Raw genomic sequence first — 72,089 nt, 5'->3', positions numbered from 1 at the left:
GGATATAGGTGACTAGGGGCAAAACAATCTTTTTACATCTACCCCAATGCCACCCAATTTCATGAGTTCGACTCCTATTCATGCCTGAAAATGCATAACTTAAACTCTCATGTGTGTGACCCAACTTTTGGAATTAATTATAATTGAGTACCTGTATAAATGGATTTTAATTATGTGGTTGTAGGAATTTATTAATATATTAAATTGGGGTTCCTTTTTTTTTAAAAAAAATGTCAAGGGAGCACCAGTGGCGCATTTCCCTTGGTGACAACACAACCTCTTTTGTGAAGAAACCAATCACTAGTGAAGTCCTTCTGAGAGGAAGTACTTTTCCTTTTTATGGGAAACCCTACCTTTTTTGCCTTTTTTTTTTTGCTCACCCATTAGCCTCCAAGGCATGCTTGGAGGAGGAGCCCTTCTAAGAGGTTTCTAGGCTAGCTTGGAAAATGAAGGCTATGGATTCTTGGAGAATCAACCTGCAGCTATAGGTAAATTTCCATTTCTTTATACTTTGTGTGACTTTTTATGTAGGACATGGACTAGCTAGGATCTTTTTGATTGCTACACAGGTTTAGGATAATTGTTTTGGTTTAATTGATTGAATCATGAACTTCTAAATTGTTATTTTTTGAATTTGGTTGGTGCAGGTAGGATAGATTTAGATGTTTTAGTTGTTTTATTGATCCACTTCCATTTACAATAAGGATAGTGCATAAGAAACCAATTAGGAAGGATATTACCTGTAACATACAACTTCTTAACATTAGAAACAATTTATGAGTTATAGTTTGTGTCACACCCCAACCTTTTTTGACCCTCAAATAATTTTTTTTCTTTCTAAAATACAAAACGTTGAAGTGCGATGGCACAACAATTCAAAAGGGGAGGAGCTATGCAATTCAAACAATGGGGCAAACTTTTATTTTATATAACAATTTCAGTTCATACAAAAATCACATCAATATACATCACAAAATGTCCCAAACCACGACTTTGATGTCTAACAAAAACATGACATCAAAGAGACTTAAGCATGTCGCGCCGGCACTACAAAAGACCCAAAACCTTCCCAGTAGGATGTGAGTGAAACCATCTGATCAACCTGCTGCCCCGGGTCTGCCAAAACCTGAAAAAGGAAACAATTGAAGGCTTAGCATTCGCAGTATATCAACAAGCCAGGTAATCCCTAAACCTTTTAGGTAGGGTTCACATATGAGATATAACAATTACGAAACAAATTACTATCATGTTGAGGTAGGGCACATCGTCACATAACTTGTCAAGAAGCCCTTCGCATATACCACAACATGCAAAGGTCACACAAGGGTCACAATATCACATTCAATAGCCACATGCAATTCAGGCATAACACATCATTCAATCACTTCATTTACATTCCTTTCTTTTACATTAACTTTAATGAATTGATAGTTCTTGTGGGTGCAAACACAGGCATGTGCACACAGCGGACGGCCTACAGCTAGGAGACAACCCCGTGGTGGCCCAAAACAATATGAATCCATTCCCGCTGCAGCGGTAAAGCACTCGTCCAAGGATGTGTGAATTCCAAGGAGAGATATTCAACCTTTCCTAGGACACCCAATTTGGGAAAGCGGGAGCCCAATGCTCTAAGCACATCACATAACAATACCTTAGGGCTTTGCACCGCCTGCGCTCCGAACAGGCGAGACCAGTGGCGAAGATGGGGCAACTTTCAAACACATTGTCACGTCCCTCTGGCCTCTCATCTCTTATTATTTTTTTCTTATCATTATAATTGCACATTCACAAAATGACTGGCTAGCTCATGAGGTTGATTCACTCCACGAGTGCACCTATACCTCCAAATACCTCTACACGAGGGTTATACATAACATTAACATTCTTAGCTAGCCATCATAACATTATGGATACAACTACACTTCAATCTCATTCAATTGCATTATTGTCTATGACAATGCATGTGCAACACATCACAATGTTCACATTTATCAAATACTTCAATCACATCTTTCAAAACTTAGCCAAATCCTGGAGAGTAGTCTCGATCTGTGATGGTTCGTAGCTGTCTTATGCAATTATCATTCTACGATGCTCTCTAATGTACAATCGGGGTCGACGAGATACTCATCTCGATACTCCACCTTATTTTGTCCTAATCAGTTATCAATTCTAGCATGCACATGTAAATGCGTAATAGTTTTCAAAACAAGCTTTTAATAACTTTCCAAAACATAACTTATCACATAACAAATCATTCGCATGCATACATACATTCACTCACAAAAGAATCATTCACTCACATCACAATCTTAGGATCCTATGATCCTGAAAATACACATTCACATGTTGGCCCCAGGTAGAGATTTGCTTGGAATGCCTCCATACCTGTCGCGCGTCCACAAAACACTTCAAAATGTCTCGAGATTCATGTCATGTTGCTCAAGGTCTACTGGACATGCCCGGTGTACCTGCAAACACAATCAAGCAATAAGATTTTGACTCACTTCGCTTTACAACTTATATAAGTATAAAATATAATCATTGAGGCATGTCATCGCCTGAAGAAGGTGTCGACGGGTAGTGTCGACCCACAAAACCCTCCAATAGGCCACTTCTCAACTCCTTGAGGTTGCCACCAAATAATCCAAGCTCCACACTTTTGATTTGAACCAATCACTAATACACTTTTCACTTGCTTCCATAGTTGAGTCGTCTACCCAATGGTTACACTCAACTTAGATATTCTTCTCCAACTAACACTGCAATACGTCCATCGACAAACGCAGGCGTCATGTGCTTACTAAAATGATTCTAAATCTTCTCACCTACATGAAATCTCTACCATGTTTTCAAATAGCTTCGAAAATCAACACATCATCCTAAAGAGATAAATATACATGTGGATTCTCGTTCTTCTCAAAATAATCCTTAATTTTCTCTAAGATAGCAACATCACTAAAATGCATTCCAAATCATCAAATCATGAGTCTAGCATGCCTAAATAATAATTATACATGCTCTAATAGATAATATTAGTCGATCTAGGCTCGATTAGGCATTGCTCACCCCAATCTTAAGCGTCAAAACTGTTGTAGAGTTCTTGGCAACCACCTCAGGAGTCTGATCAAGTGGCAATGCCAATGATTGCCCGCTGGCTTCACCACCAATACCTTCAATTCACTCGTATGAGGGGAATGATGCATCTCCAAGCTGCCAACCGACCAAACAGCCACAAAAGGGTGAAAAATTAGTGAGAAAGAATGCAAGAGGAGGGTCTGCCGTGAGAAGGAGGTAGTCAGCAAGGCAAAAAGGGAGGCTCGGCTGAGAGGGAGGGTTCGGTTGAGGGAGACTCGCACAATTAGGGAGAGGGAGCTGACAGAGAGAGGTGGGAGAGGGTTGCATAGTTGGGTGAGGTTGAGGGGGAACGGGCAAGGGGGTTCGAACAGAGGGGAGAGATAGACAAGAGAGCGAGAGGGAAGAAGAGAGAGATAGAATGCAAAGAAAAAGAGAGAGACGACCAGAGAGAGGGCGCTGACAAAGAGGGGAGAGTGCAGGCAGAGAGGGCGACAGAGTGTGAGAGTGGCGGAGGAGGGGAATAGCACGAGAAAGAGAGGGTTGTGCAGGAGGGAAGTTGTGCGGTTGAGAGGGGAGATAACAGAAACAACAAAAGAGGGAGGAGGAGAAAAAGGAAGAAGAAGAGAGAAAGAAGGGGAAGAGGCAAAGGTCGAGAGGGCTTACCAGAGTGCCGCCGCCACCATCCTTCCTCCGCCAACCCAAGTGTCGCCGCAGCCACCTTCCGCCTCCCGTTTCTCTCTGTCGTGCGAAGCAGCGAGAGACAAAGGAGAAGGAGATGTCGAGGAAGGCGAGGGAGAAGAGGCGTCGGGCTCCCACGCAGGAGGATTAGGGTCTGGGTCTAGACCCGATCCGATCCACCTGCATGAGACAAACGTTACAGTTTAAGCCTTGAAAGTTCCTGAATCCTACTATGTTTCTTTATGTATATTGCTAGTCTTGCTCACGTCTCGCAAACGAAAATGGATGCCTATGTTTATGAAATTCACAGTCAAACTAGGAGGCTAAAATAGTTTAAGACCCAATATGACCCCGGTATTATGGTCTTTGGTGAGTGTCAAACTTGTAATGTTCAGCCATAACTAGGGATAGACTAGCAATTAGCTAATCAGGATTAAATTATGCGAATCATGATTTTGTTTAGTTAACGACATTTAAGAGCTTAAACACCCATTTAATGATATATTAGAGCTTTTAAGCTAGGATTAGACACTAAGATAAACTCGAACAGAAACTAATCATTCAAATCCAATTAATTGAAAAAAAAACCTTTTCAAAATATATTATCATTTTTCTAAACATCCTCAATATATATTAATATAAAATATGATAGAATAAGCAATAAAAGATAATAAATTTTGGCTATAAATGGGCGTTGCCATCCCCTTTAGAATGCAAGAGAGAGAAGAAAAATGGAGAAGGAAAAAGAGGGAGGAGAGGAGGAAGAAAGAAAAGAAGAGAAAGAGGGAGGAGAGGAGAGGACAAAGAGAGAGAAAAGGGAAAATATGAGAAAGAGAGAGAGAGAGATGAGAGAGAAAGAGAGGGTAGAGAGAAAATTGAGGAGAGAGAAAGTGTCCATCAGTGACAAAAACTTTGTCGGATTCTTCATCTCGTGCAATATAATCACATGGACAAAGACTTTACTATAATATTAGGTATAATGAAAGTTATTACAAATTTTTTATTACATGTAAATTTTAGATTGTTTACCATATAAATTTTTATTAATTCTTTTAGGCTGCACTTTGCAGCTATTCTTCATGATTCTACTAGATCGGAATCTAGAAAATTAGAAGCGGTAGTCGAGATGTTGCTAAATTTTTGTTGGAAACCTTGACCTCCCTTGTTTTTGCATGTAGTGCATACAAGCAACAAACAGCTTGTGTCATCAGTGTTCGCGTGGCTTAATTGTCTAGGATACATCGAAATTTGTGTCGAACTAATTTGCAAGTTGAATACATGGCTTAAATTAATTAAGTTCAGTTTGATTCCTTGAAATGATGTTCATGCATACATGCATGTTATTTAGTTGTATCTATTTTTAGAAGTACGTGCAACACTCAAATAGAGAACTTGAGTTGAGTTGGTGAATTATACTCGATGTTGAGTTTCAAAAGTGAGTTTTTTAATGATAAACTCATTATTTAGCTCTAAGATGAGCATATTTGATAATGCAAGAAAAGTAGTGATGATAGATGTAGATGTATGCTCATGCATTAAATTGATTGAACATGATGATTGTTTATTTTCTTTATGCAAATATTTGCTTAGGCCTGAGTTATCATAATGATGTGCACAACGGCGTATGACATGTTTCATATTTGTAGGTTGATGGTATAAGGGAAAACTCTGAGAATGACACTGTTTATCAGAAATAAACAGTTTGAGATCAGCACATGTTGCGACTATAAAGATTTGAATCCAATTGTAAAACATAAAAGCAGCTAGGTTGGGTGGCTCTTTCCTAAATGTAGGGATTGATAAAGTACTCATTCCCTGAGGTACTTAGAGAAGCTCATCCCCATCATGAGGAAATGAGTGTGGGATGCATTTACTGCAATAACATAGTTGAGCTCCACGAAATATGAGCCATGGCAGGGGTTACCCCAAACTCTACCAATATTCCTAGTGACTTAGTGTTTGGGACTGTACGTTGCGCAATGGTCTGCCCTAAATGCACCAACAAGTTGGGTGGCATCATGTGATCTTACTCAGGCAGGTGTGTATGTTTGCGCCATAAAAATACACAAGATTTTGAATTGTCTGTTTATTTATTCATTCATATGCTTTCTTTGTTATCACCGATGTGATTGGTTTTCACGTGACTCAAATTGAGTCTGATTTGTTGGAATGACAAAGAAATCGGGAAACCAAATTTAGTGAACCTTTTGAACTATGACTCACCAGTTTTAGAGTGAGCTTGCTTCCAATAATGATACTCACTCATTATTATTTTAACAATCAATACAATACATGAACTCTACAATCAATGGATATACCAGAGATCTTGTGATGATTTTCATTGTTCTCAACGGCTATGCTGATGCATGACTATCTTCCTTCATTAGGTTATCACTATATAACAGATGATGCTCATTGATTAGGTGGCTGAAAGGATAGGAGGTTGTTGGGAAGTAATGAGACAATGTCACATATATCTTCCCTATGCACTTTTGTTTGTACATACTTGTATAGCTTTATGGTGTTTGAGAATAAGACTTGAGAGCTATGGCTCTCCAACATATATATAAAGTAAGGCTTTTACAAATAGGTGTTTTTCATTAGTAACATTAATTGCTAGGACAAATCGTGCCATGGGCTAATTGGGCTTATGAAATTACATAGGTGTGTAATTATTCTGCTTCGGCTACAAAAAAACAAAAACAACTATGTATCTATTTCATTTTCATGTTTAGTTGTGTATGACATTAGAATGTTACATTTAATGGTATTAGAGCAACCCATTTTGTTTCTCAGATCTGCCTCTGATCACAAGCCAGCAGGTGAGTACCAGGTAAATGTGATATTGATAGGATACTGAGAAATTCATTATGAATTGCTTTAAATAAAACAAGTTGAAAAGTTATGTAATAAGAAATAAAAATTTGTGCATTATTGAGAGTAAAACCTTAATTCACAAAAGAATGTCTCAGTATACTAGACAGAGGTCTCGACAAGATGTCGTAGGAACTGGTGGTGGTCAGGAAAGGGACAAGGAAAGAATGATGCAACAATTCCTTAACTTGGCTCAGCGTGGTAGAACTATTGAAGAGTATATCTATGAGTTCCATCATCTAGAAAAATACTGCCGAAATAAATACACTATTGACAAGGCCTGAGCAAATAAATTTATCAGAAGGTCGAATGATAGTTTGAGGTTGAGAATGATGGGAACAAGTCATGTAGACCTAACATAGGCAATTGAGTGACCCAAGTACAAGAGACTTTGTGTTAGATTCAAGGTCCAGGAAAAGGAAAGTTTTTTGGGTCTCTATTATTGCCTCAAGCCCCAACCGCGAAACCTTTTGTGCCTAAGTACAGACCCTTTTCATCACCCCCATTTTTGTAAACTGTACCCTCAAAACAAACCTAATCATGAAGAATGTCATTTTTTCCACCAACTACATTTTGGGAGACCCTATCCTAGATTCACATAGGTATGTTTGGATTGTGGTGAACAAGTACATTTCGCTAGAGAATATTCTAAGATGCAAGGATTTCAACCAAAATGACCATCTCATGCCAGACCTACTCAGCCACCGTAACCTACAAATAGACCTACAACCAAGAGAGTCCACAATGATTGAGAGCCTTCAGAATCTAGATCTTGTGGAAGGTACCCTACTTATATACTCATTCTTGGCACATGTTTTGTTTGACTTTGGAGCTTCTCGTTCTTTCATATCTAGGCATTTGTCACTCTGCCTAAATGTGCCAACACTACATGCTCCATACGAATTTAGAGTGCCTAGTGCTATTGGGTTTCATGATTGTTGTACATGATATGTGCTTGATATTGGGATAGAAATTTTAGGAAATATACTTCTCGCAAACCTGAAAATCATTGACATAGAGGGATTTGACATAATCCTAGGTATGGATTGGATGTGTGAGCATGATGCATTAAATGAATGTCATAAAAAGATGATTACTATATGTGCCAATAGCTCTAACCCTATAGTATTCCAATCATAGAGTCATGAACACACTTCCAAAATAACTCTAGCCAGCTTGTGGATGCAACAACACAAAAAAAATTTCAACATAGTCTATTTTATTCATGTGGTTATAAAGAAAACAGAAACATTGAAGATAGATCTGACCCCAGTGGTCCAGCCATTTGGAGATGTATTTCTAGAAGATCTCTCAGGATTACCACCACCATGAAAGATTGAGTTTACTATTGATTTGGTACCCGGTGCTGCTTTGATCTTAAAAGCACCATGTAGAATAGCTTCCACTAAACTAGAAGAATTAAAGAAGCAGTTGCAAGAGCTTATCAATAAAGGATGTATTAGACCAAGTGTCTTCGGGGTGCACCTTTACTATTTGTTAAGAAAAAGGACGGATCATTTTGGTTATGCATTGACTATTGAATGCTAAATCAAGTGACTATTAAGAACAAGTATCCCCTTCCTATAATTGAAGATCTGTTGGATCAACTGAAGAATGTCCATGTGTTCTCCAAGATTGACCTTAGATTTGGGTATCACCAATTAAAAATTAAGAGGATATCTTGAACATTGGTTTTAGAACATGGTATGGACATTATGAGTTTCGGGTTCTACCTTTTGGTTTGACTAATGTGCTAGTTGTGTTCATGGTTTTAATGAACATAGTATTTAATGAATATCTTGATCAGTATTGATGATGTGTTAATTTATTCATCCACCCAAGAAGAACACAAGGAACACCTAAGGAAAATGTTGAGTATTATTTGACAACACAGCTTATATGCAAAATTTTTAAAGCGTGGCTTTTGGTTATCCAAGATAAGCTTCTTGGGGCACATCATTTCTGGTGAAGGTAATGCCATGGATCCAACCGAAATTAAGGTAGTTTAGAATTGGAAGACTCCTACTAATGTTATTGAAGTAAGATCCTTCCTTGGATTGATTGGTTATTACAGGAGGTTTGTATGAGGATTCACTTAGATAGCAATACCCATGAATGCACTTTTGAAGAAAGGCACAAATTTGAATAGAGAGAAAAATGCGAACAAAGTTTTCAGATTTTGAAACAGAAACTAACTACAAACCAATTTTGGCAATCCATCTGGAAATGAAGGATTTGCCGTTTATACTGATGCTTCAAAGTATGGCTATGGAGCAGTCTTGATGCAAAGTGGGTGAGTCGCCGCTTATATGTCATGAAAACTACGTCCACATAAGTGTAATTACCCGACCCATGATTTGGAACTTAGTGTAGTGGTTAATGCCTTAAATATGTGGTCACACTATTTGTATGGATTACAATTTGAAGTATTTATTGACTATAAGTCACTTATCTATTTTCTCAAAAGTATCTAATGGGCTATGATTTAAAGATGTCATACCACCCTGAAAGGCAAATGTTGTTGTAGATGCCCTTAGTTGTAAAGATACTGTGATTGTAGGAAGTCTATTAGTTCAAACATGGAAGTTGATTGAAGAACTGACTTCCTGGCATCATTTTCAACTTACCCCCAGAAATACTTACCTGTGTGCAACAACATCAAATGAGCTGATTGATATGATCAAACAAAAAAAGATGGATGATCATAATTACAGTCAAATGGCTGCTCAATGGCAAAAGGATGAATCAGATTTTTCTTTAGACAATAATGATAGTGTTTGTTTTCAAAGCTGATTATGGATATCAAATGATGTAGAAGTAAGAAAGAAACTCATGAATGAATTACATGGCTGTAAGTATACACTTTATCCAAGAGCAAATAAAATGTATCAAGATGCTCGACAAAAATTTTAGTGGCCAGGAATGAAAGCTGATATCGCCAAACATGTGGCAAAATGTCTTACTTGTTAGCAAGTTAACATAGAACGTCGAAAGCCTAGAGGATTACTTCAACCAATTGAGATCCCTTTATGGAAATGGAAAGATATAGTGATGGACTTTACATGGGATTGCCAAGGACTCGAAAATGCAATTTGGGTCATTGTCGATTGATTAACGAAGTCTGCTCACTTCTTTCCAATAAGAGCTAATCAATCATTGGAATCTTCAGACGAATTGTACGTTGATGTGAAAGTTCGACTACATGGTGTACTACCTACAACTATTTCAAACAAAGATCCCAAATTCACCTCTCATTTTTGGAAAGCCCTTCAGCTTGTTTTGGAAACTGAGTTGCATATGAGTTCAGCATTTCACTCACAAATTGATGGACAAGTAGAAAGGACAATTTTAACCCTAGAGAATATGTAAAACTAGCTGAATTCACTTACAACAATAGTTATCATTCTAGCATTGGCATGATGTCTTTTGAAGTTTTATATGGATGTCTATGCCAATCACCTGCATATTGGAATGAAATTGGTGATAAAAAATTGAACACCCTTTGGTTTTACAACATTATATAAACCAAATCAAGATGATGCAGAAAAAGAAAAGTTATGCTCATAAGAGATGATGAGCTATGAACTTTGAAATTGGAGACCATGTGTTCTTACGTGTGGCCTCAATCAAAGGAATTTTCAGATTTGCTTGGAGGGGTAACTTGAATCCCTGATTTATTGGGCCATTTGAAATCCTTGAAGAATTGGTGAGACAACATAACAATTGGAAATGCCACCACAGTATTCACAGGTTCATAATGTCTTCCATGTATCAATGTTGTAAAAGTATGTATCAGCTCCAACCATGTTATCAATTATCATGATTTAGTAGTTCGAGAAGATTTGACTTATATAGAACAATCAATTCACATAGTTGACAAACACGAATGAGTATTGGGAACAAAGAAGCTACTAGTAGTAAAGGTGGAATGACAACACCACATAGCTATAACAGTACTTGGAGTTGAAAGCTAATATGCATAAACACTATCCCCAACTGTTTTCACATACATAAGAAATTTCAAGGACAAAATTTTCTTAAGGAGGTAAGAATTGTAACATACAGCTTCTTGGCATCAAAAACAATGTATGAGTTACAATTTTAGCCCTAAAAGTTCTTGAACCCTACTATGTTTCTTTGTGTATATTGCTAAGACACTGCATCAGGTTTGAAAATAATAATACATATGAAAAGTATATGACCTAGTCTTGCTTATGTTTCAAACCAGATGACAAATACATGTCAGATGGTTACGAAATTTACAGTCAAACTAAGAGGTTAAAATAGTCTAAGACCCGGTAAGACTGGGGTATTATGGTCTTTGGTCAGCAGTAAACTTGTAATTTTCAGCCATGACATGAGTAGATTAGTAATTAGCTAATCGAAATTAAATTATGCTAATCATGATTAAATTTAGCTAATGACAATTCAAGAGTTTAAACACCAAATTCATTTTTTTCAACGTAAATTAATATAAAATATGATATAATAAGTAATAAAAAAATAATAACCTTTGGCTATAAATAGGGATTGCCACCCCCTTTCGAATGCAATGTGAGAGAGAAGAGAAAGAGATGAGGGAAAAAAGAGGGCGGGGAGGAGGAAGAGAGAGAAGAAGAGAAAGGGGAGGAGAGGAGAAAAACAGACAAGAGGAGAAAGAGAAAGAAAAGGGAAAAGAGGAGAAAGAGAAAGAAAAGGGAAAAGAGGAGAAAGAGAGGGTAGAGAGAGAAAATTAAGGAGAGAGAAAGTGTCGATCACCAATGAAACCTTGCTGAGTTCTTCATCTGCGCATTATAATCACTTGGAGCAAAGACTATACTAATATATCAGATATAATGAATGTTATTGTAATTTTTCTTATTACATTAGATTGTTTACTGTAGAAATTTTAATTGCTTCTCCTAGACTGCACTTTGCAGCTATTTTTCATGATTTTGACTGATTGGAACCCAGTAAATCAGAAGCAGTAGTCAGATGCTGCTAAATTTTCGTTAGAAACCTTGAACCCCCTCATTTTGTATGTAGCGCATACAAGCAACAAATGGAATTTGCCTTAAGTGATCGCATGACTTAATTGTCTAGGCTACAGCAAAATCCGTGTCAAACTGCACAATGGTTTGCTGTATAGTGAAACTTGACAATGAGCTAGGCTAGGCCATGGGGCCCAACTAACCTTAGTCGGCCATGATAACTAGTAGATCTTGGTCTACTGCAAGCCAGTTTTGATTAGATAACCTTGGTCGCACGCAGAGCCTAGATAAAGCTTGACAGCCAATTGACGACATGGAATTTTAGTTAAGGTTTAATGTTAATAATACATAATTTGATTAATCACATATCTTATAGAGTGCTTATACTAACAAAGTTGAGATTTAGAGCCTAAGTTGCAAGTATGAATGGCTTAGGTAAAATAAGTTCAGTTGATTCTTTGAATACATGTTCATGCATACATACATGTTATTTGGTTGTAATTAGTTTTGGAAATACATGTCACACTCACATAGGGAACTTGAGCTGTGTTGATGTTACATTTTTGATATTGAGTTTCAAGAGTGAGTTGTTAATGATAAACTCATGCTTTAGCTCTGAGATGAGCATATTTGATAATGCAAGCAAGGTAGTGATGATGGATGTGAAAGTATGCGCTTACATTAAATTAATTGAGCATGATGGTTGTTTATTTACTTTGCACAAATGTTTACTCATGGCATGAGTTATCATTATGATGTGGGCAATGACCTAGGTTCAGTTTTATATTTCTAAATTGATGGTATAAGGGGAAAGTCTAAGAGCAACACAATATATCGGAAATGAAAAGTTTAAGATCGGCACATGTTGCGACTATAAAGAGTTGAACCCAATTGTAAAACATTAAAAAGGCTTGGTTGGGTGCTGCAGCGGTCCGGGTACCTGTGAGTGAAACATTCCCTGAATGCATGAATTGATAAAGTGCTCATTCCCCAGGCTACTTAGAAGAGGCCGTCCCCATCGTGAGAAATTGACTGTGGGATGCAGTTACTGCAGTAACACAGTTGATCTCAACGAAATGTGAGGCACGATAGTGGTCACCCCAAACTATGCCAATATTCTCAGTGACTCAATGTTTGGGACTGTAAGATATGCAATGGTCTACCCTAAATATACTAACAAACTGAGTGACATCATGTGATCTTACTCAGCAAGTGTGTATGTATACATCATAAAAATTCATGAGATTATGAATTTTCTGTATATTTATTTATTTATCTACTTTCTTTATTATCACGATGTGATTTGTTTTCATGTGACTCAGATTGAGTCTGATTCCTTGGAATGTCAAAGAAATTGGCAAACCAAATTTAATGAGCCTTTTGAACTATGACTCACCAGTGTTGGAGTGAGCTTGCTTCCAATAATGATACTCACTCATTATTATTTTAAATCAATACAATACATAAACTCTATGCTCAAATGATATATTTGAGACCTTGTGATCATTTTCGTTGTGCACAGTGGCTGTACTGATGCTATGACTATCTACTTTCATTAGGTTCTCACTATGTAACGGATGATGCTCGTTCATCGGGTGGCTGAAAGGATGGGAGATGCTGAAAGTAATGCGATAATGTCATATACATTTCTCCTTGTACATACTTGTACAACTTTATGGTGTTTGAGACTAAGACTTGAGAGCCGTCATTCTCCAACATATATATAAAGCAATGTTTTTATTACTAGGTTATTTTCATTAACATTAAATGATAGGACAGATCGTCTCATGTGCTAATTACGTAGGCAAGTTATTTGTACGCAATAGACAGATTGGGCCTACGCCAACTACGTAGGTGTGTGATTGTTACAAAAAAAAAAAACTTTGTATCTATTTCCTTTTCGTGTTTAGTTACTGATGGCTTTGCCATCAGCTCCACCATTAAAAGAAAAAACAACAAAGGACCCATCAGGGTCCCTCACAGGAATGTAAAGGGCCAAACACCCTATTCAAAAGAAAGGGACGGCCAACCGCCCTTCTGCTAGACTACACAGGCACCATACATGCATGAGACACCGCCAACCACCCTATTCAAAATAAAGGGACTACACAGGCACCATACATGCGTGGGACACCATAATAGATTGGTTGCAGTAGAATTGCCACTGGATGAATTGGAGGGACCCGTCTTGGTATCTCGTGGAGAAAAATGGAGGAAGGGCCGACTATCACTGAGAGAAATGGAGGGCCTACAACCCTCCCACTAGCCGGCATAGGCTCTAGAGGGTGTCTGCTGGCCAGATTCACCAAACTTGCCTAGATGGTTTTATTGTAAGCAGGTTTATATTTATAGATGTATTTTTTATTTTCAAAACTTATTTCAATTGTCAATTGAAAAAAAATTTACAACTCTTTACCAACGCATTTTTGGAAATGCATCGACAAAGATTATTACCGACGTTAAGCTGAACGTCGGTCAAAGAATTAGGGACGTGAATAACAACCGTCGTTATTTTTTTAACCGATGTCCGGCCGAGTGTCGATAAAGATCGTTATTGAGATTTAGGAGATTTAGTAAATGCTGTTGAGAATTATAACTAATGTTAGCATAGTCGTCGATAATAGTTTATTTGACTATGTTCACCATGCATAGACGACAAGTAGTTGAAAATGTCAACGATAGTTTCCACCGACATATTGTTCCCCGACATTCAGAGAAAATGTCGTTCCACATTTATCGATGTTTTTTTGGCTGTCGATAAAATACTAATTTTTTGTGGTGGCTGCAACCTCTGCCGCTTCATAATAACACAGGCAGTGAACTGCCTCTAGCGGTTCGGTGCTGCCAAGCGGGGTGGGTCCAAATTTGAATCCATCCCTAGAATCAAGAAAACTGAAAAAAAAAAAAAAAATTGGCCCAGGTCTTTTTAACTCGATCTGGATCCGACTGTGTCTTGTTACTAAATCCAGTTGGGTCTGATATAGTTCCGGACCTGTACCAGATTCTATCATGAATTGACTCGGCCTTAGCTGGTCCAATTCAATCATGGGAACAGGTTCGTAGTATTAAAACCTTTTTATTTCTCTCTCTCTCTCTCTCTCTCTCTCTCTCTCTCTCTCTATAGTTATCTGAAGTCAGCAGCAAGTTAACTAATTGAAGAGTGTTAAAGCACTTGCTCCTAGCCAGTCTACAGGCCATTCTTTTTTGGACGCTACCATTCACGACACAGACTTGCTTGGAAATTTTATTTGTAACCCTTATAAAACTGATTCTTATAATATATGTTTAATAATTTAATTACAATCTTGTTGTGCAATAATTTATTGCAGCCATTAGAAATATCATTGCCAGCAACAATAAATTCTAGTACAATATGAAACAATAACATATCATCCATGTAGAATATCTAGTTGACTTTTCACCATAAAATATAGTAATAACCAACAACCTAAGCATAGGTGATCTGCTATGAACATCTGAAATCATGATCAATCTGAAAGATAGCTTAGCAATTCAAGCTCAAGCACTAAAACAAGGTAAGCTAAAATTGCTCACCACTGAAAAGAAGGTTTCTTTTCAGTAAAATCTTTGGGCTCATCCATGCCACCTAATTAATTAAACCACATTCAATCACAAATTGCACACATAGATGTAAAACCAAATTTTGCAACATGTAACTTTATTTAGGCCTCATTGACCTCTCATGATTCACCTAATTCTTCCCAATTCTAATTAATATAATCCCTAATTAAAGAAAATCCCAAAATACTAGTCATACATGCGCATTTAGCTCTTATATATAGAACTCCTACTAATTGAGGTTGAATTTAATTTCTCATAAAGGAGCATGCTTTGGATTTTATAGACTCGTAGTGGAGATATCTCGTGAGGGGGGACAGATCAATGAGCAATCCCTTAATGTGCAGCTTTTCGGAGTTGCCACACTTCTATGTTGAGCACACATTTTAATTAGACTGCCTAATTATTGGGCAAATACCAGCACAGTGGAGCAAAGACTATTAATATTAGCTTGCATTGTAGGCACAATATTACTTTTGAGAGGAGCCGAAAATACTTCACTTAGGAGCAAATCAGGAACTGTGTTCCAGAGGAGGAGCTTCACTCCGTCTTGGTGATTTGATTTTCTTCTTCATTTCTAGTACAAGAAAGCTGCACCATGATGTTTGAGGTAGTCGCACTTCTAGTTCTAGCAGTGGAAAGTCTCCTGATTAATACCTCTGACTCAAGGACTATTCTAGCTTAAACTTCTGTGGAAGATAGTGGTAGCTCATGGATTTGAGCTTTAGCAACTTTTTCTACTGCTTTGTTGATTAAATCAAATCTATGCACGAGTCTACCAATGAAAAAGTTCAAGGTACTACCTTCGCCTTTAGTCTATACACGCCTTGGCTTGCTTAGAAGACTAAAAATCCTATGGGATCCAAACCATGACCCCACCATTCAAATGATTTAGGGAAATACTTGATTAAGATGAGGCATCAAGTCAAAGATACTTGTCAAATATGTCTCATAAGCAAGGTGAGTTCATAAATGGTTTTGTTACGGATGCTACTCCTAAGTGCATTTCAAAAAATATAGCGCTCTTTTGAATATGAATTAACTATAATTCTCCAACATAGCTCGTTCAACTGGTGAAGTGGTGAAAGGCTGGTCATCAGTTCGATTGCCGTGGGTGCTATTCTTCTAGACCAAGTACGATGTGGTTAATAAATTCCGTCTCCAATTCGGCTTGGCTTGTTTGCAAAAATCCATTGGCACAACACAGCGGACTAAAACAGATGGGGCTTCACATTAATTAGGTTGCACTTTAAATTTGGATCAGATCCTGTGTTTATCAAGTTTGACTTAATCAAGATTTAGGTCTGTAGTCAAATTAGACCCAAGTTTTGGAAAACTGAATTTCTGGTCCAACTATTACAAGATCCAACATTTTTAGATGTTTGGGCTGGATTTTAATCATGATCTAGTCAATCAGACATCAGGCTCAATTTCAGATTCAGTTGTGAAATTGCATGCAAAAAAAATCTGAATCCAACAAGCAAACAGATCTACACTTCCTTACTCGATCCGACAAAAAAAATTAAAAATCATGTCGGACCAGATATGCCAAATCTGTTTAGATCCCTAAATTGATGAGCAACAACACACACAAAGTATGACATACAAGGACTCAAAAGAAAGCTCCATTAAAAGTAACAGCGTATTTGCATGACAGCCCATCACAAAGGTTTAGAAGGTTGTTTTTGCCTTTGGTTTAAGATATTTTTTAATAACCCGAAAATCAGGTCTGGGTTTGACTAAAATTTAGCTTTTTTTTTTCAAAAAACAGCGAATAACCTTACCTACCATTATTTTTATAAAAAAAAAGAACTGTGTTTTTGATCTGTCACCAAAATACAAAAACTGCTTTTTGAAAACTCATCAAAAATTAAACTTTTACAAAACTGGATTTTCGAAGATGTCGAGTCTAAAAACTGAGGGTGAAGGGACACAGTGGCCTTAAAGACAGAGAAGGCGACAGCCTAAGGAACACAAAAGAAAGACGTCATGGAAAACGAAGACCCCAAACAGTCTGGCGGAAAAGCATTCGACCAAATGAATGTCATCCATTCATAGCGGAATGACAGAATATTGCAGGTTTCAGCACCTTTTGTTTCTATTGATAGGTGATTGGTCGTTTATTGAATTGAAAAAAAAAACAACAACAATTTTGTTTATTATAAGTCGGAGTCCTATTGGTGCCAACTTTTATATATATATATATAAATAAGTCCTCAAGATTGTAATGAAAAATGCTTGATCCTCTACACACAAACTCACACATACACACAGACACCTACATACAAGTTTTTCAGGACTTTTCACCAAAAAATACTTCCGATGCAACCTTGCAGGAAGATTAAGCTCCATCCATTTTATTGAAAAGGAATAGAAGACAAATGAAAACCCCGAAAAATTGCAATACAGAGAAAAGGAAAAATGTGATAAATGATTTCTTCTTTAAGAAAACACATATTTTATCACTTTTTTTTAGTTAATTCTCATTTTTTTCTTTAATATGGCAATATTTTTGGCAAGATTACAATATCAGTAACAATGACTTCAACCCCACGTAACATTGGACTTTTGGCTTAAGGCATTGTGGGGCACATCCATTGGATTCCACGTAAGTGTAGACTTTCCAACATATGAGACCGACCAGTTTGTCCGAGAACACCAATCGGTCGTGTTTCGTCAAAAGAATATAATAAAATTACAGACCACCATGACTGCGTCTTCCAAGTATTGAAAGTTACAACAATCAATTGGTCACACATTGACATCATAGTTACGTCATCAACACTATGCCGTCAACACCAACACCGCCCATATATATATATATATATCACCCAACCGAGTGTTTTTGCTGTGTTGTTTTGGACCCTCCACACGGCCTCTTATTATTAAAAAATAAATAGCCAGGGAAGGTTCGTTCGGATACGACCAACGCTCTTTCTTGGTACATGCGTGAAATTATTGTTATTTTTTTTAAAAAAAAAAATTCCGTGCTTTTTAAACACAATTTTTCATTAATATTGCAATATGAAAATATTAAGATATTAGTGTCAATGACTTCAAGCCCAAGAAACATTCGACTTTTCCTTAGGGCTCCGTAGGGCTCGTACGTTCACATAGAAATATATAATATTCCAAATAACTTTGTTAGGTGAAAACATTGATATATACGTGACCCAAAAGTTCTTTCAGATACGCAGAAGATCAAACTTCGGGGAAGCCACCTGGTGTCGTCTACGATCTCTCCTGCCCTCATATAAAAAGGGGTGCCTACTGGCTATCTCTGAAAGCAGGCAGGCAAGGAAGAGAATATCTTGGTTTGCCAATGGAGAGTGGAATGACATGGACCAGCTGGGGCTCCGTCCTCGCGTCCTTCATGTTCATGGCTGCCTTCGCGAAAGACTATCTCCCTTTCTCTCCCCAAAGTCTGTTGATGAAGGTGTCGCACAGGTTGTTCGATCTGCTGTACCCGTACGCAGAGATCCGGATCGACGAGATGGGACAGGAGCGCTGGTACCTTACCACCACCAAGATATTCGAGCTTATCACCGTCTACCTGGCCGCCAACACCTCCAAGTCCGCCCGCAAGATGAGAGCCAATCTGGACAACGACACGGAGAACTTGAAATTGAGCATGGACGAGCACCAACAGATCACGGACAAGTTCCAGGGGATCACCGTCTGGTGGTCATCCCACACCACTTCTTACCGCTCCTCCTCCTACTACGACCGCGAGGCCGAGGAACGCAGGTATGTTATCACACTAAAATGATCTGCCGGACATTTCTATCTCAAGAAAAAAAAACACAAAATTATATGCTTTTTCTTTTTCTTCTTATGACTTGCTTTTAAGGAATCGATTTTCAGGTGAATAGAAAGGTTGATAACTTAATCTCACTCCTTGAAAGAGAACCGAAGCCATTTTTTTCTTTTTTTTTTCATTAACTCATTAATCCACAGTTGTGTCGGTAGTGATGAGATGTCTACATACTCCAAATCAAATTCTCCTTTTATGGTATAGGAGCATATATAAAAGCTACTTCCTTTTGAGTTGAGTTAAGAACTGCACGCTTTCGTCTAAAAGTATTTAGAAGATTTGTCTTGAGCAAACGACCATTTTTAAATTGCTCGCTTTATTTTGGTGGTTTTTTTACGCGCTTGGATTTGTTGTTTCTTAATGCACACTTGCAGAGGTTGTGATTACAATACTTGCAAGCGTACATTTGATATGCAAATGGTCCCCAAAAACATAGTATTGTATTCATTTGGAAACTTAAATGAAAAAAAAAACACTACAATAACCATCACAAATAAAGAAAGGAACGGCATTTTAGTAATTTATTAAAAAAATGTCCTACATAGCTTTCATTTTTACTTTCACGTCTTTGCAGAAAAAAGCTTTCTTTTTCAATTGTTTTTTAGTTGTCAAAATCGATTCAGCACTGATTCCGTTCGAAAGGGTTCCGACGGGCCAAGACTTTCTGGACATTTGCTCGTGGTTGAATCAATGGCTGCTCTCTCATCTGCTTCCTTTGCTTGGTCGCCGTGACAGGCACTATGTCCTCACTTACAACAAGCGTTACAGGGACCTGATCATAAACTCCTACCTAAAGCACGTCTTCGAAGTGGCTAAGGCCATTGAGGTGAAGAACAGACGGCGGAAGCTGTTCACTAACACGCCAAGCAGAGACAATGAATACTCATTTTCATCCAAGAAAAAGGCATGGAGTCCCGTCACCTTCGATCACCCTTCCTCCTTCGACACACTGGCCATGGACCATGCGAAGAAAGCTGACATTTTGGAAGACCTTGATTTCTTCAAGAACGGGAAGGATTATTACCGGAAGATCGGGAAAACGTGGAAGCGTGGTTACTTGCTCCATGGACCGCCGGGGACGGGCAAGTCTACCTTGATTGCGGCCATAGCCAAGCACATGGACTATGACGTCTACGATCTGGAGCTCACCGCAGTAAAGAACAACACAGATCTGAGGAAGCTCTTGATTGAAACAAGCAGCAAGTCAATCATCGTCATCGAAGATATAGATTGCAGCGTGGATCTCACGGCCGACCGGAAGAAGAAGAAGAAGAAAACGTCAGAAGAAGGCTCATCAGAGGCCCAGGGGCCGAAACGTCCGGGAATGGAATCCCCGGAGAAGGAGGAGAGCAAGGTGACTCTATCAGGACTGCTCAATTTCATCGATGGTTTGTGGTCTTCATGTGGAGAGGAGAGGCTCATAATCTTCACCACCAACCACATTGAGAAGTTGGATCGTGCATTGATCAGGACTGGCAGGATGGACAAGCACATCGAGATGTCTTACTGCACCTACGAGGGCTTTACTGTTCTTGCCAACAACTTCTTGGATTTGGAATCCCACTCTCTGTTTGCTGACGTCCAGGAGCTGATCGAGATTGAAAAGGTGGAAGTGACTCCGGCTGATGTTGCGGAGAAGCTGATGCCGAGAACGATGCTTGAAAAACAGAGAAAGACTCCTTGCGTCGAGAAGGTGATTGAGTTCATGAAGAAGGCAAAGGAAGAGAAGATGAAGAAACAGAACGATGGGGAGCCCCAAGACAGCACGGATCAAGAGGACGGTGGCCTCGCTCTTAGTGAAGGCAGTGATTAGCCCTTCAGTCTAGACTGTCTATTGTCTTTCGTTCTGAAATTTTTCTGGCTTCATTAGGCACTATAACACACAAGTCCAACTAGAAGTTATATTCTGGGTATCATTGTAGTTGACGTCTATTCTGTACCCGTAACTTTTCTTTCCTTGCTTTAATTATCTAGATAAACTTTCTTTTGCTATCTTTGGAGATATAAACTGTTTGAATGTAGGATTTATGGCGAGAATAACTTGACTTTTCAGTCTTTGTCCGGTTCAGACTCACATGTCTATGTAATCAAAACCAAAACAGAGTTTTGAGTAGAATTAGATGTTTAGATTTATTTGGATCTTGACATTAGACAAATATGGACGTAATTCGGTTGGTGTCAAATCTGACTCTGAATCTCTGATTAACGTTTGAATACTTTTGCATCAATTCCAATTCTTTGTTTCATATTCAGGCTGCTGATCCAAATAGCTGCAACTCATTGACACCTCTATCCCACATGTTCTTACAATCAGGATTTGCTCATGTGAACAGTAACTTGATCTAAGGATGTTCAATGAGTCTAGCCAATTTAGTCTCAACTCGAACTCATTCGACCGTTAAACTCAACTCAAGCTTGACTCGCTTATAAACAAGTCAAGTTCAAGTTTGTTCAAGTTTAAAATGAAATCGTTGAAGAAAATGAGCCGGCCCAAAGCTAGATTAAGCTCTGTTAAACTCATGGACACTGAAGTTATAAAAGGCGTTTCAGTACATATACAGCTCAAGTGGAATGGTCCACAAATATACGGACTTGGTTTTGGTTCAAATTTTTACCAGAAAAATCGCATTTGTCTCATTAAGAAGCTAGCAAACCATTAATTAATTATATTTTGTGGCTCTATTGACAAAAGAGCACGTTGGATTTAGAGAATTAAACGATCAACTTATTAAAAAGTTAGCGAACATACACCCAGTTTTGGAGAGAAATTTTCAAAGGTGATGAAAGCCATTAATTGTTTTTTTTATATATAAAATAACAAAAGACAGACAAATGTATGTTTAGTAGGGTAAGGAAAGGGGGAATTGTTCAAACCACTTTTGTTGTTCTACATCGGAAATTAGTTTTTCTTCACGCAAATGCCAAGTGCTTCTTCATAACTTTTTTTTTCGATATAACTTTTTCCATATAGTTTTGTGCGTTCATACATTCGCCGCATTATCTTTTGGAGGACTTTGGCATTTTGTACCGCCACGAAACCAATTGGAATTGGAGAAAGGGTAGCTAAGGCGTCATTTTCAGCTTTACCTTCTTGTGAAAGTGGTGGATCCCCACACTTAGTTCTATTCGACTCATCTTGGATTCTCCCTTTATTTTTTCATTCACTAACAAAGGCATGTATTTGCTGGCCGGTTTCACATATTGCTCTAGCCTCCTAATTAACCTCAATACATGTTAGACCTTCTTTAACCAGAAGAGTTTAAGTGCTTGGCCTTCTCCAAATTCCGGAAGTAGTTGAAAACAGAACTAAATATTTTTTGAGTTCTATCTTTTCATAATGTCTTAACAAAACTGCCAACAAGGGCTCTTAGGGTCGTTTTTATGGATGTCAATATATTTGATTTGGATCAGGTATCTCAAATCCGATCTGTTGACATCCCTAACCAATTTTATGAGTGTCATACAAGTTGAACAATTGGTGTGATGTTCTTTTTTTTTTCATTCTTGTTCTACTGTGCGGTTGGACCTTGAACACAGTTATTAAATCAACATTAGATCAAGAAGGTTTTTTTGGCCATTTTCATACTTGCACACATTAGATGCTCATATAGATCATTCAATTTCCAACCTGATGTCTTTTACACTAGGAAGGTCATCAGAGTGTTCCCATCTACAAATACCTTAGATATATATGGGTCGTTTGTTAGATAGTTCTCAATTGGAATAGGATGAATTTTTTTCTTTTCACTTAAATTTTTGGTATAATATACATTTCTAGACCATACTCTTTCTGTTTTTTGAGCAGACTTAAACCTTATAAGGCCTCGTCCAGATGGCTAGCCAGCATATCAAACAATAAGGTGGTTCAGTTGAATCCATTAGATTAAGTAAAAGTGAGGGAATTGGGTGTCTTTGGATCAGAGTGATGCCCTTGCTATATTTCAACTCGCATATTGGTATTCCTTTTTTGCAGTGTAGGAGGTTGACACTTCATGAATTTGAAATGAGACTAGCCTCCTACTAGTGCTTGCCCGTCCATTGTGTCAACCCCCCCATTGTGTCAACCCCCTTAGGGATGTGCTAAAGTTTTTATATGCATAAATAGTAGAACTTTCTGTGAAGTGCTTGATCGATGATTTATTTTTGCTCATTTTTTTCATTTTTTTGCCTAGAAATGTCGAAAGAAAAATCAAGGTCTACTGATTCCAGTGCAAGCCTGCTGGCAAAAAGGAGCCCCTAAACCCATTTGCTCAAAAAGTAGAGGATAGCAGGAACAAAAGGCAAGAACACACAAAAACCAGCAAACAAAATGGAACACCAACAAGGGCAAGAGCACAATCTTGCAAGGGTCGTGCCTGAAGGTTCTAGTGATCTATGTTCCTTACAGCACCCGCCCATAACACATCTATAGACAAATTGCACCCAAGAAACAAAAAGTGACTACTATGTGAGACAAAACAGAAATTATTGAGAGAGAGAGAGAGACGATTTTACGTGGTTCAGTGAAAAAACACCTACGTCCACGAGGGTTTCTTCCACACTGTGGTGGGAAGGTTCCTTTCAGAATTTATAGCGGTACAGCCTCAAGTCTCTCCTTTATTTTAGGAGAGGTTACATTAATTCTGTAGCTGACCGTTTTTTATTTGTGTTTGTCATTATCCTCCTTTGTAACACTAATTTGATTGCTTTTATCATCTTTGGATGCAATCTGCAGCCTAGCCGGTTCATCTTCTGATTTCTTGTTAAATTGGTTCCTTCCTTGATTATTGCCTTTAGCTGTAACCGTAGTAGATTTCCTTGGAGTGTCTTCCTTGATTGTATCCGATGCAATCTTCCTCTGCGTGATTGTTGGTAAGTCTTGGTGGTGAGCTGTGTGAGCTGTTATAGTTTCATCCCCCCTCAAACTAGGCGGGGCTCTAGTCAAGCCCAGTTTGTCGCGAAGAGAGTAAAAGTGAGGAATTGAGAGTGCCTTAGTGAAAATGTCAGCAAGTTGTTGAGCGGAAGGTACAAATTGTGTTGTAAGTTGGCCGAGTGCAATCTTCTCATGCAGAAAATGATAATCTAATTCGACATGTTTCATACGTGAATGGAAAACCGGTTTAATAGAAACCTGGAGAGAAGACATATTATCACAGTATAGGATTGGAGCATGAGCCAAGTATATACCAAGATATTTCAAAATATATGTAATCCATGTAAGCTCAGCTGCTGCAGAGGCCATAGATCGATACTCTGCTTTTGTCGTAGATCGAGCTACAGTGGGTTGCTTATTTGCAGCCCAAGAGATGCAATTTATTCCGATGAATGTACAATAACAGTAGTAGAACGTCGAGTAGCATGACAACCGACCCAATCAGAATCAGAGAAGGCATGAAGCCTAAAATCACGTTGTGGAGATAGTGTACACCCATCAGAAATTGTTCCATGAATGTAGTGAAGGATACGTTTTACAAGCTGAAAGTGACTATTGGTTGGTGTCTGCATGTACAGGCTGACATAATTAACATTGAATCATATGTCCAGCCTGGTGAACGTCAAATATTGCAGCCCTCCAACAAGACTTCGAAATAACGTGGGATCAGCGAATGGTGCGTCGTCGGGACAAGCTTGATAGTATTGAACTAATGGTGTAATGGCATTTTTACAACCAAGTAGTTTCGCACGTTCAAGTAGACTGAAATCATAACGCCTTTGATTTAAGAAAAGTCCAGATCTGGTTGCACAACTTCCATGCCTAAAAAATGATGAAGATAGCCAAGGTCTTTCATGACGAATTCAATACTCAATTCTTTAACAAACTGCTAAGGCATAGTACTATTGCTCCCGGTGAGAATGATGTCATCTACATAAAGAAGAAAGAGTACCTCGAGCTTCTCGATAGACAAACAGGGAGGAATCAGAAATACTAGCATAGAACCCCTTGGTTAACAAGAAGGAGCCAAACCAATCGTACCAAGTACGAGGAGCCTGATGAAGACCATACAAAGCCCGGTGAAGTTTACATACGTGCATTTGGCTTAGAAGGGTCAAGAAAGCCCGGTGGCTGCTCAATGAAAACAGTTTGATCTAAGTTACCATGAAGAAACACATTTTTGACGTCAATCTGCTTGATGTTCCATCGGTTGGTCAAGGCAATGGTGAGGACAATTCGAATGGTAGCCGGTTTGATGACCAGAGAGAAAGTCTCCATAAAGTCAATGTTAGGTATTTGATTAAAACCACAGGCTACAAGTCTAGCCTTGAGACGTTCAAGTGTGCCATCACTTTTCAACTTGGTTTTGAAAACCCAATGAGTGCTTACCACATTCATATTCGGTTGTCGAGCAACTAGGGTCCATGTGTGGCATGGAGTTCTTCCTTCATCGCTGCCACCCATCCATCATGCATTAAGGTCTCCTTCACTGTTTTAGGTTCCAAAGGAATACTTGCAGTGAGAAAGTAGCGAGGATTGGGCTTGGTAATACCAGCCTTTGCTAGATGACCATGGCATGAGTTGAGACTGTAGGAGTAGCACTTCGTGAGGTTGTTGTAGTAAGATGAAAGTCCTCGGTGTGCATGGCCGATTCGTGAGGATTTGAGGTAGTGATAGTAGGTGATGATGCTTTTGGCGCTGAAAGCTCTTCATGATGCAAGTGAGGAGATGAAGTATCTGGTGATGCTTCTTGCGTTGGAAGCTCTTCATGATGCATACGAGTAGATAAAGTTTCATAATTAGCATGAGGCTCAGCTCGATCATTGGTGGTGTGAGGAGGCTCGGTCCAATCATTAAAGGTTGCAGGTTGCAGCTGGTGTGCAACGCTTGAAAATAATATTCCAAGTTTATGAAACGGAAATTATGCTTCATCAAATACCACATGCCATGAAATATATATACGTCCAGTAGGAGGATATAAACACTGGTAGCCTTTATGAATAGAGCTATACCCCAAAAAGACACATGGTAATGATCTTGGTTCAAATTTGTTCTTGGCATAATCTCTCAAATACGGAAAATATCGACTGCCAAAAATACGAAGGCATGCATAATCTGGTTTCTTTCCAAAAACACACTCAAATGGTGACTTCATTTGCAAAGTGGGACCGATTAATCAACCATGCCGTAGTAAGAAAAGCATCGACCCAATATTTCAAGGTATATGAGCATGAAATAGCATGGCGAGGCCTAATTCAACGATGGACCGATGATGCCGTTCAGCCAAACCGTTTTGTGGCGGCGTTTTGGGGCATGCCTTGACGTGTTGAATTCCATTTTGTTTCAAATAATGCTATAATACAAGACTGTTAAATTCACCGCCTTCATCGGTTTGGAAAAATTTTAACTTTGTCTCAAACTGTTGTTCAACTAATTTATGAAATTCCATAAACACTTGACAAAGTTTAGATTTGTGCTGAAGGGGATATAGCCAAACAAATCTTGTAGTCTCATCAACAAATATAACATAAAATTGAAAATGTTGTGTAGACGTGATGGGGGCTGGTCCCCATAAATTGCAACGAATTCGCTCAAGAAAAATTTGAGAATGATCTTCTATTGGAAGAAAAGAAGTCGACACATCTTGGCAACTTGACAACTAGAACAAATTGACAGTCTTGATTGAGGTCCACTCACCTCATTATTATTTTTGCTAACAAGAAAATCAACTATCTGATAATGAGGATGACCCAAACGTTGATGCCATGTCTCTTTATTGACTGATCGAAATTTGTTGGAGAAGAAGGCTGTATGCTGCTGGTCCTTGGTTTCTTGAAACACATAAAGACCTCTGGTTCTACTGCCCGATGCTATTAGCCGATTGTTCCTCTTGTCCTTAACGGAAAAACCATCAACAGAGAATTGAAATATGTATGGATATTCTGATGTTAACTGGCTGACTGAAACTAGATTCTTCTTAATTTGGAGGCACAACAAGAACATTATTAAGATCAAGATGTCTTTCCCCATTTTGAATGGCCGTATTACCAATATGAGTAACATTCAATTTTTCACCATTTCCCACCATAATTTGATCGCTACCATGATATTTGGTAAAGTTTGTAAGATTATATGGATCAGATGTTATATGTGTGGACGCCCCTGTATCCGGAAACCACTTGTCATCGTGTCTGTCGGTTGTCTTCATAGCTGCTAGTGCATGTGGTACCTCCTGGGCTTGAAAAGCATGATTGAACCGATGCCAGCAATTTGCAGCATTGTGATTCATTTTGTGGCAGATTTGACAACGAACACCTTTGTTCTTGCTTGGGGGTTCTCCTCGTTCGCTACTCTTGGTTTGATTTGATGGAGTTTGTCCTCCAGTTTGTGCCGCCTGTGTGAACTCTCGGCCCTTGGAATTAAAGAATTGATTTTTGTTTGGTTTAAATCTGGGATTTGTGTACCTCTTGCTGTAAAATGCAGCATGGTCACTAGTATCTCCATGATACATACTTCAAATGGTTTCATGACTTGAAGTTGGGCTACAACATCTATATAAGATGGTGTTGGAGGCTTCATCATAGTGGTGGTAAACGATTCATATTCCTGTCCCAATCCACTAAGGGGCCAAAAAACTTTGGAATGATCCTCGATTGGTTTGCCTATAGCTGCAAACTCATCACATATTTTCTTGAAACCACAGATATAGTTTGAAATAGCTAGGTTTCTTTTCTTATATGTTTGGAGTTTTTGCATAAGCAAATGTTCCCTCTCTTGACATTTATGAGAAAAGTGTGTCATAAGGGTGTTCCATACCTCTTTAGATGTTTGAAGCCCAATTATTGTGCCCATAACCTCTTCTACGAGTGTGTCGGTGATCCATCCACGCAATAGACGATCTGATTTTCGCCATGCTTGATAGGCTGGATTCACGCGTTCCTCCACCATGTCATCTTCCTTGACATGCTGGATGGTGGGTTCAAGTGCAGCCGTTTCTCCTTCGATGAACTTAGTCATGTCTTGACTCTCAATGAGTCCAAGCAATTGAGTTTTCCAAACAAGAAAATTGGTTTGGTTCAACTTGATGGTCACAAAATTTGTGACATTAAAGTTGTAAGGATACAGGTAATGTTAAGCAATATTGGAAGCAGCCATAGGTGAAAAACTGAGCTTAAAACAAACTTTACGGCTCAAAATCTGATGTGTTCAGATGATGACCAGTAGCAGAAACACACAAGATTTGTGTGTGGTAGAATTCTTGCCTGAAGCTGCTCCTGACAAACTGCCATGTTCCAAGCCAGGAATTGTTGCAGAGCACCTTAACAAAGAGCAGGGCAGGCTATGCAGGGAAAGTACTGTGTGGGCCTGTCTTCCACCTAGCAATTGCGTATGCCTCCCGCTCTCAGCGTGTACACCTCTTGCTCTCGGCAGTAGAAAAGATCACAGCGGTGAGGTAAGAGATCATAGACTCTTTTTGAACAAAGAGCTGTAATAGCGGTCTCAACTCTCCTTCAACAGAATTGCTATCGTGGCGAATTACCTCTAGCTCCACCGATTAATGCTCTGATACCATGAGAGAAAATAGAAATCATTGAGAGTGAGAGAGAGAAAGACGATTTTACGTGGTTCGGTGAGAAAAACCTACATCCACGAGGGTTTCTTCCACACTATGGTGGGAAGGTTCCTTTCAGAATTTATAGCAATACAACCTCAAGTCTCTCCTTTATTTTAGGAGAGGTTACATTAATTCTGTAGCTGACCATTTTTTATTTGTGTTTGTCATTATCCTCCTTTGTAACTGTAATTTGATTGCTCTTATCATCTTTGGACGCAATCTGCAGCCTGGCCGGTTCATCTTCTGATTTCTTGTTAAATTGGTTCCTTCCTTGATTATTGCCTTTGGCTGTAACCGTAGCAGATTTCCTTGGAGTGTCTTCCTTGACTGTATCCGATGCAATCTTCCTTTGTGTGATTGTTGGTAAGTCTTGGTGGTGAGATGTGTTACAGTTTCACTATGAGATTTTAGAACTGAGCTTTTCCAACCATTTTGACCATGTCTTCTTAAAGTACGTTGGAGGTGGGCCGCAATGGCAATTTTTTCTTCCAAGTTGGGCATATAAAAATGATCCATTCGAGCAATTGCTTTGCCTCACAAAGAAGGTCCGACTGAATGTACCTCCTGTCAACTCGAGTTATCTCACCACTTTTGCTCTTCACTATAATGGAGAGTTTAGTTCCAATTCTCCTTGCTAACACTGCGATTTAAACAACCAAAGTATAATCCCCAAAGTAAGGTCATGGGTCCACCTTCATGGCACACACATCCAGTACATATTTCCTTTTTATGATGTATGAAATTGATAGATCCACAAAGTATACTCTTTATATCACCCTGAAGCACCCAGCTATGTCCAACTAATGAGATGCTTCCTTTTCTAATTTTCCGTATCTCCCCAAAGAAAATGATTACAGAGCCTTTCAGAATTTGCAATAACAATATTTGGCATACGAAAAGCCATCATCCAGTAATTGATGATTTGGCTCAACACAAGGTGGATTAAGTAGGGTGGCCTGAATAGGCAAGCATCCTAACCTTCCAAATAGCTAGCTTTTTCTCAACCTTTCCTATAAAATTGGCATAGAACTCCGAGTTCATGTTTCATAGGAAGAGTGGAAGGCCAAGGTAAGTGTTAGGGAGCTTAGTGCTTTCCTAGTGGAGGAGCTAAGCTATAGATCGAATGTGGTGTTCATCTACATGGAACAATATAAAGGCCGACTTTTGGTTGTTAACAAGCAACTCTGCTTCCTTTTCAAAATCTCGTAAAGTGAGAATGACTTCACTGATTGTGGCAATCTTATCCTGACAACTGGAAAGTTCATGTAGACAGTAATGCATAGGGCCACATTATTGGCTGATTTCATATGTACCTATTTTTGGCAACAACAAAGTTTGTTGCTAACAAAATATGCAGCCGTGCCAAAAATATTTTTTGGCAATGGTCACTCTTGTTGTAAAAAATATAGATAGCAAGGTAACCCTTACCAATCGCTAGGGCATAGGCTATTGCTAAAAATATTTTTAGCAATAGCAATCTAACTTATTGGCCATGGCAAGAGTCCTAGCCAATCATACTTATTGTTGTAGTGACAAACACATTAAAATCTTGGCAAGAGGTGAAACTTGGAGCCATCATTTCATCTTGAACCCCATAGGCCGTTGAAGTTGCCAACGATTGCAATTGGCTCTCTCATTGCCGAGATGGCATTAGAGAGATCTCTAAAGGAGTTTTTGTGGGTTAAGTAGTTAAGGTGCATGTCAACCTCAAAGACAGTGAACTTGAAGGCACTCCTTTTTTTGGTACAGTCTACTTTGAGTCAATAGGGGTTACCATCCTCAATTCTCACATTAATGATATTCACTTCCATGTGGGCCAACTTACATCTATGAACCATGAGGTCCAAAATAAACAAGATCGTAGGTTGATGTTCATGAACTGTGAACAGTAAATCTTCTTGGGCTGCCTCTCTGGCCGACCCTTTGATCTTCCATGCTTAAATAAAATAAAAAAGAGTAGTCAACTCAACAAGAGGTCAGTTATTCAAAGCCAACATGGCTTTGCTTTCTTCCTCCTTGTAAGAGACAATGTTATCTTCTTTATCAATAGAAGTGTTTTGCGTTAAACACTGATTCTAGGTTGTAACAGTGATGTTCTTTGGGTGGTCCTCTTCCTCATCATTTGAAACCCCATCTCCTTGAACACGTGCATAGCCCAGCCTTTGCCCCCATCCACCCCCACCCCCGCCCCCCCCCCCCCCCCCCCCCCGCCATATTCCCAACACCATCCTCCTTCCTTGAATTCACAAGTTTCCTTGTGGCATTTTTGCTTTCTTAAACTAAGGATCTGACTGCCTTTGCCCTCCCATCTTTCGGAATAAGGCCACCTATGGGACCAGCATAAGGAAGGAGATAGAGGTCATACTTGTCTCCAGAGGAGGTGCAGTCATGTCCTTGCAGTCATGTCCTTAAAGTCTGATGTTTGGTATGCATCAGTTTTGTAGTGATCCATCTGTTTGTGGGAAAAACTCGAGGGAGGCTGGTTTGGTTCATCATCTTAGTGACAAAAGTCTAGATTTAAAGAAGGCAAACCACTAAATCATAGCAAGAGAAGAGTTTTAACATGGTTCGGCTGTTAGGCCTACATCCATGATAGGAGGCTTCAAAAGAGTTCTATCACTTTGAGCCTCACGCACTATGCCTTTTAAGGAGGACAATTACAATTTTGGCTGGAGATATTCTCTCCATGTTTAGTGGGATTACATTTGAGAGGATTACAAAAATTCCCAAATGGCTCGCCCTTAGTTTTTATAGCATTCCTGATTGTGTATAGATTCTCACGATCTTGATTTAGATTAGGTAAGCCTGCAATCCCTTCTTCCTTGTCTAATAAACATTTTCTAGGTATAGCAGCTGCTTCATCATTTATAGTTGCCTTATCCATGGAGACCGTTAACATTGAACTCCTTGCTTTTACATACATTTGCAAGCTGTGCGGTGGAGGTTGAACATTCAACTTATTTCGGAATTGAATGAAAAGTTCTCATCCCACTAGTTTAGTAAGAATGTCTGCTATATGTGCCTTGGAAATTAAGTGTTGGACTTGAAAAACCTTATTTACTATCTTCTCCCAAATAAAGTGCATATCTATTTCCATGTGCTTACTTTGATTGTGAAAGGTAGGATGATCAACAAGAAAGTTTGCACTTAATTATCGCACCAAATAGTTGGGATTGAGGAAGACTTTACTCCACGTTTTGGATTAAAGAGAAGTGATCCATGCCACCTCTGCAGTTGCATTAGCAATACCCTTGTACTCTGCTTCAATGCTTGCGCGAGAAACAACTCGTTGCTTTCGTGAGATCCATGAGATCAGATTTGGTCCAAAATAAGCTACAAACCCAAATGTAGATCTTTTATCCATTGGGCATTCGGCCTAGTCAGCATCCGTGTAGATACGAACACTACAATCAGATGATGTTATAAAAAAGAGCCCATAATCAATGGTGGATTTCAAGTACCACAAGATCCTTTTATAATAGTCCATTGAAGAATTGTCGGTTTGTGCATGAACTAGCAAACCTAGTTGACACTGAAAGAGATATTTGGGCGCATGACAATGAGGTATTAAAGAGCTCCAACAGTGTTTCAATAAAGAGTTGCATTGTCCATTACTTGATTGTCTCCACCATAAAGACTTGTTGAGGTGGCCATAGGTGTCACATCGATTTTGCTTCAAGCATGTTGGCCTTGTTTAGCAAATCTAGAATATGTTTCTTCTGAGGTAAGAAGAGAGCTTGATGGGACTGAGTTGCTTCAAGGCCAAAAAATTAGTGTAACTTCCCCATATCTTTAAGAGCAAATTCTTGTCTGATGGAAATAATGAGATCTTCAATAAATTATGTGTTGCTTCCTGTCATTGACATAAACCAAGATGTAAGCAATAATATCATTCCTTTTATAAACAAATAAAGATGGATCAGTTTTTGAACATCCACATCCTAAATAAGTCAAAGTGAGTTTCAATTCTTGAAACCAAACACGGGGGGCTGTTTCAACCTACAAAGCGCTTTATTTAACTTGTAAACAAAGGAGGGTTTCCTTTCATCAATAAAACCAGGGGCTGTGTCATGTAGATAGTCTCACAAAGTGTTCCACTTAGGAAGGCACCATTCATGTCAAGCTGCCTCAAGACCCATCTGCGACTAACTACAATAGAGAGTATTGTTCGAATTGCCACAAATTTAACAATTGAGCTGAATGTTTCAAAAGAATCTATACCTTCTTCTTGGTGGAAACCTTTAGTGACATGCCTGGCCTTATACCTTTCAAGAGTCTCATCAGATTTTCTTTTGATCTTATAAACCCACTTGCATTTGACCAGATTCTAAACATTGTAAGGTGGTACCAATGTCCATGTCTGATTTTTTTAAAGAGCTTGGAATTCTTCTTTCATAACTCACTGCCAATGGAGATTTTTACAGGCTTTTTGGTCGTCAATGAATCAGTTTCTAGACTAAGATTGGGTGAAGAATCAGAGAGCAAGGCATACTTGGATAGAAAAATCTTTGGTTTCCTAGTTCCATCCTTATTCATAATGATCATAGGGTGACTTCTAAGACCTTGATTTGAAGGTTGGCCTTGAGGTTCAATACATTCATTTGGTGGATCGGATTCATGGGAAAGGTTCATTAGGCTGGTGTGGAGTGCTAGAGAAGACAAGAGAACTAGGATGTTCTTGACTTGATACTTCAGCTTCACGATTTTGATTTTGGTCAAGGTTTTTACTTTCTGGAATAAAGCTAGAGGTCCAGGTAGAGAGAACAATGGGTTCAAAATTTTGTGGTTGAGTAGATTAGTTTTCTTTCTTGCTCTTAGCAAATGAGATTTTTTTTTCATCAAACATAACTTCTTTTGGAATCACCATCTTGAAAGTATTCAGATCCATGAAAATATAGCCATGGTGACTACTACCTCAAAAACATGTGCCTCTTAGATCTGAAGTCAAGCTTGAGTTTGTGTTAAGGACGAAAAATTGTAACACAAACATCCAAAAGTCCTAAAAAAGTGTAGTCAAGCTTCTTTTAAAAGGATTTTTAATAGGCCTCTTATTTCTTAGTTAACCAAATAGACTGAGGTAGAGAAGGCACAGTTCCGAAAACGAGTAGTAACTTGAATGTGGGCATTTTGAGGTGGTACCAATATTCATGTCTGATTTTTTTGAAGAGCTTGGAATTATTCTTCCATAGTTCGCTAACAATAGATATTTTTACAGGTTTTTTGGTCAGTTGATGGTTCAATTTCTAGACTGAGATTGGGTAAAGAATCAGAGAGAAAGGCATACTTGGATAAGAAATTCTTTGGTTTCCTAGTTTCATTCTTATTCTTAGTGGTCATAAGGTGAGTTCTAAAACCTTGATTTGAAGGTTGGTCAGGAGGTTCAATACATTCATTTGGTGGATCAGGTTCATTAAACTGGTGTGGAGTGCAAAAGAAGAGAAGAGGAGTGGGAGGTTCTTGACTTGATAGTTTTGGTTGACGATTTTGAATTTGGTCAAGGTTTTTATTTTCTTGAATAAAGGTAAAGGTGCAGGTAGAGATAACAAGGAGTTTAGAGTTTTGTGGTTGGGTAGACCAACTTTCTTTCTCACTCTTGGCAAATGAGATTTTTTTTTTCATGAAACATAACATCTCTTGAAACCACCATCTTGAAAGTATCCAAGTCCATGCAAATATAGCCATGGTGACTACTACACCAAAAACATGTGCCTCTTAGATTCGAGGTCGACCTTGTGTCTATGTTAAGGATGGAAATTTGTAACACAAACATCCAAAAGTCCTCAGAAAAGTGTAGTCAAGCTTTTTTTTTAAAAGGATTTTCAATAGGGCTCTTATTTCATAGTTTAGTAGAAGATAGCCGGTTAACGAAGTAGATTGTGGCAGAGAAGGCAAGCTCCAAAAATGAGTAGGAACTTGACTGTGGGCATTGTGAGGTAGTACCAACGTCCATATATAATTTTTTTGAAGAGCTTGGAGTTCTTCTTCCATAGCTCGTTGCCAATGGAGATTTTTACAGGCTTTTTTTTGGTTGTTTGATAGTTCAATTTCTAGACTAAGATTGGATGAAGAATCAGAGAGCAAGGCATACTTGGATAGGAAATTCTTTGGCTTCATAGTTCCATCCTTATTCTTAGTGATCATAGGGTGAGTTCTAAGACCTTGATTTGAAGGTTGGCACTGATGTTCAATACATTCATTTGGTGGATCAGGTGCATGGATAGGTTCATTTGGCTGGTGTGGAGTGCTCGAGAAGAGAAGATGACTGACAGGTTCTTGACTTGACAGTTCAGGTTCATGATTTTGATTTTGATCAAGGTTTCACTTTCTTGAATAAAGCTAGAGGTCCAGGTAGAGATAACAATGGGTTCAGAATTTTGTGGTTGGGTAAACCAGCTTTCTTTCAGACTCTTGGCAAACGAGATTTTTTTTTTTTCATCGAACATAACATCTTTTGAAATCCCCATCTTGAAAGTATCAAAGTCCATGCAACTATAGCCATGATGACTACTAACTCAAAAACATGTGGTTCTTAGATCTTAATTCAAGCTTGAGTTTGTGTTAAGGACGAAAATTTGTAACACAAACATCCAAAAGTCCTTAGAAAAGTGTAGTCAAACTTTTTTAAAAAAGAATTTTTAATAGGGCTCTTATTTCTTTGTTTAGTAGAAAGTAGCCGATTAACCAATTAAACTGTGATAGAGAATGCAAAGTTCCAAAAAGGAGTAGTAACTACACTGTGGGCATTGTGAGGTGGTACCAATGTCCATGTTTGATTTTTTTGAAGAGCTTGGAATTCTTCTTCAATGGCTCACTGACAATAGATATTTTTGTAGGCTTTTTGGTTGGTCGATGGTTCAGTTTCTAGATTAATAGTGGGCAAAGAATCAAAGAGGAAGGCATACTTGAATAGGAAAGTCTTTTGTTTTCTAGTTCCATTTTTATTCCTAGTGATCATATGGTGAGTTCTAAGACCTTGATTTGAAGGTTGGCAAGGAGGTTCAATATATTCATTTGGTGGATCAGGTTCATTAGGCCGGTGTGGAGTGCTAGAGAAAAGAACAAGACTGAGAGGTTCTTGACTTGATACTTCAGGTTCATGATTTTGATATTGGTCAAAGTTTTCACTTTCTTGAATAAAGGTAGAGGTCCATGTAGAGAAAACAGTGGGTTCAGAATTTTGTGGTTGGATAGGCCAGCTTTCTTTCTCACTTTTAGCAAATGAGAGTTTTTTTTTTTTTCATCAAACAGAACATCTTTTGAAATCACCATCTTCAAAGTATCCATGTTCGTGCAATTATAGCCATGGTGATTACTACCCCCAAAACATGTGCTTCTTAGCTATGAAGTCAAGCTTGCATCTGCATTAAGACAAAAATTTGTAACACAAACATCCAAAAATCCTCAGAAAAGTGTAGTCAAACTTCTGTTTAAAAGGATTTTCAATAGGGCTCTTATTTCTTAGTTTAGTAGAAGGTAGCCCCCTAGCCGGTTAACCAAGTAGACTGCAGTAGAGAAGGCAAGTTCCAAAAATGAGTAGGAACTTGACTGTGGGAATTGTGAGGTGGTACCAATGTCCATGTATGATTTTTTTGAAGAGCTTGGAGTTCTTTTTCCATAGCTCACTGTCAATGGAGATTTTTACAAACTTTTTGGTTGCTCGATGGTTCAGTTTCTAGTCTAAGATTTGGTGAAGAATTAGAAAGCAAGATATACTTGGAGAGAAAAGTCTTTGGTTTCCTAGTTCCATCCTTATTTCTAGTGATCATAGGGTGAGTTCTAAGACATTGATTTGAAGGTTGACATTGAGGTTTAATACTTTCATTTGGTGGATCAGGTTCATGGATTGGCTCATTAGGCTGGTGTGGAGTGCTACAGAAGAGAAGAGGACTGACAGGTTCATGACTTGACAGTTCTGGTTCATGATTTTGATTTTGGTCAAGGTTTTTGCTTTCTTGAATAAAGATAGAGGTCCAGGTAGAGATAACAATAGGTTCAGAATTTTGTGGTTGGGTAGACCAGCTTTCTTTCTTCCTCTCGGCAAATGAGATTTTTTTCTTCATCAAACACATCTTTTGAAATCGTATCCAAGTTTGTGCAAATATAGACGGCTACCCCAAAATCATTTGCTTCTTAGATCTGAAGTCAAGCTTGTGTCTGTGTTATGGACGAAAATTTGTAACATAAACATCCAAAAGTCCTCACAAAAGTGTAATCAAGCTTCTTTATAAAAGGATTTTCAGTAGGGCTCTTATTTCTTAGTGTTGTAGAAGGTAGCCGCTTGACCAAGTAAATTGCGGTAGAGTATGCAAAGTTCCAAAAACGAGTAGGAACTTGGCTGTTGGCATTGTGAGGTGGTACCAATGTCCATGTATGATTTTTTTGAAGAGCTTGGAGTTCTTCTTCCATAGTTCACTGCCAATGGAGATTTTACAGGCTTTTTGGTTAGTTGATGAATCATTTTCTAGCTATGTCACCTGGGTACGGGTACAAGTGTTGGTACGGGTACGAGAAAACGGGTACGGTATATTTTTTATGCGACAATATTAGTTTTTTAATTTAAAAATTATAAATTTTGAGAAAAACAAAAAATGATATCATGACATCTGTTGTAGGATAATATTCGACTCTTCTCTTGTTGTAGGATGATTGTTCGAAGCTTTTCAGAGTCTGGTGCAACATATCCAGACATATTGCTATTTGCCAAAGATGTAACTAGATCCTTCCAATATGGATTTCTAGCTGCATTAAATGGTATGCAACTAGAAAAGAAGAATGTTCCAACTTTTCTATCTAATTCCTGCCTTTTTTGTAAAGCACATGTTTGCTCAATTGATTTTTGAAATGTGTCCAAATTTCTTTTTTTCTGCTCATGGACTGCATCTTCGTATAAGAGTACCGAAGGAATAGGAAGAAAACCAGATTGTTTACCACTTCTCTTCATATCATATTGTTCTTGCTCCTTCTTCAACTCATTGACACTATCAGGTTTGATATTCTTGCACAATTGAATATCATTACCTTTCATGCGCAGTAGATGTGCTTTCACTCTTGTATATGTTCCACTGAACTCCTTCATACAAAAAAAACATTCAAAGATTACATTTCGACCACCTCTAGGAGCTTTTCCTTTATTTTCCATATAACCCCATAATGGCTGGCCCTCTTGTAACTGAGATGAAGCTTTCGATGCACAACTTCAACTTGTAGGTGTAGAAGTAGTTCCCTTCCCTTTACTTGAGGCAGCCGTATAACAAAGATAATGAAAAGAGCAATTATTATTTAGAAAAACATAATTAGAATATGGATATAAATAAAATATTATATAATCATATCAATGACATAAAAGTATGTTGATATTTGTGCTCAATCAGGAGTAATTCTGTTGCATTCTGTGTTCATTGTTCAAATGATTAAATCCCAGATGAAGGGTGTGTGACTGACTGCCATTGCCGTGCTGCCATTTTTTTTTCTCTTTTCTCATATGTAATAGCATATGAGAAGATTAGGGATCAGAACCAGACCAGTAATAATGTGCAAACAGTAACAACCAACTATAAAAATAGTGTACCTAAAGATCCTTTGCAGTAGCCTAAAAGTAACATACTCAAACGTCCACTAATCAGATCCATGATCGTTCAACATTATTATATATCAAGGAGAAAGAAAGATAGTCTTTTTCTGGACATAGATATTTTCTAAAAACAGCCTGAAGGAAATAAGGAAACTAAAATAAATCAAAATAGCTTCTACAGGAAAAGCACTGAAAATAGTATGGGAACTAAGAACAAGTACTAGAAACCAATTCCATGATGACAAGTAAACTTACAGTTCTTTGTCCGGGGATAATCTTAGAGACAGATGATAGCTTCAAATTCCTCTCCTCTCCATGTGAATACCAAATCAGTGTTGCCTCATCCTGGTTGAAAGGAAAGTTAAGGCAAATTTCTTCACAGACATAGAATCTGTCACATGGGGACATCATTAAAAAAGTCCATGCTAGACAATGCATAATCAATTAATCATAAAAAGGCGTCTTTATCAGTTTGGGAGCATTTTCTCAATGGCAAGAAGTAAATAGGAAAGTGGAAGGCCCTTTTTCAGTGGAGGCTACTCATCGAGAGTAGAGAGGCTCAAAGGGGAAGGGTTTTCAGTGCACCGAAACCCCTTTTTCTTAAGTTGGTAGAAATCAAAATAGTTGGTGGAAAGCAAAGAGTCAGATATCAGATATGCCCAATATACGTAATACAAACCTTCATATCATGCTTAATGAAATAGAAATTAGAAGATTCGTGTGAAACAAAAAAAGAAATCAAAGAGGAAGAAACAGAGGCCGGCCCACTCACCGTCTGTCTCCTCTGGTGCCCTCGCCGTTCACCGCTATCGCCTCCGTTGCTGGTTGCCATCCACCGGTTGTCTGTCACCGCCACTGCCACCGGTCGTCGAAGCTTTTCAGAAGAAACAGTAACGGAGGCGGAGAAGGAGAACCCGAGAAGAAGAAAGCGTCGGGCAAAAAAATGCCTTAGGTTTATGTTTTTCGGATTGAAATATGGTTTGGATCTGGTTTCGATCCGAAACCAGATCCAAACGTACCACCACATACCGCCGTACCGGTACTGCCGTACCGGCATACCGGTACCGGTACACGGGTCCTCCAGGCATACCGCGGTGACATAGGTTTCTAGACTAAGATTGGGTGAAGAATCAAAGAACAAGACATACTTCAATAGGAAGTCAATGGTTTCCTAGTTCCATCCTTATTCCTAGTGATCATAGGGTGAGTTCTAAGACTTTGGTTTGAAGGTTGGCGTTTAGGTTCAATACATTCATATGGTGAATGAGGTTCATGGATAGGTTCATTAGGCTGGTGTGGAGTGCTAGAGAAGAGGAGATGACTGAGAGGTTCTGGACTTGGTAGTTCAGGTTTCATGATTTTGATTTTGGCCAAGGTTTTCACTTTCTTGAATACAAGTAGAGGTCCAGGTAGAGATAACAATGGGTTCAGAATTTTGTGATTGGGTACACCAGCTTCATTTTTCACTCTGGCAAATGAGATTTTTTTTTCACCAAACATAACATCTTTTGAAATCACCATCTTGAAAGTATCCAAATCCATGCAAATATAGCCATGGTGACTACTACCCCCAAAACATTTGCCTCTTAGCTCTGAAGTCAAGCTTGCATCTGCATTAAGGACAAAAATTTGTAACACAAACATCCAAAAGTCTTCAGAAAAGTGTAGTCAATCTTCTTTTCAAAAGGATTTTCAATAGGTCTCTTATTTCTTAGTTTATTAGAAGGTAGTCGGTTAACCAAGTAGGCTGTTGTAGAGAAGGCAAAGTTTCAAAAACGAGTAGGAACTTGACTGTGGGACATACGAGTTTGGCTGGTGTCGACTATGGGTCTGTGCTTCCTTTCAGAAATCTCATTCTGCTCCTACGTGTGTGGGCATGAGTATCTATGCATGGTCAATCCCAACACTTTCAAGGAAAGGATCAAGTGCACGGCACTCACCACCACCATCAATGTGAAGGAATCTGATCTTATGACTGGTTGTATTTTCAACAAGAAGCTTGAATTTTTTTATTGCTTCTAAGACATCAGATTTCTTTTTAATCATTTAAGTCCAAGTAAATCTAGAAAAGGTGTCACAAATATAACATAGAACCGTTCACTGATCGAACTAAAGACAGGCACAAGCCCCCATACATCACTGAAAACAATCGCAAGAGGTTTAAATTGGGAGTAGTCTATGCGATTGAAGGGAAATTTATGCATCTTTTCTTACTAACTTGAAGAGAAAACAAAACTATCATGGCTATTATAAATCACTCCAAACTGCTTAACAATTCTTGCAATAATCTTTAAACTAGGGTGCCTACGACTAAAATGGCATAAAACAAAATTAGACTTTTTTCCAATAAAAGTCTTAATATTCTTGTTTAAAGTTTCAAAATAAAGTTTGTAAAAACCATCTCAACTGATTCACTAACGTATTGCTGTCAAGTCATTTTGTCTTTAACTTGCACTCCTTGTCTTCAAATTCGAAGACTACTCCATTGTCCTTCGAGAATCTTTGATCGAAAAGCAATTTCTTAGTAATAAGAGGCACATGTAAAATCTCATGAAGTGAAAACTTAGAGCCATGAGAATTTACAACACCAGTGCCCACATGAGAGGCAAACCTTTCCCATCGCAGACTTTAATAGATTCTCCACCTTGATATTATGAGTCATGTGATGCGTGGCACCCGATCAGTGGCGGATGGAGGGGGGGGGGGCGCCTGGGCCATGGCCCTACCCCAGGCGGAGGAAAAAAAAAATTAATTATAAAAATTTCAAAATTTTATTAATTCTATGTAGTATTCAGATCCGGGTTCAAATTGGCCCTACCCCTACCTGGATCCAACTCCAACTCCGTGGCCCACCCCACTTTTGTTTGCCCTAGGTTTTCAAAAAAGGGAAAATGCATGACGGAGAGAAAACGAGAGATAAAGAGAGAAGAAGAGGGTCTGAGAGTGATACAGAAAACCAGTGAGGAAAAAAGGGAGCACCCACTGCAGCGTGCAGGAGAGACAAAAAGGAAGAGACAAGAGGCACTGAGCACGAGCACGCTGGTCCCTGCTGCCTGCTGGCTTCAAGAAGAGGTGGGGCCATTTCCTGACTTTCTTCTGTTCATTTTTGTTGCTTAGTGAAATATGGTGGGGCCGTTTTTTCATACTTTAGTTTTTGTGTTTCTTTTTTGTTAACCTTGTCTGTCATTTTTCTTTTGTCTATGGTGGATCGTGGATTTCTAATTTCTATTATGCACATTATTTATTTTTTAACCTTGAACCTTAATCGTTCACAGTTTCATAGTTTTCCATTACTTTTTCAGCCGTCATTTATTTTTCCTAGTCTTAATTTCTAGGATTTTGATGTTTTGTGAACACAATCTTAACGTGGCTTGGCAGATTTTTCCCTGCATCCATGAACTGTTTATGGGCTTCAATGCTTCATTTCATTGATGGCTGCCGTTCTCACATGTTTTTTACTTTGCAGTCATGTTTTCAGTACCCAGTATCCACGGCATTCTTTTTACTTTCAGTGGGATTTGAGAATACCCCATACAATCACATAAATAGATAAAATTAACATTGGAACTTCCTTATAAAGGGGACTTGCAGCAATTTGTTTTAAGTCAAAGGAAAAAGAAACGTTGCATTTTCCACTTCTGTGAATTGAGGAGGAAGAAAAGTTTCTAGAAATTTCAGGAGGAAGACAAATCAGCAGGCTGCCTCTGTAGTCGAACATGATTTTTTTTTCTTTTTAGTTTGTGTTTCTAAAATTTGTTATAAAATATGTATTCTGTCAGACTGTCACTAAAAAAATCATAGGCAAGCAATTGTCATCACTATTGAACCTTTCACAACGGATTTTTGCAACACAAAATTTAAAAAAAAAAATCATTCACTGCAGAGGCAACCAATTGATTTCAATTCTCTAAAAGGGAATACATGCAGTTAGAAGAGTTGGTGGGTGTGTTGAATGTAAAAATCTTGTATCTAATCTCTCTGGAGTCTGGACCACAATGAAGAAAGAAAGATAAGCCAAATCAATGGCATCAAAAATACTGTTCGATTTTCCTTGTCTCTTGTTTTAACGAAAAGGGAAAACTCCAAATTGGCAGATTTCACATGTAAATGCTGTAAAGACTTTTTGCTATATTATTAGAACGACAATTTGATCTTTATGACTCTTTTCACAGTATGCCCTGTTGGTGTTGTTCTCAGTTCTCATGGAGTAGTGATACAGCAATTTCATGTCAGAAACCAACAATAAAGTCAGGGAATCTGCCCTGTTGGTGACATAATGCATTTACATGACACTGCAACTTGATTAATGATGTGTGTGGATGAATCATAGAGGAGTCCATAGTATTACTCAAAGAAGCACAAGGTTGCAGGACAACCCAGATCCACATCATCAAGATTTTGTCATTGGCTTTAATGATACACTAGGCACACTATCTGACATTAGTAGTCTTAAAGATGAGAATGTTGCACCAGCAGTACCAGCAATATGATCAACACATCAAGATGAACTTAGTAGAGTAGGAGAACTTGGTGAAATAAGAGAGTAGCAGCGAAAGAAGTTGTTGATTGGCATCCGTCATTTCACTTAAATGTTTTAAGTTAAATGGTGATTTGATGAGAAGTGAAAAAAGTTAAATGGCATCTGTAGGAATTTATAAAAGTAGCTTCATAAAGCCCTAAAATCATTCTTTGTTTCATTTTTCAGACTTTACTCCACTTGTGGTAATTCAAAAAGCAACATCTGTAGGAATTTATAAAAGTAGCTTCATAAAGGCCTAAAATCATTTTTTGTTTCATTTTTCAGACTGTACTCCACTTGTGGTAATTCGAAAAGCAAGTTAGCCAGGGGAGAAAACAACTCTTCATTGTTCTACATAGTGCAAGAGGTTCAACAGGTAAATTGTCTTCTTTATCTATTGTTTATAAGGTGGTTGGTTATAAATTCCTGTTTTTCACAAGTTAAAAATTTAGTACTTTCTTCGATGTGTATAAATCTTATTGTCTATTTTAGGTTTCAGATTTTTTGTGCTAGCTTATTGAGAAAATGAAGAAAAGTATACAAGATTATTTCAAAAAGAAACAAGTTATTGATCAAGTGAGAGAAAACCAAGAGGGAGAAAACCAAGAGGGAGAAGACCAAAATGCTGGTTGTTCTAGTCCAAAAGCTCTTGATGTGGTTCTTTTTTACTCAGATTCTCCACCTTTTAAGTATTCAAAAATTGAAACTGTAGAAAGCATCGTGTGTGATCTAGGGTTGCGACGTCCTATATGGGAGATACCAATAAATAAGAGAGATGAAGTTAGGCGAGCATATATCAACTATGGGTCATATCAGCATAAGCTTCATAGATATCCAGTGTCAGGTTCTTCAAGTCATCCTCGTAAATTTCAAAGTTCTTGGTTTCAAAGATTTCCATGGTTAGAATATTCTCCAAAGACAGATAGTGCATATTGTTTACCGTGTTATCTTTTCAGTACTCCACATTCAAATGACAGTCCATTTATTATTGAAGGATTCTGAGCTTGGAAGAGGGTGGGTGGTAGTGAGAAAACATGTGCTTTTCATAGTCATAAACGGACAAGTCAAAATTCGCCTCATAATATGAATGTGCGAGCATTTAATGACTTAAGTTGTCAAAGCGTACACATAGATAAAATGATTGAAAAGCAAAGTTTAGAGCTTGTTTACAACAATCATTTGAGATTGAAGGCATCTGTGGACACAGTTCGTTGGTTGGCATTCCAAGCTTGTGCTTTTAGAGGTCATGATGAAAGTTCAAGTTCATTAAATCAAGGTAATTTTATTGAGTTTATTAAAATTTTGGCTAATTATAATGACAAAGTTGCACAAGTTGTTTTGGATAATGCCCTCAAAAATGCTAAATATACATCACCAACAGTTCAGAAAGAAATTTTACATGTTTTTGCAAGTAAAGTGAGAGATAAAATTATAGAAGAAATTGGTGATGCTAAATATTGTATTATTATTGATGAAGCTCGAGATGAGTTCAAGAGAGAGCAAATGGCTGTTGTTCTTAGATTTGTTAATAAGCAAGGTCAAGTTCAAGAGCGATTTTTAGATGTTGTGCATGTGAGGGATACTATAGCAATTACATTGAAGAATGTAGTTTTCACTTTGTTGTCTCAACATAATCTCAGTATTCAAGATATACGGGGTCAAGGATATGATGGTGCCAGTAATATGCGAGGTGAATGAAATGGATTGTAAGCATTAATTTTGAATGAATGTCCTTATGCATATTATGTTCATTGTTTTGCTCATAAATTACAACTTGCACTTGTTGCAGCTTCAAGAGAAGTTGTTCATGTTCATAGTTTTTTTGAACAGTTGACATATATAATTAATGTTGTTAGTGCAAGCAGTAAACGCAATGATGAATTGCACGAAGCTCAAACAAACGAAATTGCATTTAAAATTGCTATAGATGAACTTCAGACAGGAGGATGACTTAATCAAATTGGATCACTACAGCGGTCTGGTGATACTAAATGGGAATCTCATTTTTTGTTTGTGTGTAGTTTGATAAAAATGTTCTATGCAGCATGTGTAGTATTGAAAAATTTAAGAGATAATGGATTAACATATCAAATACGGGGTGAAGGTAATTCAGCTTACAAAAATGATAACATCATTTGACTTTGTATTTATTTTGCATCTGGTACAAGAAATTTTGGGACAGAGTGATATTCTTTGTCAGACATTACAAAGGGAAAGACAAGACATTCTAAATGCAATGGTTTTGGTTTGTAATTCAAAAAACTTTCTACAAGAACTTAGAGAGACTGGTTGGGATTCATTTATAGATATTGTGGGAGCATTTTGTATGACACATGATATCCCTATTTCAGATATGGATGCTCAATATTTTGTAAGATGATCACGTTCTCATCGTGAACGTAATTTCATTACAGTGAGACATCATTATCATGTTGATATTTTTATTGCTTTCATTGATTCTCAGTTGGTAGAGTTGAATAATAGATTTAATGAGAATTCTATGGAAATACTTCGTTTGATGTCGACATTCAACCCTAGAGATTAATATGAGTCGTTTAATGCACAAGATGCATACACTCTTGCACAGAAGTTCTATCCTAAAGATTTTCTAGACTCAGATTTTATGAGTTTAAATTATCAGTTGAGACATTACAAGAATGATATTTGTTATCATCCAAGTTTTCAAAATTTGAGTACACTATCAGATGTATGTGAAGTATTGATACGAAGTAGAAAAAGTGAAGAATATCCTTATGTATACAGGTTGCTTAGTCTCATTCTAACACTTCATGTCTCCACTGCAACCACAGAAAGGGCATTCTCTGCTATGAAACTTATTAAAACAAGGTTGCGTAACAAAATGAAGGATGAATTCTTTCCAGATTGTCTACTTTTGTATATTGAAAAAGAAATTGCTCAAATGTTTGATTCGAATGATATCATTGATGTCTTTCATAAGATGAAAAGCCGTAAAGCACAATTACAATAGGTATTTTGTTGCATCTTTTTTATGTTAATGTTTATTTGAGTTATTATTTAGTTGTAATAATAAATGATATAATTTTTATTTACATTTTATTGTGCAGGTGAATGAATGATGATATGGAACTATTTTCAATAAAAATAAAGGCAAAAACAGATTGTATTGTATAGAAAGAGTGCAAAATTGCTTGTTATAGGTAAGTAATATTTATTTTGGTTTTCTAGTTTGTAGATGTCTTTGTTTGTTATATTTTTATTGTGATGTTTGTATGTCAACTTTATGTTCACACCTATGTCACTGTAATAGAAATAGAGCACTTTATCTGTTTAGGACAGATCGCGTTTTGTGCTAATGACACAAACAATTATTAAAATGTGTCGTAGGACAGGTCGCGCTTCACGTTTATGACGTGGGTAATTTTATACGACATATGTTCACTTTTAATACACTATGGTTTGCAAATGTTTTAAAGTGTGCGAATATATATATATATATATATATATACATATAATGTATTACAGTTAGTTGGACCGTTCGGCCCGCCCTGAGAAAAAATCCTGGCTCCGCCCCTGCACCCGATGCCAAGATTCGTCATCTATAACAGAATTAAATGAGGTCACATAATAGACATGATGAATATTACCCTATTTTTTTGGGTGGATTGTGAAACAATTCTCTATGGAGTGCCCTGGTTTATCACAATACTGACACACAATGGTTTGGCTTATTCCATCAGTCTGCTGGTTAAACCGGCCTTGCCCTCTGCCTCTAAAATGACCTCCACGTCCTCCTCTAAAATTTCCACGGCCTCGATTATTATTGTTGTTGTTAATGTGGGTATTCGCGAGCTGAGCTTGGACGCCCTTAATCTCATTATCAACCTCACCAATAAAGACTTCATGTGATAACAAGAGACTATGCAGTTCTGAAATGGAGACGTCATGACCTCCAGTAGAGAGAGACGCAAACTATCATACTCTGAAGGCAACTCACTCAAAATATAGAGAATAAGGTCTTCACTAGGGACTTGCTTCAACGTTGAAGCCGCTCCTTTAGCTGAATTACACAAGCTTTCGACAGAGTGACATAGGAGTCTTTTTAGAGCTACCCATACTTCAAATGGTGCCTCCAATGCAATGACTTGAGTCAAGATTGGTTCAGATAATGATGTTATGAGCCAACTGAATAACTGATCATGTCGCCGTCATATAGTATGGGCAGGATTATCAATTTGCTTCTCATCAATGGTTACAAAATTTTCAGGGTAGATTTAGTTCCATCAGTATATCCTTCAAGATCATGGAAAAGGAATTGAGCAACCCATAACACATAGGTGTCACCATTCAATTTAAATAACAAAAAAATTGCTGGAAAGAATTTGGTGCAGGCAATGATGGTAAAGAGGAGATAGATGAACTTATCTAGATGTTGCTACTGCTAAAAGAGTTCTCGGCGCTGGTCATGGAGGGCTCTGATACAATAAGAAAAAAATCAAGATTCAAAGAAGGCAAACCACATAATCACAACAAGAGAAGAGTATTAACGTGGTTTGGTTTTTAGACCTACATCCACAGTAGGAGGCTTCAAAAGAGTTTTGTCACTTTGAGCCTCACACACTATGCCTTTTAAGGAGGACGCTTACAATTTTGGTGGGAGATATTCTCTCCATGTTTAGTGCGATGACATTTGACAGCATTACAAGAATTCCTAAATGGCTCACCTTCAGTTGTATCTTTTATGATTATGTACAGATTCTCACGATCTTGATTTAGATTAGGTAAGTCTACAATCCCTTCTTCCTTATTTGATAAACACTTTCTAGGTATAGCAACTGCTTCCTCATTTGTAGTTGCCTTATCCATGGAGTCCACTGCCACCGAACTACTTGCTTTACACTTAGGTGCTCGCATAGTGGTATTAATACTACTAGAGAGGGTCTTGTTTTTCATAGGAAATAGGTTCACCACCAAGGTATGCTGATCTACCAGCCTACCACCTTGCTGATGTATATCTCTTCTGCAAGGTTGCCTTCCATTCGAAATGTCATGTCCACCATGTCTGGATTGGGGACATCTCTAGACCCGCCCTCATCAGTGCGATGTCTTCGTGTTTTTCCCCCAATACGTCAGGAGCGCTAGACGTCTTCCGCAGGCTATGCTGCCAATGGGGTTTGCTAAGGATCACCCAGCTCCATGGGTGCATAATCCCTTGCCGGCTTGGCCAGGTGGAGAAGGGGCGAGTACTCTCACTATTTTGACTCCTGCAAAGGGCGGATGAATCCTAATAGAGCTCCTCTCTCCTGCTCTCCTCACTCAGGCCCTAACGTTTAAAGAGCAATTATTTCAAAAACATAGATTTATTATTTAAACAAAGTAAAATTTATAGAGAAAAAGAATTTGATTTGAAAAAGGTAGAAAATATGAAACTAGTAGAAGACTTTGGGTGAGAGGCTAGGCGCTCCAATTCCATAAATGTTTTGCCTTAGGGAATAAGAAATTATTTATCGCGTTAACTGTTCACCAATTCAATGATGTGGTTGTGGGTCCTTGCTTTGGAAGTGACACCAGTTGACATGCTGAATTCTCATAGAGATAGGCCAAGCTAGAAAATGATTTTTCATGAAGCATTAAATATATAGTTAACAAACTTTCAATTGGTTTTGGGGTAGTAGCTCGATCGTCGCGGCACTGCCTCATATAACTTCAGTTGGGTCCACCTATGTTCAACTTGTGAATTTAAGGTTTTAGATTGGGCAATATGGAACATATCCCTAAAGACCCATCCCCTACTCATGAATAGACATCATGTCAACAATCCATACAAGTTACTTGTTAATTAAACAAATAATTTTATTATTTTAAAAAAGAGCAAATACGTGGCCAGTGGGCCTAAAAGAACATGTTGGCCATATCCTTCTTCTAAATGACAGAATCAGCAGCGCAGTGGGACAAGTGATTATGTATTTTAAGGACATGTTCCCTAAAAAATGCATTATTCTTTTCGCAAAACTCCCTCCAGACAATGTTTTTCTTACAACGAGGGCAACCAGTTATAAAGAATAAATAAAGTGAAATCCTGTATCTTGGCTTCGATTGCTGTAGGTGTTATGTCTCTAAACCATATAGCGAAGGCGTGCAGCACCAAGTTGGTACCAAGATGACTGCACACTGTTCCATATCCTGGATAACACAAACGAGGACCTAATAGGTGATGAAAACGGCCTTCCGGGTTTTTAAGCCTTGGGCCATTTGTAAGTAAATATAAAAAAATGTGATGAAGAAATAGCCCGCTTGTTATCTCAATGTCTTTAGACTTAATCATAGAAGTTGCTTATTGGGCAAATGATAGGCATATTAAAAAGTCATATCTAAAAAGGTTTCCATCTTGGACTCTTTCAAAAATATTTCATAAAAACTATCTAACGTTTGGTCTATCTCTTATCTTTATTGCTCTTTCTAGAGGGGTGCAATATAGTTTGTTGAATTGGCGGGCTGGTAAAAATTCAACTGTTAATTTCATTTTTGTAGGTACTACTCTTCTAAATTGCAAATGGTTAATATGCAGCACTCTAAAAGGTTCACTAGATTGAAGACTCGGTTCATCGTTTCGTTAGGCACCTAAACTTTGGGCACTTGAAAAGTCTCCCTTCACTTTTCTCAAACAACTAAAGACATGTGAGTTAATTTAAGTTCCATTGTCACAACTATCGGCATAGACTTTTTTGTTGTAGGAACCCTAAAATAAAATTTTTAAAATGTTTTATTTACGCAAACTAAAATTTTTGAAATTTATATGCACATTTTTTTATTTTTTAAAATCTAAGGGGAGGCTTGGCCCCTTGCATCTCTTTGCATCTCTAATTAAGTAACGGTAAGTTCACTCAATCTTCCTCGTTTTTAGAATTATTATAACAAGTGGTCGGACCCCGACATCATAGTCACATTATCAACACCACCACATATATTCTATTCTATTTGTCTAGACAAATTAAGATCTGAAAGATACAAAAAGTGATGTTAGTTGCACAGTCGCATGGTGGGGTAACATAGATTCGGATGCAATGATAATTAGCTAATAGCAATTAACAATGCGTCAGATAAGTGTCATTTACTAGCTGTTAGATTAAGTGAATGACACAACCGCTTGGCAAAGAAAGCTCGCCTCGACATGCCCAAACGTTCCTTCTTCGGAAATGCGTGGAATTTTCCTGATCTCTTCTAAATATGCAGAAAATCAACCTCCGGAAAGCCATGGGGGTCGTCTACGATCTTTCTTTCGCTTGTATAAAAAAAGTCCGAGCTAGCTGTTTCTTGAAGCAGGGGATCGAGAAGAGAAAATCTTCGTTTGTCAATGGAGGGTGCTCTGACATGGACCAGCTGGGGCTCCGTCCTCGCGTCCTTCATGTTCGTGGCTGCCTTCGCCATTGACTATCTCCCCTTCTCGCCCCGAAGTCTGTTGATGAAGGTGTCGCACAGGTTGTTCGATCTGCTGTACCCGTACGCGGAGGTCCGGATCGACGAGATGGGACAGGAGCACTGGTACCGGAGCACCAGCAAGATCTTCGAGCTCGTCACCGTCTACCTGGCCGCCAACACCTCCAAGTCCGCCCGCAAGATGAGAGCCTATCTGGACAAGGACACGGAGAACTTGAAATTGAGCATGGACGAGCACCAACAGATCACAGACCAGTTCCAGGGGGTCACCGTCTGGTGGTCATCCAACACCACTTCTTCTCCCTCCTCCCCCTTCTTCTACCGCCAGCCTGAGGAACGCAGGTAGAACTGATTATCGGCGGGTCACTTCTGTCTCAAAAGTACATAAAACTGTATGCGTGTCTTTTTTATGCATAGAACTCTCCAGGAATCGATTTTCAAGTGAAAAGGCTATGCTTAGAACTCTCTAAGAAATCAATTTTTCAGCAAGAAAAGGTTAATCATGAGTTGGTAATTAGAGAAAGTTACTTGCCCACCTTTAAGTAGTAAAGGAGACAAAACCATTTTGGATTTTTTATAAAATAAAAATGTTCTCTATAACCTTTTTTATCTTTTTTCATTTTCAATTTCATTTTTACAATCTTTTTAAGATAAACTAAGAATATTTTAGCCACTAACTGAAAAATCGTGCATCAATATAACACATATAACAAGGTTCACTGCACATGCTTATATAGGACTTACCATCCCTTGCGGGTCAAACTACACCAGGCCATCATTTAAGGTATGCCCCATGGGAGCGAGGAATTTATTTTTCCTGTCCAAACACGTGACGTTTTCGTTTTTTATTAAAAACAGTAAGCTTTCTTCTTTCAGTATTCAGAAGATTTGTCTCAAGCAAACGGCCTTTGCTGCATGCTTTAAATTACTCGTTTTAGTTTGGTGTCTGCTTTACGCTTGGATTTGTTGTTTCTTAATGCACGCTTCTTCTATGTGGCGTTTGTGATTAAAGTCATTGCAAGCATACGTTTGATATGCCGATGATCCCCAATTCTAGATTCTACCGGCGCCGGCGAGTTTCTTGAAAATCAGAAATTGAATCGGATCAGCCGCTACTGGTTCAGTATTTTTCTGAATCGGTTACAAGGTAAAAAAATAATAATATTAGTATATTATTTAGAAAATAAAATGGGAAAAGAACGAAACACTAACAGTAAGCACGTGGCATACCGTATCGGCTAACAGTCCAAATCGATTCGGGTTCGAAACGGTTCAGACTGTCGAAAATTTTTTGGACATGCACTTGGTTCGTGGTTGATTCAATGGCTGCTGTCTCATCTTCTTCGGATGCTCTGGTTGCCGCGACAGGTACTATGTCCTCGCTTACAACAAGCGCTACAGGGATCTGATCACAAACTCTTACCTTAAGCACGTCTTCCAAGAGGCGAAGGCCATTGAGGTGAAGAACAGACGCAGGAAGCTGTTCACCAACACGCCAAGCAGAGACCATGAATACTCGTTCTCATCCAAGAAACAGGCATGGAGTCCCGTCACCTTCGATCACCCTTCCTCCTTCCACACAATGGCCATGGACCACGCGAAGAAAGCCGACATCTTGGAAGACCTCGACTTCTTCAAGAACGGGAAGGATTACTACCGGAAGATCGGGAAGACGTGGAAGCGTGGTTACTTGCTCTACGGGCCGCCAGGGACAGGCAAGTCCACTTTGATTGCGGCCATAGCCAAGTACATGGACTATGACGTCTACGATCTGGAGCTCACCGCAGTAAAGAACAACACGGATCTCAGGAAGCTCTTGATTGAAACAAGCAGCAAGTCGATCATCGTCATTGAAGATATAGATTGCAGCGTGGATCTGACGGCCGACCGGAAGAAGAAGACGAAGAAGACGTCCGAAGAAGGCTCATCAGAGGCCGAGGGGCCGAAACATCCGGGAATGGAACCCCCGGAGAAGGAAGAGAGCAAGGTGACCCTATCAGGGCTGCTCAACTTCATCGATGGGTTGTGGTCTTCATGTGGGGAGGAGAGGCTCATAATCTTCACCACCAACCATATTGAAAAGCTGGATCCTGCACTGATCAGGACGGGCAGGATGGACAAGCACATCGAGATGTCTTACTGCACCTACGAGGGCTTCACTGTTCTTGCCAACAACTTCTTGGATTTGGAATCCCACTCTCTGTTTGCTGACGTCCGGAAGCTGATCGAGATTGAAAAGGTGGAAGTGACTCCGGCAGATGTTGCGGAGAAGCTGATGCCGAGAACGATGCTTGAAAAACAGAGCAAGACTCCTTGCGTCGAGAAGGTGATTGAGTTCATGACGAAGGCAAAGGAAGAGAAGATGAAGAAACAGAACGATGGGGAGCCCCAAAACAACACAGATCAAGAAGGAGGTGGCCTCACTCCTAGTGATGGCAGTGGTTAGCCCTTCAGTCTAAACTATCTAGTTTCTTTCGTTTTGAATTTTGCTGGCTTCAGCAGGCACCATAACACACGAGTCCTACCAGAAGTTACGTTCTGGGCATCATTTTAGTTGACGTCTGTTCTATACTTGTAACCTTTCTTTCCTTGCTTTAATTATATAGATAATCTTTCTTCTGCTATCTTTGGGGATGTAAACTGTTTGAATGTAGGATTTATGGAGAGAATAACTTGTTAAACTCAAGCCAGGCCAGATCTCAGCTAGAGCCTAGTAGCCTACCCTTATCTGCGGCTTGAGTTCAAGGTAATTAACTCGAGCTCCAGCTGAACTTTAAGCACTCAGAGCTGATTTTGAGCTAGCCGAGCTAGGTTCGAACTAAGCTCGAACAAAGCTCGAGTTCATCCCTACTTTGATCACGTGGAACTGATGTGGCTTGTCCACAGCAGATACGAACTTGGTTCGGGTTCAATTTTTTACTAGAACAACAGCATTATTGTCTCATCAAGAAACTACCAAACGAATAATGAATGATATTTCGTGGCTCTTTCGACAAGAGAGCATGTTGGATTTATAAAAATTACAAGATGGTATCTAAGCGACCAAAGTTAGCAAATAGCCACACGTTGTTCGAGAGAAATTTTCAAAAGTAATAAGAAACCATTAATTTTTTTATAAAATAACAGAAGATAGACATTTTTATCGTTAAAAGGCTAGAGGAGGAGGAGATTTGTATGACACAATTTTGTTATTTTACGTTGGAAATAAATTTTTCTTGTCGACAAATGGTTTCCTGAGAATTTCTAAAGTTGAGCGTCTTTTTATTTGTAACCTTTCAAGGTTGAACGATGTCTTAATCTTTTCGCAAATTTCAAGTGTTTCTTTATAACTTTTTTCTATAAAGTTTTGGGCATTCATACATCAACCCCAAGTATCCTTTGGTGGTCTTTGGCATTTTGTGCCGCCACCAAATTGGAGAATGGACAGGTGAGATGTCATTTTCTGCTTTACCTTCTTGTTGTGAAAGTGGTTGCATCCCCACTGAGTTCCATTCTACTCATCTTTGATTCTCCCTTTACTTTTCACTAAGGGGCATTTGATATACATAGAATCATAGAATTTTAGATTCAATTGTTCAATTTTTAAGAAATTAAAATTGTTAAACCAGTAAGATATCTTGTCTTCAGAATTAGGAAACCCAAACTTAGAATTTTGATTCCATTCCAGTTTGAAGACGAATTATGATTTTGAAAATTTCATTCTTGAATCAAAATTCCAAATCATCAAACACCACTTAACAAAGGCATGTATTTGGTGGCGGGTTTTACCTCTTGGTCGCTTGCTAATTATCAAGCTCAATACATCTTAGAATATATTTTACCAGAAGAGCTTCAGCGCTTGGCCGTTCTCCAAACTCCGAAAGTAATTGGAACATGAGAATTGTTTAAGAAATGACATTCGATTGGATTCAAATTCTGATATAGATAAATATCTGAACGGATTTGGATTCAGGCTGGATTTTGTATAAATATCCTATGTCCAATACTTATAAGACTGCAGCACATGCCTGAACTAGACTTGAAATCGTATCCACTTTCTTTTACGAAATCCAACTAAACGGATTCAAATTCGAACTGTAATTGATTTTTCCCAATCCATTTTATTTTGGAACACGTTAGGCAACACCCTCTTATTTCTGGCTCTCATAATCAATCTTCCAGTTTTCCTTGTCTTTTTCATGGAAAATAATGTTCTAGAACGTAAGTCACGCGTTCTTTAGACCAACAATTCATCTTCTTTGTTCCCTACTTCTTTTTGAGCGAATGAAAAGCCAGGCACACCATCACTTTTCTTCTTTTTTTTTTATTCATATCGAATTCAATATGCCGTGACATATGAGAACAAAAGGAAAAAAGAGCCCTAAAACGAAAGGTGGGAGACATAGAGCTAACCTTATATTATTCTGTGTTTTATATTCGCTGGACGATCCAAATTAATATCTATTTCAGGTCAAGTCACATCAGGTGATGTATTACTTAACCTTCCATATCATATGGAGGGAAAGGAAGAGAAGAAAACAACTTTTCTTTTCATGGGGCGCTACAAATTTAAAAGCACCTTCCTCCATATTTTGCTTTTGAGAAAAATTGCTACGACGTGGTGACTGGGTGAGAAAAATCCCAATGCTCCAAACAAAACTTGTTATTCTTCCAGTTGTAAAAAAAAAAATCCAATGTAGACCTTGGTGAACACGCGGCTCGATAACTATATGGATTTTTTTTCAGCAGGTACTTGGCCCGATGCGCAGCCTTAACTCGAACTCAAACTTGGCCTGATGCGCAGCCTTAACTCGAACTCAAACTCAATGTGTTTATAAACAAGTCGAGTTCCAACTTAAAGATGAACTTGTTTAAAAAACAAGCCAAACCCAAGCTAGTGAGAGGTTCATCCTTCAAACCTTGTTAACTCAAGCCAAGCCAGATCTCAGCTCGAGCCTACCCAAGTTGGGTTTGAGCTATCCTAGGCTTGAGATGGGTTGAGTTCGAGCTAACAAACTCGAGCTCGAGTTGAGCTTTAAGTCGAGCTGATTTTGAATAGGTTCGAACTAAGCTCGAACTAGGCTCCAGTTCATCCCAACTTTGATCACGAGGAACTGAAGTGGTTTTTCCACAGCAGATACGAACTTGGTTCGGGTTCAATTTTTTACTATGAAAACAGCGTTATTATCTCATCAAGAAACTACCAAACCAATAATTGATGATATTTCGTGGCTCTTTTGACAAAAGACCATGTTGGATTTATAAAAATTACAGCAGGTTACCTAAGCGATCAACTTATTTAAAGCAGTGTTCGAGAGAAATTTTCAAAAGTAATAAAAAACCATTAATTTTTTTATAAAATAACAGAAGACAGACATTTTTATCGTTAGTAGGCTAAAGGAGGAGTTATTTGTTATGAGACACTTTTGTTATTTTATTTACATCGGAAATTAATTTTTCTTGTTGAGAGTCTTTTTATTTATAACCTTTCAGGGTTGAACGATGTCTTATTCTTTACGCAAACGTCAAGTGTTTCTTTATAACCTTTTCTATAAAGTTTTGCGCATTCATGCATCCACCTCGTCCTTGGCATTTTGTGCCGCCACCAATTGAAATTGGAGAACGGACAGGTGAGGCGTCATTTTCAGCTTTTCCTTCTTCATGTGAAAGTGGTTGCATCCCCACTTAGTTCCGTTCCACTCATCTTTGATTCTCCCTTTACTTTTTGTATTTGATATACTTAGAATCATAGAATTTTAGAAACAAAATGTTTAATTTTTAAGAAATTAAAATTATTAAACAAGTAAGATATCTTGTTTTCAGGAAACCGAAACTTAGAATTTTGATTTCATTCCAGTTTGAAGACGAATTATGATTTTGAAATTTTCATTTTTGAATCAAAATTTCAAATCATCAAACACCGCCTAACAAGGGCATGTATTTGGTGGCCGGTTTTACCTCTTGGTCGCTTGCTAATTATCAAGCTCAATACATCTTAGAATGTATTTATCCAGAAGAGCTTTAGCGCTTGGCTGTTCTCCAAATTCCGGAAGTAGTTGAAACAAGAACCAAATATTTTGGGTCTATGCTTACATAATGTTATACCATTACCAAAACTACCCACATGGGTTCTTCTGGACAATTTTGGGAATGTCAATATATTTGATTTGGATTTGATATTCGATTGAACTGTTCTAAAGAAATTAGATATTCAAAAACATTTAATATCTTATTAAGAAATCAGATGAGAATTAGATTTAAGAATTAACATCTGGTTGGATTCAAATTTGGATATACATAAATATCTATTGGATTCGGATTTAGATTGAATTTTATGTAAATATCCTATATCCAATACTTTTACTAGTTGAAAATCAGCCACGTCCGACTCCAAATTCGTATTCAGATTCAGATATGAATGTAAATGTCAAATTTAAATCATATTTGGATTGTGAAATCGGGTTTCAAATTTAGATTCTAACAAGACTTTTCTTTGTTTATGTTTGGACCTGAGTCTGAATTAAAATCTGTGAATATCCAAAAATGCAAATACAGTTAATGGTATAACAAATTCAAATCCAAACCATTGACATCCTTAACCAATTTGATGAATGTCACCAAAATTGAGCAATTGACATGATTCTACTAGTTTTTTTTTTTTCCTTCTTATTCTACCATTCCGTTAGATCTTGAACTCAATCACTAGATCAACATTGGATCAAGAACAATTTCTGGCTACAAACATCAAACTATTTGAAGACCGTGGGTGAGACGATAGGTCCTCCCAATTGGATGGACTTTGGGGCACCCGGCCGTCTTTTCCGTAAAAATGATTTGCCTTTACGGAATAATAAGAAATGGCATGCTGACAGTACGCCAAATTCAATGACGTGATTGCGAATCCATGCTTACGAAGAAGTGATGTCAACATCCATACAAGTTACTTGCTAATTAAACAAATTATTTTATTTTACTTAAAAAAGTATAAAATATGTGGCCCTATAAGAAGTGGGATATTGAGAGGATTAGAACCGGCTTCATTCCGTATAAAGAAATTTTCATAGAACACATGAGATCATATAAGGCCACATTCAATAAAGTTAGTATTTTATTTCAAAAGTTATCGTAGAACTATATATATCCAACATTTGATTGTTAGATTTACCTACAAATAAACACCATAGATGATGGAATTCTGAAAGGAGAACATACTATTCTTGATTTATGTATTTTACCAACATGTTCCTTAAGAAATGAACTGTTCCTCTCACCAAACTCCCTCCACATGAATAAATAACGCGAAAGTCCATGTTTTCGCTTCGATTGCTGTCGATGCTACTATTTCCCTACGCCTTATAAGTTGGGGCCCGGCACCAAGTAGACTTCAGTATAAAGGAAGCAAGAACCTTAGAGGTGAAGAAAATGGCCTTGGGGGTTTTAAGCCTTGGGCATTTGTAAGTAAATATTTAAAATTATGGTGAAGAAATAGCAGGCTTGTTTGACTAAAGATGTGGCTGCTATGGATGTGATCACGGCCGGCAGTCATGGATACATCATATCGCAATTGTCTATAAGTTGCTTGTTGTGCAAGTGATGGGCATAGTAGAAAGACATATCTAAATGGTTTCCATCTTGGCCGTCAATCAACTGGATTTTATGAGTACTACTATTCCCGTGGACAGCAAATGGTGCATATGCAGCACTTTATTAGATGGATAGGTGTACCACTTTTCATTTAGGTTTCAAAGCAGCCATAAATCTTGAGAAAAATAGGCTTGGGCTTTTTCAAAGTATCTTGTTTTCTTAAATTTTTCTTATGGACCCCATGAGTGCCCATTTTTTTTTCTCACCAAACCGAACATCCTTGATGGATTCATCACATAACATCAATAAATACTGGCGCCCATAAGTGCCCTTTTAGTAGAATATGCAAACCTAAAAAAAAATTAAAACTAAAATCATTTTTTTTGTCTTTATGCATTTTGAAATAAAAAAAAAACGATTATTCATTTGAAAAATCAAATATACAAATATTTGCATGTATACATCTTTTGATGCTCCAATCACATGTGAACGGTCAGTGCAAGAAGACATGACCAAAGTGATCTGGTATACAAGGGTCTCCTAGCTAGTCTGTCTTCGTATATTATTTTTTGTATAAAGGGGGTGTTTGATATACCGAGAATCATGAAAATTTAGAACGAAAATGCTGAATTTTTATGAAATTAAAATTATTAAATAAATGTGGTATTTTCTTTTTCAGAATTAAGAAACTGAAACTTGAAATTTGATTTCATTCAAGTTTGAGGAGGAATTGTTATTCTGGAATTTTCAATCTTGAATCAAAATTCAGAAATCATCAAAGACCCCCTAAAGTTTTGTGTGTTCATACATCCGTCCCAGTATCTTTTGGATGTCTATGGCATTTTGTGTCCCACCAATTGGAATTTGGTGGGACAGGTGAGACATCATTTTCAGCGTAATCCTCAACTTACTTATGTTAAACTCATCTTGGATTCTCCCATTATTTTTCCACTAGCTGGCAGGTTTTACATATTGCTCGGCTCCAAATTAAGCTCAATACATCTTAAACTATCTTTAACCAAAAAGTTTTAGTGCTTGGTCATCTCCAAATTCTGGAAGTAGTTGAAACATAAATCCAAAATGGTTTTTGGGTTTTATGCTTATGTAATGTTCTACCCAAAACATTATACAAGGGTTTTGGGGGCCAATTTTGGAGATATCAATATATCTGATTTGGGTTGGATGTTGGATGGAATCATTTTGAAAAAATAGGATAAAGAAAAACTTTTAATGGGATTCAGATTTAAGAACCTTCATATACATATATCCAATCAGAGGTGGATACAGTTATCGGTGTCTATCCTTGGTATTCCGCTTAACCGAGCTCTTAACCTGTCGAGGTTTCCCACCCGTTTCACCCAACTTACATAGCAAATAGAGAAAGTTATTATATTTTGTCTTTCGTGTTTCAAACTTTTTGATACAGGACTAAAGAATGACTATACCTCCCATTTCATTCCCCATCTTCTTAATGCGACTTCCCTTCAAAAACGGAATTTTTTCAGGTTGTTTGTCTTAATGGTGATATCATTTGTTTTATTTTTTTAATTTATAATTTTAATTAAAAATTAATATTATCATAAAATAAATAAACCGTACCCATACCATCATTTTCAAAAACGTCGTACCCGTACCCATTTTCTCGTACCCGTACCAGCCCCCGTACCCGTACCGCGGTGACATAGCCGGCAAGAGCCCATTTTTTTTAAAAAAAAATAAATTTTAATTATAATTTATATATTTTTCTTAATAAATATATATATTTATTTTTTAAAATAATTCGAGCTCAAGCCAACTCCAAATCAAGCTGGCCCCACCCAACCCAATCTCCACCCCTACTACTTACAAGGCCCCATCCATATGGCTAGTTAGTCTATGTGAAAGGTAGTTCACTTGATCCCATTAGATTAAGTACAAGGGATAGAATTGGATGGTTTTGGATTGGGGTGATGTTTTGCTATATTATTCATTATGTTTATTAATTAAACAAAATAAAATTTGGAGAAAAAATAATTTGACTTCAGAAGGTAACAAATATGAAAAGTAGTAGAACTAGAAGACTGTGGGGGAGAGGATAGGTCCTTGAACTTTAAGGCACCGGGCCCGTTTTTCCATAAATGTGTTGCCTCTAGAGAATAAGAAATGATGCGGCACGTGGACACCAACCAAACCCAATGACGTGGTTGCGGGTCCTTGGAGGTGACGCCAGCAGCGATGTTCAAGTCTGAGAGACATCACGTGGAAGTCAACATCTATACAAGTTACTTGTTCATTAAACAAATAATTTCATTTTATTTTTTAAAGAGCAAATATGTGGCCCGTAGGATATTGAAAGGATCATCTTTCCCACTTGCATGAAGTTTAGAACGCAGACAACTTTTCTTAGAACACATGAGATTTTACAACGCTACTTCAATAACGTTACCATTCCTTTATAAAAAAAGATGATGGGATTTATGTCTAACATTTCAATGTTTACAAACTACAAGGACGATCGCATCATGATTTCTGAAAAGAGCACATACGATTCTTGATTTATGTATTTTAACAACACGTTCCCTAAATAAAAATGTATTGTTCTCCTCACCAAAATCTCTCTATACAATGTTTTTCTTGCAAAGATGGCAACCAGTTATAAGAATCAACAAAGTGAAAGCCTGTGTCTTCGATTGGTTGCTTGGTCCCTAAGCTCTATATGGTGGGACCCAACACCAAGTTGACAGTGAACCGTTCCATGTCGACGAGAATCTTGACTACTGATGCGGCTGCTGCGGATGATGTGATGGCGGTCGGTCGTGGTCTTCAGACATGATCGATAGAAGTTGCTTCTTGTGCAAGCGATATGCATATCAGAAAGGCATATCTATAAAGGTTTTGGTCTTGGACTCCTTTAAAAGTGTTTCTTAAAAAATTATCTGAGATTTGATCTATCTTTTATCTTATTGCTCTCCTTAGAGGAGTGCAATATAGGGGTCAACTCCATTTTATGTGTGTTATTTTACAAGACTACAAATTGTATATGCAAAACTCTTTGTAACGAGTATACCACTTTTCACCAAGGTTTCGAAGCAGCCTTGAATCCCAAATAACCTTAAATGTATATAAAAGGGAGAAAGGTTTTGTCCTCGAATCCCAAATAACCTCAAGTGGATATAAAAGGAAGAAAGATTTTGTCCTCTTTTTATATATATACACTTTAAGCCAACTTTTTCATTTACATATTGATGCTCATAAAAAGTTTGAAATTTATTACTAGCACCCTCTAAAAGTGTTTTGGAATTTATTAATAGTGCCCTTAGCTAGAAATTTCTGATTCACCCTCACCTTGTTTATCGTCTAGCTAACAATGCATATGACCAAAGCCATCGGATAAATGTGATCGCGGCAATGATTTACAAAAAACAAGCGCTGAACACTTAAACAACTATCATTGTGCCCTAAATTACTTATTTTAGTGCCAACAAATTCTAAAACACATCATTTTGATGTATATGAAGGAAAATCCAGAGCAAGAAATAGTTTTATTGCAGAAAATGATTAAAAAAAGTTTTTTAACAAATTAAGGAAAATCTACTCAAATTATATAAAACGTTAGAATCAATGTTATCAAAATCGGTTACTTAATTGAACCAGAGTGGTTATGATTCAGCGACTCGGCTGAATCAAATAGGAAAGGGAATCATTTGCAAATCGGATTAATTAAAACATATACTTTTAATTTAAACTTTTTTTAAATAATAGGAATACACACCTTAGACGATGATGACAATGATAATAATAATAATATAATGACCTAATAATATTATTATTATAGAAAAAAATACTATCGATCTTATTGGAAAAACATTTTTTTTCTCCATCAAATGAAAAAAATAATATTATTAAATGTGTCACAGAATATGTATCGTTGGAGAATTCCAAGTATTCAAGAAAGAGACGATATATTTAATAGATGCAACTACTATAATAATGTCATAAATACAGATGGGAAAGTGCCTGGTGCTTTAACAATGTCATAAACAGCTATAGATAGGAAACCGTGTTAGAGGAAGCCAAGTGTAAAAAAGTAACGCCCATTCAGTTTGAATCAGCCGATTTGTGGCTGATTCAGCCCATTCTATTAAAAATCGGCTCATTCTTTGATGCTTTCACATCCTGCATTAAATCAAAGAGCATACAAAATCGATTTGGATCAGCTGATTCAGCCCGATTATTATAACACTAATTAAAATAATGAAGGAATTTATAAAAATTAAAACTCTTTCATCTGTTTCACTAGGGAAATAAATGCACATTAAATATGGGAGAAAAACCATTCAACTGCAAAAGTATAGATATATATATATATATATATATATATATATATATATATATATATATATATATATATATATATATATATATAACTTGTCTTTTAGACAATAAAAGTTTGTAAATGTCTTCGTTTCACTTATAAAAAAGTCAAACAAACATAAACTAAAGCCACAACTAAGTTCATCCTCCATGAATTGTTGCAATTTAGCATGTCGAATGAAAGGACATTAAGAAAATTCAATCAATTTCGTTGATACTGCTCAACATTAACAAACTGAACTTGTATCTTTAATAAAGTAATAAACAAAACTTAGGTATTAACATGTATCGACCATAAACAACGATAAATTATTGGAGCATGAAGTAAAATGAGTCAGCCTACTGGGTTGGCTCGTTAGGGTGGTGAGCCAAGCCAGAGTCACCTGGTTGACTTGGCAAGGTTTTAGACATGGCCTAAGAGTGTTTGGATAAACTTGTTTCATGCATAATTGAGAAATGAGCCTTAAAGTGAATCTTCTTGGGACAGTCAGCAGCAAAGAAAGGCTACATATACTTTTACTCAGAAGTTCAAAAATTCTATACTTCTAAAGATGTAAGATTTGTTGAAAATGTACCATATTTTCCACAAGGCGAGACAAGATATTGCATTAGTGGGAGCGTACAAATATATCATTACCAATGGCAGAATTACATGCTGACTCTTGCACTTCTAGAGGATATGAAATAGAGCCGACAGAACTGCCTACTAAACAGCAACAACCTCAACATTAGTAGCAAACTATTTCTCACTTAGGTTGTGCCAAATAAAACTCAGTAGTAAAGAAATAATCAACCGGAAACAAGGCAAGTTGAGAACCTCCACATATTTATATTGTAGGCCATGTTCTAGCGAGCATCTCACTTTTGATACCACTAATCCCAAGACCAGTAAGAGATAGAGAAAGAGAGAGACTGTGTCTCGTTTTGATGAAGACCTTATTGTCCCCATCTTACCAGGAGAGATACGTGTGTAGGTAGTCACTGCTAGGATCCACAAGCATGTTGTGTGTGGTCAACTTGATTCGTCCAAAACAAATGGCCACACACAAGTTTCAAAAGAATGAACATGGCAGAACATTTGAAAAGGTGACACGTTAGCTAGACTGAAGAAAATTGAATGAGAAGAGAATACACACGCTTGAGTCCAAGGGGCAGGGTACTCGCAGGCGAGTTGGAGGTGCTAGAAAAGATGTAGGAGTATGGCGGTTTATGTTACCATTTGCACCATGATAGAAGCCCTCGTTCGGAGGATAAAGGCAACATTATGACGGCAATAGAATATGGTCGGAGCTCCATGGGCTTGTCAAAGATTTTCATTACAATGTCAAGGTTGAAATGGATCATCCTACGTCTGATTTTGGCTCCTTCATTACCTCCTACGTCAAGGAGTGGATGGATGTTTTTTTGTTTGCTGGCTAACTTACGCTGGTTTTTAGTTTTTTTCCTATATTTTGTGCTATGACTGTTGTATTCTTGAGGAGCTGAGTTAGCTTTTGGTTACTCTGCCTCTGAAGGATAGCAGTTTTTCTGTTGCTATCATTTTCTTTTTTTGTATAGATCATTTTGTTTAATAAATGTAGGGAGCCGCATCCCCCAGCAAGCTGCTATTGCGAATGAGAAGAGAATGGACAGTCGTAACTTTTACTTTTCCTTTGGTGTTTGACAGGATCCAATGTGGTCTTACGAGTTCAAATATTATTTTGTATGACATTATTTATGTGAATTACTAACGTCCTATTAAACATCATTTGGTATTCAGATCAAATAAATCTGATTATCTTCTGCCTTTACAAAAACATGAATGTTTTTGTTCAATTTCAGTTGGTTACTTAGATGTGGTTATCCATGATCATATCATGGGCTTCTGTCAACCTATTTTTCAGTGCAAAGCCCTGCTGGGACCCTACTTAAATACATTCCATAACTTCTGCCACCTATTTTTATACTTTCCAATTTACAAGGGAGAGATGTATGCCCCTCTGTTTTTGCATAAGCCAACATCTTCATATACTTGGCGCTTGCCGAACCCCTTGCCCCTGCCCTTAGGAAGGAGCTTCGATTTGTGAAGGATCGCTCATTATACTTCTTCTTGACCTCCTGATGTTGGAATACACTTACGGGTAAGAGCAAAAAACAATGTGGTTTTAAGAATGAATTGCAATTCTTTAAACCATTTTTTCTACTGTATAAAGGACTGCTTTGTTAAAACAATTTAACTTTAGTGGCTCTTTTTTCCTTAATTCAATATTTCGCTAGTGTTAAGAAAGAAAGAATCGGTTTAATGTTTGCGGCTTCGATGAATTTATGTATGGGGTAAAATAAAGGAATTTTAGTTCTCATTTTTCATTTCATTTCATTCTAATGTTTTTCGGACCATTTTTAGCTCTACCTCATGCTAACTAGCGTTCTTAGATTTAAATATGTCATCCGTGTGCCATTGGATATCCAGGACATTTATATGTAAGATTGTAAGATTACTGCACCTTCACACGATTTGATATTAAAATTGAACTGTAAAATTATGAATTTAAAATATTTAAACTATACAAACAAACCGAATCACACAAAATTCTATAAGCTGAAAAAGCTTAGCTAGTATAAACAGCCACCTGAGATAAAATTTAATGAAAGCCTACCTAATATAAAGGGAAACACTAATTTTCTTTTAAATTTTCAAGACATTAACTCTTTGCATTGTTAAAGAAGCATCACTCTATGTGTGTATGTGACACCTTGAAACATTAAAAATAAACATTGTATTTATGTTTTATAAGAATACAACAAAATGAATTTATAGCTTTTGCTTTGAAAGAGTGGTAGCATATTGCACTCAAAGTATTAAAGATTGGTGAAACCTAAAATAAATAAATAAAAAATAATACAATGAAAAATCGCACTTACTACACGGTGAAAAACCCACTCGCCACCCGTACGAGCGGCGCCTGTCAGCTTTGACTGGCGGAGCTCGGTCGGGGACGTTGGTGATGACGCTAGTCGACGACGAGCATGTCGAGTGAAGGCCGTCCTTTTTATTATCGTGCAAGCAAAGCCAGAGAGAGAGAGAGAGAGAGAGGTTTTTCTTTATAAGGAGGAGGAGTGAGGGCCGAAACAGCAATAGCAAGAAATCAAAGGGTGGAGTGAGGAAGAAGATAGAGAGTCTGTGTGAAGCGAAAAAGCCATGGAGCCTCCCCAATCATGGGCGAATTGGGGCTCTGTTCTTGCCTCCTTCATGTTCATTGCCGCCTTCGCCAAAGACTTCCTTCCCTTCTCCCCCCGCAGCCTAATTAAAAGGATCTCCCACAAGCTGTTTGATTTCCTCTACCCTTACGCGGAGATTCGAATCGACGAGCAGAGCCGCGACTGGTTAAGAAGCAGCAGCAAGGTCTTCGACCTCGTCTCCGTCTACCTCGCCGCCAATTCCTCCAAGTCCGCAAGGAAACTCAGGGCCAATTTGGACAAAGACAGTGAGAACCTCAATTTGAGTATGGATGTGTACCAAGAGATCACGGATGAGTACAGTGGCGTCACCGTGTGGTGGTCGTCTCACACCAGCTCTTCTCGGCCCTCGCCCTTCCCCTTCTACTCTGAGACAGAGGAGCGCAGGTACTAGAGTCTTTCTTCTGTTATTTCTGCTAGCAACGAGAGAGTTTCCTTGGTGTAAAATCTTCAAGAACCCTTTTACCTCGGAAATCTCTCTCTCTCTCTCTCTCTCTCTCTCTCTCTCGTCAAGAATTTGAGGCGAAAGGTTTTATTTATGTATAAAACTTTAGACAACAATTGACAAGTGAAGGGCAGACTGTGAAGGGGAGTCATGAAGGATGTTAAGGTGAAGGCCTTGGATTAAGCTTCAATTCTGCCATTCTGCGCTCTGAGACTTTCTTATGACTGTGTTTTCTCTGTAAGATATTGGAGCTCACTCCGGGTTTACCACTTGAAGGGCAGGACAGGCCTATTAAGAATTTTTGTTTGTTCTAAACTAATTATGCTACAAAATCACATGCATAATGAAAACCCTTTGTCAAGGAGTCCTTTAAGTTTGTCTTCACAAGAGGATGAAATATGCTCTTATTCTGTTCTTCACGAGTTATTACTTTGCCTCTGTTGTTGTTTCTTATTTGCTTCCCTTATGGTAGCCCCCCTGCTCTGTTGTTGTTTCTTGTTCCCTTGCTTTATGTCATTCTTTTAAACTCCAGGCTTTCTGTTATTGCCTAGACACCATGTTTTTGGCTTTCCACATTGTTTCCTTCTTCTGCTTTACACTCTGATGGCCGTGGCAGGTACTATATCCTCGCCTACAATAAGCGACACAGGGAACTAATAATAAACTCCTATCTCAAGCATGTTTTCAATGCGGCCAAAGCCATTGAAGTTAAGAACAGGCGCAGGAAGCTCTTCACCAACATGCCAACCAGAGATCATGATTCCTTTTCATCCAGGAAACGTGCATGGAGCTCTGTGGTGTTTGAGCACCCTGCTTCATTTGACACACTAGCAATGGATCATGACAAGAAAGCTGAGATCTTGGAAGATCTTGATTTCTTCAAGAACGGAAAGGATTACTACGCAAAGATTGGGAAAACATGGAAGCGCGGTTACTTGCTCTATGGTCCCCCTGGAACTGGTAAATCCACACTCATTGCGGCCATAGCCAAGCATATGGATTATGATGTCTATGACCTCGAGCTCACTGCTGTGAAGAGCAACACTGAATTGAGGAAGCTCTTGATCGACACGAGCAGCAAATCAATCATTGTAATTGAAGACATAGATTGCTCTTTGGATCTGACGGCTGAACGGAAGAACAAGAAGAGGGAAGAGGATGCGCCTGATGGCGGTGAAAAGCAGAAGATTCCCAGAATGGATTACTCAGAGAGGGATGAGAGCAAGGTGACACTATCGGGGCTGCTCAACTTCATCGATGGATTGTGGTCTTCATGCGGGGAGGAAAGACTCATAATCTTCACCACGAACCACATTGAGAAGCTGGATCCTGCCCTCATCAGGACAGGCAGGATGGACAAGCACATTGAGATGTCTTACTGCACCTATGAGGGGTTCACTGTTCTGGCCAAGAACTTCTTGAATTTGGAGGACCACTCTCTGTTAGATGAAGTAAAGAAGCTCATTGAGAATGAGAGGGTGGAGGTGACCCCAGCAGATGTTGCAGAGAGATTGATGCCAAGGACCAGACATGAGAAAGACAGCAGGACTCCCTGTCTAGAGAAGGCGATCGAATTCATGAAGAAGGCAAAAGAGGAAAAGATGAAGAAAGAGAAAGATGGTGATCCACAAGAATCCACAGTAGATGATGATGGCCTCACTGCTAGCAGTGAAGGGGGTGATTAGTCTTTCAGTTTTATGCTCTTGTATGTATTTTGATAATTCTGGAAGAGATCTGATGAAGACCCAAAATGGCGTATTTTGCAAATAAACCTTTTTCCCCCTTAAATAAAGGATTAAAAGTTGAAGGAGATGATGCAACAAAACCTTAGACTGCTGTAAGTATGGCAACCACGGTTCGAACCTTGGTATAATCTAAAGCATAGTTGGCAAACCCAGTGATGCAACTCGGGAATCTGAATGGTTTACTTATTGGGTCGCTGTAAAGCATAGTTGGCAAACCCGGTAAAGCATAGTTCACAAACCCTGTGATCTACGCAAGACTCGGTTTTGGCGATAAAATTTATTTTGATTTTTTTAAAATGAATCAATATGGAAAGACTAAAAAATGGAAGAGGAGGCTCTTATATATATATACCTTTATGATGGAAGGTGAACAATTTGTTAGGGGATTTTGCATTTTCGGTAACCCTCGAGCCCAAAACCTTAAATAGCATCATCGTCGTTGATCTCTCTCTCTTTTCTCTCTTTTAGATGACCCGAAGGTGGTTGATCAGTCCATTGGTGACCTCTCAACATTGGGGAGAGTGTACCTTTTTTCTTTACATTTTGATGATTTCACCATATCTTTAAGCATTGAGTTGTTAATTATACGATTTGGAGAAAATTAAAAAGGAAGAGACAGCTAGAGTCTGGTAAGTTGGTTGCATGTTGATGGTCCGATTCTTAGTATTTGACTTGGCCGAGTCACCGAGTCAACCTGCTGACTCGATTCCCGAGTTTGCTGACTATGATCTAAAGTAGAGTGCATTTGCTGGAGGTGCTTCCAAGAGTGTTCAGGTTAGCTCTTGTTGGAAAAATATGATGATTTAATTGTTTGGCATTTTCTTGAGCTTTCTCTTTTTGTTTTTATTTTTTTTTCCAAAGGAGGTCAAGTAGGCCCTAGCATGTTTACATGGATCGATGCGCTGGTTGAGCATGTGCAGTACAATCTATAACACATTTTATATGGCTTGTCAGACATGTTTTTTTGGCATCTTGCACTTTGATGATGTTTGTTTCTTTATTTATTTTGGGCTGGTGGTCTAGTTCTCTCTCTCTTTCTCTCTCTAGATTGGCAAAGTAATTGCAGAATGACTTAGAATCTGCAAATTGGATCAATTTTAATTTCAATTTGCAAGACTTTAATAGCTAGAGATCGACAGAAATACCCACTTTAGTAGGTAGTATTTGATATGTCATGCATAGAATCATTCATAGGGCTGCACACAAGTGGAGTAGAGCTGGCCCAACTCTAGCTCGACTCCACTCAGAAAACTCGAGCCTGAACTCGTGTAAGGCTTGATAGAACAAGCTCAAACTTGACTCAATGATATATGTTGAGCTCGAACTCGACTCGTTTAACTCGTTTATGTTAAACACTCGTTTATGTTAAGCATGTATCGTTTCTTTTAATTTGTTTACCTAATAAACTCGTTTAACTATTTTCTCATTATCATTCAACACTCATTATTAGTCGAGCCGAATCAAATTTAAACAAGCTGAGTTCTTATAAATCGAACTCGACTCCTTTAATATTATGAGCATATATTTGAAGTCGAGCTTGACTCCTTTGTAAACGGCCAAGTTCGAGTCGAGCTCAAGTTGGCTCGAGTATTTGTGCAGCCCTAATCATTCATTTAGAGTTCTGACTGATAGATTTAATTCATCTTGAATAAATTTAAAGTGAAAAGATTTGGATATTTGTAATAAAAATTGTTCCAGTGGCAATGTATTTCCTAACCAAATTGAGTTAAGGGTGGAGCCAAGGTAGGACTTGCATGAGCCCTGGTCCTATACCTTTCAAGAAATATTTTCTGATGCGGGGAACAACCGGGTTGGCATGCAGACATATATCTGTGCATTAATATTACGTACGAATCCTTAAAGCCATTCACACCACATCAAACTGTGAGCTGTGATGTTGATACACCTTCCGTGGACACGTTGAACCTGAAATCTTTGAAATTGCAATAAAAGATTCAGAGCTGGAATCATCCTTTCTTTGGGTTTGCCTTGACATTTAACGTGTATTTTTGTCGTAGTCACATAAGCTTTTCACTTCTTAAACATTGAGGTTTTTCTTAGGTATAATATGACCAACTTGAAAAAACTGAAAAAATATGAGAAAAGTACAGTTTTTTTAAAAGGAACTACACCCAAGGCTTGGCTTGTATTCCGGTCAGACAGGTCTGGGACCATCCTTCCTTTCATAGGCTGGAAAGCAGCCCCGGCGTGGGTGGCCCCGCCCTTGGGGGTGCGAAAATGCCAAACGGGCCATCCGTGGAGCTGAATTAGGTCTTAGATCAAGACTGTGCTTGGTTCAGGATCCCGTCTTTGTGCATGTGTGAAGGCCGCATGCAAGGTGGAGTACGAGTGTGCAAAAAAGGGAGGAGGAAAGAGGTTCGTTGCTGCTCGGCTCAACGCACCTGAGATTTGCACAGTGAATACTAATGAGTATTAATGACATACAATTGAAATAAAAAAAAAAAGTGAAACACCTATAATACAAATATAAATAGACAAATAAATTTGTAACCAATAAAAATTAGAAGATGAAAAACAAGCTGCTCGGCATTAAAAAAGTGTCAAAGATGGCGTTCTTTTTTTTTCGTTTGGCTTTTGTTTTTAAGTTTTGAATGACTCACTTATTTGTTTCATCTTTTCACGTCTTTCAAAAAAAAAGGCTTTTAATTTGTTACTGTGATTTTCATGAAAACCCCAAAGGAGTGATCCCACGAATGAAATATAAAACATGAGTTACTGATGTAGCTATTTTTCCCCCTTGCTTCGAAAGTCATAAACCAAGAAGCTTTTGCAAACTAAAATTTGAATTTGGTTCTTAGGCATTTTAGAGAGAGAGAGAGAGAGAGAGAGATTATTAAGCCGACTGGAGGAAATAAAATTAAGAGACACTGCTAACATTTTTTTGTTTTTTTTCAAACTCGCTATATTATATTGGAGAAAAACCTTACCATTTAAGACGTAAAAACATGACTATTGTATAAGTTACATGTGAAGACATTGAATGACATCTATACTCTGGTATTCTATTGTTAGGGATTTTCCATTATCTTCTACTTGTACGACTTGTGTCGGGGCTTGCCATCCTCTCGAAGAAACTGCAGCCAGCCATTTAGACCAACCGTGACCGTGAAATGGGTAGCCATGGTTTGGCTTTGATCGGCATTACTTGTTGCATAAGCCAAACCACAAGACACTGAGGACCCACAGAGTTTTACCGCTGCTCCAATCAGGGAGTCCAGGACAAGCTTATCCTCTCAGACGCAAATGGATACCAATCGACGGATTAGATGATCGGCTTGGAAGTCTTCGGACCGGCAAAAGTAAAGTCACGCACCAAACTCAAGCTGGGGCCTCGACTCAGAAAACTTGACTTCGAGCTCAGCTCCAACTCGAGTCGAGCTTCACAGAACATGCTTGACTTCGACTCAACGATACAATGTCAAGCTTGAGCTCGACCCTTTTGTTTCTGTCAATTTAACTTGTCTTGTTTCTTTTAACTCGTTTTAACTAGTTTCTTTTAATTAATTCAACAATGGATGGCCAACAGAAATTCCACAATAAAGAATGCACATATCCTACATCCAAATATACTTTAAAAGAAAATTTTAGCAACAAACAGTTTCTCATCAATGACATTTATGTAATCGAGCCCAGCTAAGTTTAAACGAGTAGAGTTCTTAAAACTCAAACTCATACACATTTAACATTTTGAGCATAAATTTAATCTTGGACTGGGCTCGACTCATTGATAAGTGAGTCAAGCTGAAATTGAGTTTTTACAAGCGAGTCGATCTCAAGCCCGAGTTGGCTCGAACCTTTGTGTAGTCTTTTTCATGGCTGCTTGTGCTTGGACATCCTAATTAATACCAAACTCAACTTCGGTTAGTGCAAAGTGGATACTGCGTTCCAACAATTATTTAAATTAAAGTCATCCTTGATGGGCATTTTCTTTTTCATTTCATAGTATTTTTAATTTATTTTCTCAAGAGTGGTTCCATCTTCGCAAGAAGGAAAACTTTTTTATTTTTATTTTTTTCTTGCAAGGGTGTCTTTTTCTCGTCATTGAGAATCCACTTTAAAAATGATTTTGGAGCTTCCTGCACCTTTCCTGCATGAGTCTCTCTTTCGAGAGTGTTGGCAGTGTAAGGTGGACCATGGCTGTAGAATAAAAAATAATTCTTTAAACAACTCCGTTGAATAAAAAGAAATCAATAAGTTATCAGCTTCTAATGGGACAGGGTTTGTGACACCTTAGATGGCAACGTCCACCCAATTACTAGGAATGTTCAACGAGCGAGTCGAGCCTGAGCTGAGCCAGCTCGAACTCGGCTCAACTCACATATTGCTTGGCTCGGGCCGAGCTTTATGAGGCAAGCTCGAGCTCAACTTGGGTTAACTGAGTGTGAACTTGAGCTCAACTCGTTTAAGCTTGTTAGTAAATAATGATTCTCATCTTTTTCAACTGCAATATTATTCCACTGCTTTTCTCTAAAACATAAATTGTTCACTAGAAAATAGGGTTGAAGAGTTTCAACCTATATTTCATTGCTTATATCAAAAGTCAATTATACACTTATTCATAAAACCTAGTGTTGAAATAAAGAAACTATTACCTGGTTTGCTACTTGCGGTTGCAGTCCGATAGAAAGAAGAGGTGGGAAGAAGAAGAAGAAGAAGAGAAAGTAGAATGAGAGAGAGATAGAGAGAGGGGGGCGAGGGAGGGGGAATGAAGAATGAAAAG

At 38.1% G+C, this 72,089-nt stretch overlaps 3 protein-coding genes across 3 annotated transcripts; all 3 read left to right on the top strand.

Moving 5' to 3' along the window:
* The first annotated feature begins 18,379 nt into the window (after positions 1–18,379).
* LOC116255558 (AAA-ATPase At3g28580-like) lies at positions 18,380–20,985 on the top strand. The gene is made up of 2 exons (XM_031631423.2): positions 18,380–18,926; positions 19,729–20,985. The coding sequence occupies exons 1-2, from the start codon at positions 18,502–18,504 to the stop codon at positions 20,804–20,806; spliced, it is 1,503 nt and encodes a 500-aa protein (XP_031487283.1). The 5' UTR covers positions 18,380–18,501; the 3' UTR covers positions 20,807–20,985.
* Positions 20,986–49,596: 28,611 nt separating this feature from the next.
* On the top strand, positions 49,597–52,712 carry LOC116255443 (AAA-ATPase At3g28580-like). The gene is made up of 2 exons (XM_031631264.2): positions 49,597–50,368; positions 51,395–52,712. Exons 1-2 carry the CDS (start codon positions 49,944–49,946, stop codon positions 52,470–52,472), a joined length of 1,503 nt encoding a protein of 500 aa, XP_031487124.1. The 5' UTR covers positions 49,597–49,943; the 3' UTR covers positions 52,473–52,712.
* Positions 52,713–65,007: 12,295 nt separating this feature from the next.
* LOC116256543 (AAA-ATPase At3g28580-like) lies at positions 65,008–67,413 on the top strand. Its single transcript, XM_031632936.2, has 2 exons — positions 65,008–65,545; positions 66,220–67,413. Exons 1-2 carry the CDS (start codon positions 65,121–65,123, stop codon positions 67,286–67,288), a joined length of 1,494 nt encoding a protein of 497 aa, XP_031488796.1. The 5' UTR covers positions 65,008–65,120; the 3' UTR covers positions 67,289–67,413.
* The last annotated feature ends 4,676 nt before the right edge of the window (positions 67,414–72,089 follow it).

The sequence above is a fragment of the Nymphaea colorata genome, chromosome 6 (genome assembly GCF_008831285.2).
Source record: "Nymphaea colorata isolate Beijing-Zhang1983 chromosome 6, ASM883128v2, whole genome shotgun sequence".
In the NCBI taxonomy this organism is placed as follows: Eukaryota; Viridiplantae; Streptophyta; class Magnoliopsida; order Nymphaeales; family Nymphaeaceae; genus Nymphaea; species Nymphaea colorata.
Note: the sequence above shows the minus strand (reverse complement) of the source record. Positions and strands in the feature narration are given on the sequence as shown.

What these genes read in the sequence shown, in the direction of transcription:
- LOC116255558 (XM_031631423.2), top strand. Translation starts at nt 18,502, where the DNA reads ATGGAGAGTGGAATGACATGGACCAGCTGGGGCTCCGTCCTCGCGTCC. An exon ending in CGCGAGGCCGAGGAACGCAG is followed by an intron (nt 18,927 to 19,728) that starts GTATGTTATCAC and finishes TCGCCGTGACAG; the next exon opens with GCACTATGTCCTCACTTACA.
- LOC116255443 (XM_031631264.2), top strand. Translation starts at nt 49,944, where the DNA reads ATGGAGGGTGCTCTGACATGGACCAGCTGGGGCTCCGTCCTCGCGTCC. An exon ending in CGCCAGCCTGAGGAACGCAG is followed by an intron (nt 50,369 to 51,394) that starts GTAGAACTGATT and finishes TTGCCGCGACAG; the next exon opens with GTACTATGTCCTCGCTTACA.
- LOC116256543 (XM_031632936.2), top strand. Translation starts at nt 65,121, where the DNA reads ATGGAGCCTCCCCAATCATGGGCGAATTGGGGCTCTGTTCTTGCCTCC. An exon ending in TCTGAGACAGAGGAGCGCAG is followed by an intron (nt 65,546 to 66,219) that starts GTACTAGAGTCT and finishes TGGCCGTGGCAG; the next exon opens with GTACTATATCCTCGCCTACA.